We start from the raw sequence: 72,089 nt of genomic DNA on the forward strand, positions 1-72,089 counted from the left end.
AGGACGTACTGTGGCCGGGGGGTAATCTTTTGGGGTAAATCTTTTTTTTTTGTAATTTCTGGACAAGGATCATTAAGAAAACTTATGAGTATGACTTGTCTTTGTTGTTTACTATGTAGCTGGTACTCCTGTTCAGAGCATTTAATTAATTCTCAGTATGCAATGGCATCTGAATTGTTTGTCGGTTGTCAGAGTAGATTCATTGTCGATGATACTTTTTCGTATATCGTTCTACTTTCAATCGGTTGGCATTGTCAATGAATATTTGTTTCTTTCAATTCAATGCAACAGATTCATTGCCGATGATACTTTTTCGTAGATCGTTCTACTTTCTATCGGTTACATTGCCAATTCATATTTGGTTCTTTCATTTCAATTCAACAGATGAGATCTTTGTCAAGACCCTCACCACCAAGTGCATCACTCTGGAGGTCGAGAGATCGACAATGTCAAGGCTTGTTAATTGATTGTCTGCACGTTGCTTCCTATAAAAGCATGGTATTATCTCCATAAAAAATAATGGTATGTAGGAATAACTTTTCTATAAATGCACTCCAGAGGGGCAGGAATTGATGTATTTGCTTAGTTAAATACTATGAATAAATATCAATTAAGTTTTTTAGCCTATTGAACTTCCTTGCTAAGTTTGCTCTTAATCCTGCTTACTGGCTATTTAGCTAAAATTACTTTTATAGTGAAAAACAATTTATTAAGTAAACAATTTATTCGGTACTCCTACTATAAATAATAAAGTTGTATGGTACACACGTGCGTGTCGCACATGCCTGTCCATTAGATAATCATCATGACTAGATATTCTTGTACCTGCTTTTAGTGAATTTAAAGATCTCAAATGGTTATTGGACTGTGATAACCTGCCATCATCTCAAGGGAAGCTGGCTACTGGCGATCATTTGGTTTATGCTCAGCTTAAGCTATTTGCGGAGAAAACTCATGTCTGCATTCCATTTCATACACCATATATTATTATTAGTGTAGTCGTCCCAATGAGATATATAAAACTTATTTTATTTCAGTTTCGTTCAGGCAACAATCTTACTAATAATGTTGGAGTAGATGGGAATGTTGCAAATACACATTGATATTTGCACCAAGTGCAGTAAGACAGTTTGATATGGTGGTTCAACAATGTTTTGCATGTGTGTGAACAGTTTAACAACTGTCAGTTAGCTGAGCATTTACTTACAGAGGTAGCGAATTTATACACCTATGTTCCTTCCAGTCTACATAATGGCCATGCAGTAATCTATGTGTTGAACATTTGAATTTCGCCTTAAATATTTCTCTAAAACTGTAAGCATTTTCTATCTTCTGATGGTTGAAATGCCATGTGACAACATAGCATTTACTAACTTGTTTGGCTCATCTGTTGCGCTATGTTTGACCTTAAAATAAGAGGGGTGCTATTTCTCGATGGAGATCTCAAACCACACTTACGATTTCACCTGCTTAAGATGACCACCAACATAGATCATGAAATCTATTTGAACCATTATTTTTTTTTTTAAAAAGCTTCTGAATCTTAGTGAATTCCTTGTAATTTTGTTTAGTGTAATTACCACAAAAGGTAATGGAAAGGGAATATCTGCAATCAGTAAAAGTATTTTAACAAAAACTTTCACATATGCTTATAAACTGTGTTGGTAATTTTATTTTTCTTTCCAGTTGCAAAAACTTGGTTTGAACCGTCAAAATTTATGTATGACGGTTTTGTCGAAACTGATATATGGGAAAGGAATTGCATATGCCAACAAAGTAGTATGCTACCAACAGCTGTGTTGTTTATGATCCAGTAACATGAAAGGTCATCATCTCGCTAAATTGATGATAACATACACCATTTAGTTATTCTTATTGTCAAATCAATACATTGTATTGCTCCTTGAAAATATATTATTGTTAAATACTACCATGTTAAGATTTTTTTTAACCTACTCCACTCGAAAGCCACTATGGAAAAGTGAACTATACCTGTACTATTGCTATCATGACCTGTATATAATTATGACCCATTCATTTTACTTGCCTATTAGGACATCGATAGTCATTGGGACTGTACATTAACTTTGGTTCTATGAAATACCTTGAGTCCTCTGGAGCAGCAGATCGGCTAGAGCTAATGGCTCTTCAAGAGCACCACAAATATGTGTCATTTACGGCTGGTTTGTGAAGTAGAGGCCATTGGAGAGAGTGTTTCTGTGCCATCCTCTCGTGAACACTGAACAGATGTGCTATACTTATGCTGCATTCAAGGCTTATGTACCTGAGATGGTTGAAGCGCTCATTGATAGTGTGAGGAACCCAACATTTTTCGACTGGGAGGTTAAAGAACAGGTTGATGTTATTTGAAGGTTCCCTGACAGGATGTTTTATGTACCTGAGATGGTTGAAGCGCTCATTGATAGTGTGAGGAACCCAACATTTTTCGACTGGGAGGTTAAAGAACAGGTAGATGTTATTTGAGGGTTCCTGACAGGATGTTTTATGTACCTGAGATGGTTGAAGCGCTCATTGATAGTGTGAGGAACCCAACATTTTTCGACTGGGAGGGTAAAGAACATGTATTTATTATTTGAAGGTTCCCTGGCAGGATGTTAATGATGTCTTGTTATGGCTACAGCTGCCAACCGACATAGCTGAGTTCTTAGTGATCCTCGAAGCTTATTTTTCAAATAGATTTTTATATGTATAATGGTATATATTATAGATAGAAAACTACAAAGATTCTACATGTAATCTCTCTCAGGCACACAAACACTACCATTACAATAAGTGAAATACAAGAGGTATTTTACTCTATGATCACATCATCTACCACTATAACAAACAACTACACAAAGACCTTTTAGCCTTTGCTTGCACCATATATTGTAAAAAGGAGTTTGTAAAGTCTGGATTGCAAAAAGCTAGATTGTAGATTAGGAATATTTTGTATATGACATAGGAATTAACTTGTTCAACATTTGATTTTATACTCATCTATCTTGATTTTTTCCATATATGCACGTGCGTGTTGCACGTGCATATCTACTATACTAGCTAATAGCTTTAGGTTAGGGTTTTGGTGCTCAGCTTGAAGGGAAGGGAAGAGAAGGGGTGGAAGTACTTGGTGGGTGCTGGTCGCTGGCGAAGAGACCAACTAAGGCCTCAGCACCTGGCGGCGGCGGCGGCCCACCAGTGGTCGGAGAGCGAGAGGGGGCGACAGAACGCAGAGCAGGGATGCAGCGGATGAAAGGGGGTTGAGGGCATGTTTGGATTGAGAACTGCCTGTCAATTTGCATTTTTTTTTGCCTAGCCAGGCATACGAAGTGCATCTTTGTTTGGTTTGTGACCGGGCTTAATAAGAAATATAAAAATAAAGCTGTAAACATAACCGTACGTCTGACACAGATAATCTTTGCAGGCAACTTCATTTTACATCCAGGCAACCGTTTTTGAATGGGCCTTCCTGTGGGCCGTTTTTATTTATTATCCTTATATTTTTTTAATGTCTTAAAAAATAAATGTGTCGGTGTAGAAAATGACCAACACGTAAATATTTATAATTTTGTTGTACGTTGTGATCGGATATGGCTTAGCACTCAATGACAGATGGTTTATACTGGTTTAGGCAACGTGCTCTACGTTCAGTTTGAGTCGGTCGGTGACTTTATTCATGAACCTAGGTGTTCGAAGTTTGCTGTGGGGTTACAAACGAGAGGGAGTAAGATGAGGGGTGCAAGAGGTTCGGTCGGACTCTGGTCTAAAGGACTGAGAGTGACGGGAGCTCCTATGTGCGCTAAGTGTTTGAGCGTGTGCTAACCTAGTGGTTCTGCTGTTGTGTGTGAGTGAACTGAGGAGTCTCCCTGTTGGGAGAAAGCGCATCCCTTTTTATAGATGAAGGGGACAACCTTACAAGAGAGAGAGTATGTATGCTACTAAGTCTTGTTGCCCACGTCGTCGGGTGCAAGACAATTGTAGGCGCCCATAATATTGTTGATGTCAGATGCATGTGGGAGGTTGTGTCGTCTTCTTCCGGTATGGCAGATGTTGGTGCCTGCCATACCGTTGATGCCCAGAGGCACGTAGGGTTTTTTACCGTGTTCGTCTGGTATGGGAGTTTGAGGGCGACATACCTGGAAGGTTGTAGGGCACCCTTCTGTCATGTCCTATCGGTACTGCATTGCAGATGTACAGGGTACGGTCCTTGGTATTGCGGTTGACTTTGTGCGTCTTGCCTTACTTGCTTTGCCCGTTTCCTGGGTCCTTACCGAGCGGGCGTCCCCGGTCGGTTGGTCCCAGTCGGCTCCGACTGCGCCAGTCGGAGAATAACTGTAAGCAGAGGTTCGGTGCATCTCTGGTCGGAGACGTTGGTCGAAATCGGAAGCGGGTGTCGTTCCTTTTTTGCCAGGCCTTCCGGTCGGAGAGGCGGGCCAGAGTCGGAAGCGAACGTTGTTCCTCCTCGGCCAGACCTTCCGGTCGAAGAGGCGGGCCAGAGTCGGAAGCAGGCGTCGTTCCTCCTTGGCTAGGCCTTCTAGTCGGAGGCTGGTTCGCCCTTCTATCCTTTTGTTAGTTTTTTGGGCTGGCCGAGGAGTTGCGCGTCGTTCGCAACGTCGTATGCTGGGCCGAGCTTTTGCTGGGAAGTGGGTCTATGGGGGACCCCGGGTTTATGAACCCGACATAATATCTTAAATTTTTTTTGATATCTACATTTTTTTGAATTGCACGAAAACTTATAGAGTACTGTCGGGTTGGATCAGCCACCACTTCAGCATTTGCCCGCGAGGAGTTTCGGAAGGCATGGTGGAGACATACGCCAAAGTAGAGCTCTAACATTTTGTGAGTGCTTTCATGTTCTCCGACGTGTCGAGCAACATAATCACTTGGTCGGCCCATTCAACTAACCTTGGGAGAACATAGGACAGTAAAGCTAGGGCAGTGCGGTCCTAGGATGGACCAATCGGCAGTTGTGCATAGCCTGCCGTCGAGACCATCTGAACGCCAACCTAGGCGATTGCTCTTACTTATCCAAGGAGAAGGTATAAGGAGAAAGATAGACGTGTCTATCACAACGATGCTATCCATTTGTGGGACTAGAGGGAGCGTAGGGAGCCCACAAAAGATCTTCCACATGACCAGCGCAATTCGAACCGATATCTGATTTGGATGCGTAGGACCATTAGGACCCACATAAAAAAACCCTACACCGACAAAGTGATTATGAAGGACTCCGATGACGATGTTATCGTCGATGTGTACGATGACTGTAACGTAACCGACCAATTATACGAAATTAAGTAAGAAAATCACCCGCCAGAGCAGACGATTTAGCAAACTTAAGCCCGTATAACCCGGTAGTCCGTGAAATCACGAAGGATTTCAAACCAACTCACATACCAGCCAAGATCATAATAAGTTTAGCGGTCACCATCACATATTACATAAAAGTTTGCATCACAGGTACATCAGAGTTTAAACATAGTTATTACAAAACGAGTTCAAATAGAAGTAGCGGAAGCCATTTGTTCAAAACCACACACACTCACACGGATTCAAATACAGTGCCAGCTAATGATCATCTCCAACAAAAGCATTAGACGAGACGTAAGGAATGATCATGCCCATGGTCCTAAGCATCACCCATCGCAGGATAAAGGCAATTGATACAGTAGCCGTAATACATCTGCCCATCTGCAACAAGTGGGAACAAAACCCTGAGTACGAGAAGGTACTCAGCTAGACTTACCCGACATAACCGAAAATAAAGTAACACCAAGGATTATGAAGGGCTTTATAGTAGGGTAGCTGACTCATTTGTAAAAAAGGCATTTCTAGTATTTCAAGAACCTTTCCAAAAGCATTATTGTCAAGTTAAATATTATTAACCTGTCGACTACATTTGCACCTATACTAGAGCAAGCATGTGATTAAGCAAATAATGATAACCAATGATCATTAACAACTTCCATAATGTCATATCCATTATAACTGTCCAAGTGTTCCATCAACATTACTATGATAAAGTAACTCAAGTCAAGTGTTCACTATCCAGTGAACGATGGCGATTCGAATCGATTATTAACCAGCTGGTAATTTATTCCTTACACAAACCTCACTTATCCGCTAAAGTGAGGTATCGGTCACCGAGTCAACTATCTAGGAAAAATCTTGAGTTTGCCAGGAACCACATGTACCCGGGGGCCGACCGACTGCCTTTTGGTCTTATCATCGTGCCCCTGTGTCCTACCACACCTGCTCCGGTACAGTGCGCTGCGGGCAATCTACTCGGCCCAAATAATCTCTAGCTTCGCGGTCGAAAGGTACTTTATTCGGCTAGCTAAATGTAAGGCATGCATTCAATATGACCTGAGGCCCAACAACGGTCGGTCCTTAATCGATACAGACAGAAAGCACTATAGTCCAAAACTCCGTAAGTCTCTGTCCGGTCTCAACTTCAAATTAACACTTAGTTATACCATGACTACATAGTTATCCAAGCAGATCTAGGTAACCACCTATAGCTCACAGGTGACAGGAAATCACCCGACTTCTACCGGTCTAAGCTAGCTAAGCATTGACTCGACTGCGGATACCAGGGTAACAAGGATATAGTATAACAAAGGTAGACAAGGTATAATGCAGCAACGGTTGCAAACAACTCCTGAACGTAATGCATCAATTAAAGTAAAGCATTAATTAATAATCGCAAACCAGGAAGAAAAATGCTCCGGGGCTTGCCTCGAAGGAGCTCGGACGGTGATCGGGGCACTCTGGAAGTTCCTCAACGTCCTCCTCGCCTGCTTTGGTCACTTCTTGCGGCTGCACCTCGAGCTGCTCCTCGGGCTCCTTGGGTATGACGACCGGGCTCTCGGTTTGCGATCCTGTATGATGCAGGTGCGTAAGTGCTTATGCAAAAGGTGCATCGGATGAAATGAACACAATGAATATGCTTGCATGCAAGGTAGTCAACATCGTCCAAGAACATGTACTACAAGCACATGTTATCTACTGCATTCTCTTCTACTACTAATGTGCTACGTTAACACATCTCATTAAATGCTTCAAAGATACACCAAAGCTTCACTAATTTCTTAATCATGCATAAAGCAACATTTGATTAAACCCTAATTAATAATAGGTTTGAATAGCAACATCTATTTTTATAGCATAGAAAAATCTTAGAAAATTACTATAGCACAGTACTACCCTAAGTAGTCTACCATCAAATGTTTATGGCATTTGAATAAGTGGATTAGCCTACACAAAAATGACAAGCTATGGCATAATTATGATCATGAAAATACTTTGTACTATGAAAAGTGTCAAACAATAGATGTAATATTTTTCCTATGTTCTACATAGTAAATAATCATTGCACAAAAATTATCACATGCATGTTTTATACAAATTTTGCTCTCTAGCAAAAATAACAAAAATCAGCCATTAAAGGCACTCGAACTACACCTCATAATTTTTCTACAGGACATGCATGGCATATATTTTTCCTAGGAAGTACATTACACAAGAAGAGTAACAAACTTGGAATCATATTTTTCTGATACATATAGGATTTACTAAATATTTTACAAGATATCAGCAATATCAAGAATTAAATAAAGCTCTACATTAAAGTATCTCAAAAATGACATGCAATATTTTTATCATGTAGATCTGGTGATAAGGAACACAACAAAATTTGTTTCAACAAATTTGGAGCCATTTTGAGCAAGTTATAAATTCCCAAAGCATTTAAATAGAAATCTGAAAATCATTTCTTAAATTCTTTCTGAAAATCCATGTTCAAAACTGCTAGATCCACCTGGATTCCCACCTAGGCGTGCACCCCTACGGCTGACAGTGGCCCTCGTGGGTCAGCCGGGCTCCACCTGCCAGCCCCTGAGGCAGAGGAGGCTGCGCTGACCGGCGTGAGCTCGCCGTCGGTGAGGTGGTCGGCGACGAGGTCACCACCAACGTGACCACCTTGCCAAGGCAGACACGTTAGTGCAAGAGGCAGGGCCGGAGGAGCTTGAGAGCGAGCTGGCCAGCGGCCATGGTGGCGCGGTAGTGCGGCTCACCGACGGCCGGCCATCTCCGGCCGAGAAGGGGCGTGAGATGTGGCGTGGGAGCTTCACCGAGCTCATGCGGTGTTTGTGCGCGTGAAGGGAGAGCGAGAAGGAGGACGGAGGGGCGAGGTCCATGGAGCGGAGCACTCCGATGAGCTCGGCCACGACTCCGGTGAGGGATTCCCGGGGAAGGGGAGCTTCTCATGGCTTACCGATGCGAGCACGAGGTGCGTGAGGAGGAGGCGATGCTCAGGGCAAGACGGAGCTAGACCTGGCGAGCTGGAGCGGCCAGAACGACCAACTCCGGCGATGGCGCGAGGCGGAGGCGAGTGCTGTGGCTGCTGCTTGCGCTAGTGGAGGCGAGAGAGCGAAGTGGAGGGGCGAGTACGGCGCCAGGGTGAGGTCGGCCGAGCCTTGAAGGCAGCGCAGCCTAGTCGGGACGGGCAGGCCGGTGGTGCCGCGTGGCGTGCTTGCCGACGCATGGAGGCCACGCGGCGTGCGCGCTCTGACGCGGCCGGGCGTGTGCACGGCGAATGAGCGCGGCGTGCGGGAGCAGGAGCGTGGCACGGAGGCAGGCCGGGCCGGTCTGCGCGGCTGGGCCGGAAGTGAGGTGTGAGGCCCAACTTAGGTGAATTGATCTTTTTCAAATTATTTTCAAATCCTTTTTCATTCAAACGAAATTTTGAACTATTTCAAAGCAGTTTCAAAAGTTGGTGTAAAAATGAAAGTTGTTCCATTTTTCAAGATCTACAACTTTGCTTTTATGACCAAAGTCAAATTCAAAATAGATTTTGAATTACAAAATAAAAATCAATATTAATTCAAAACCCTAATTTTGAAGAATTATTTTTAAAAGTAAAATTTGGCAAAAATTTAAATATGAACTTTGCTCCAAATTGTATCCTAAATATTTATAAGCTATCTTAGTGATCAAAGACAAGAAATCATGGCATCCAAATATGAGCATGGCATTTCACATTGTTTGAAACATAAATGAATTTCAATCAATTTAAGCACCACATGAAATGATACTTCATTTCTTTCGAAATGAAATGCATGAATGATGCTTATGCATGAGGTGATGATGATTATGCTCATGGGATGAAATGGTAATGCATGCTTAACATCGAGGTGTTACAATGACATCACTAGGCGGAGATACAGTCTGACTGTAGAGCTATGTGGTACTTTTCCTGAAACTTATCTCATTTCACAAGTTCTAACAATTATGTATTTAGAAAAAGTATTAAAAACAACAATAATGTATAATTAAAAAACTAGGAATGTTGCCACTCTTACATGAGACTAGTTATCCCTAATGTAACAAATTGTTTTTTCTATAGGTAGAACATTTTTTACTTATCCCCTAGCAGTAGAATATTTTTTCTTAGTTAAAAACAACTAAATGTTTTAAGTAGAAAAACCAATATTATTTGCTTCAAAAAAAGAAAAACCAATATTATTAAGAGGAAAGAAATGTTCTCATAGTAGAAAAATATTGGGGGTCTGACTCATTTGCCTTCCCAATCTCCTATGAAATAGGTAACTTCCACATAAGAAACTTTAGATAAATGGCAAGTATGCATAAGACATAATTATCGTATTTCAAACAATGGGATACTTTGTATCTAGATATTTTGTATTGGAAATATATAGGAAAAAAGATAAACACAAATGAAATTCTGAATGTGATATTCTAGATCTTGATATTTTATATAATAAGAAATATCTAGGGAATATCGAAAAGTGTAGAAGGTTGCCACCATAAGCCTATAAATAGTAATAGATAAACACAAACAAAGTTCTAAATGGGATATTCTAGATCTAGATATTTTATAAAATAAAAAATATCTAGGGAATAGATAACCATGAGAGACCTTTTAAGAATATTGAAAAGTGTAGAAGGTTGCCACCATAAGGCTATAAATAGCAATAGATTTGGGTGTTCATCCCATACATACCAAGTCACCCAAGTGAGTTAACAAAAGTCAGGAAAGTGAGTTATTTTAGAGTTGACTAGAAGCATACTCCGCACGTTGCTGCAGGAATAGCGAATTAGTGGATTGTGTGACATGTTGACATGGACAAACAAATGTTTACGTGTCTTGCTGGCGTGGACATTACAATTGTATGTGCTAGTGAATTTTAATTACATGTGATAGTGTATTGCTGAGGCGGATAGCTTAAATGTTAAGATATACATAGCTAGTGGGTTTTATGATTATAAGAGATGTAGATAAGTGTGTATGAGTCTTATTTAGTAGATATTAAAAGTTTGTTTATAATAAATTGGAAATGATTATGAATAAAATAAAAAAGAAAATATTTTGGACACCCAATACTACAAAGTCATATCCGCCATTGTCCGCTTCCTGTTAGCCTCTCCTTTAGCCCCCTTAGCCACGGGCGGTGCGCCCTCTTCCTATTGGTCTCTCCTTTAGTCCCCTTAGCTGCGGGCGGCGCGCCCTACGGCTCCGTACCCATGCTCCGAGAGGGATGTGTTCCCTCGCCGTCGTAGCCGCGCTCTGGCCGGTTGCGACGTTTGCGAGAGTTTCGCGACTGCAAAGGGAGTTTTGCTAGGGTGGTTTGGGCCGTGGCGGGCCTGGCCAAGACCGGAATACTATCTTTTATCTTCCTGATGAATTGTTCCTCTTCCTCTTCGAACTTCAAAATTTGACATTTTAATCTTCAGCTCCCAAAATCAATTAAAGTACTTCTTCCTCTTCGAACTTCAAAATTTGACATTTTAATCTTTAGCTCCCAAAATCAATTAAAGTACCTCTATGTCCGGGTTAGATGTGGTTTTCAAGAAAGTTTCATCTTTTTTTAGTTAAAAAATCTGATAGGTCCATTCGGTTAGCTTGGAACGGAGTTAAGAACTATTCTATCTTATCAACATTATATAAACTAGACAGTATCCCACGCTTCGCCGTGGGTAGGCTATTATGTCTAGAGTTAGAACATCTGAACTTAAAGTGGTGGCATAAACAGTGAACATCTTTGAATTCAATGTCTTCAATATTGATGTAACAATGGTAATGGGATCAATAGAGCTGCATGAAGCAAAATGTCATTGGAACTTAACAGGGCACTTAAGCAATTTATTACAATCCTGCTCTAGTTCTGATTAGGGACAGTAATAGCAAGGTACAGCCTGAGTGTCATAGGAAAGGCAAGCAAAGCAAAATTAAAAAGCTATCGTGGCTATAAATTGTAGTAAGTAATAGGGACATGCTGGATTCCTTAACCACATGTGTGGGATACCACTTTTGATCAATTTAATCAATCTTACCAAATTGACTAAAGTGCTATCCCAGACAGACTAATGGACAAACCACCGGCCATACAAAAGCATGTAAGCCTCCAGTTCATCTTTGCAGTAGTGGCACTCAGCAACTGAGATGCTTTCTCAAGCCTTCCTACAGTTGCAAAAGAGCTATTACAACTTTAGATACATAAGAAAACCAATTCTCATGAGAAAATAACAGATTTATGCTAGCATCAATCAAATCTAATGAACAAAATAACTTTACCTATTGCAGCTGTTAGCTGGGATTTAATAAAACGTCCTTTGTTTCTGAACCATTCAGCAATAAACGGAACACACACAGAGAGCATATATATATATATATATATATATATATATATATATTTTGGAAGCTCCTTAGCTGCCTGTCTTGAATACACATAAACGACAACACTCAGCATATCAACAGCATATGCTGCAAAATAAGCAAAATGCTCCGAGTCAAAATTTAATTGTACTCAACCCATAAAGACATAAGAACTGGAATATCTAATATTCTAACAGACAGAGGACATGGGGAGAACCAGTAAAGGCATGTCACCGTCAATATCGCCGAATTTTTTACATTTTAGCCTTTTTTAAAAGTTTCTTACAAATAGACCCATGGCGGAAAGAATTCAGAAAATAGACCCTTAGCTCGGCGCCCTTGATGCTGGCGCCGAGCTAACATGTCTCGGCGCCAGCGTCTCTGGCGCTGAGCTCCTAGGCACGGTAGATGACATGGCAGTGAGCTCGACGCCGTAGATCTTGGCACCGAGCTCAGCGCCAGAGTGACTGGCGCCGAGCCTTTAATACCTATGGGCCCCGCGCCTCTCTTCCTCTCTTCCTCTCGCCCTAGCAGAGCCAAGCTCTGCCGCCACCGCCACCCATGCCCTTGCCTCCATCGGCCACCCTCTCCCTCCACCGCTGTCCTCGCCTTAGCCTCGCCTTGGCCTGCACCGCCGACGTCTACCGCGGCCTGCCTTGCTGCCCTCCACCGCCGACCTCACCCCACCTTGCCGCCCTCGCCCACGGCCACCGTGCCTCTTGGTCCAGAGGAAGAGGAAATGGGAAGTGAACTACCATTAGGTGGGAGGGTCCTCTTGGTCCCGATTTCTTTGAGGAAGCTCTTTATGAGAGATTCCCAATTAAGAGAAAAAGTGATTTCACCAAAGAGGCACCACTGAGAGGATACGATGAAAGGAAAGAAGAGTGGCCAAAATGCATGCATGGAGAGGATTGCCTAGTGTAGACATTCACCGAGGGAATAGATGGAGGTCGTCGTTTCTTCAAATGCCCACAAGCATGGGTAATTGCTATTACTATTTGTTTCTTCAATATGTTCCTCTTGTATATAACTTACACGACATACTTATTGTAGTCTTCCTTGGCCAAAGACAACTGTGGGTTCAGTAGGTGGGTCGATCCTCGACCTATTTATCCGCATGCGGAGTACATCAACTACCTGCAAGACCATATCTTAGATCTAGAAATGGAAGTTAGCAGCGGTTATAAGGACGACGGACATGTGCTTCTCTTTAGCCGTCATTGGCCGAGGGTTAGGGGGGTGGAACCCACCACTTGAAGTACTCATGTAGATGTCTCCCTCTAAACCAATCGTCGAAAAGGAGTTACCTAGGATCAAACTTGTCTGCATCGTCGATCCACTGAAAGAAAAAGCACCTCTCATAGTCCTACACAACGAGATTCCAACAAAATATTAGTAGCATACTTACACAAATAAAGAAAAAGGATAGTGGAAATAATTTCTTACATTAAAACGCCTGCATGTGTATAAGCAATATACCGCTGTGTTCGGATGTTTCGATTGAAAAATATGGGCCAGGAAACCACAGTCACAGTTAGGGACAGGGAGGTTAGGAGGGACGGGGGCATCTTTGCTAGACGCGTCGGGGTATAATTCTCGAGGACAACCCTATTTTCGCCAAAACTCCTCCCGAAACATTTCTTGCATCTAACAAAACAGATGTAATTTAACAAACATAAATCAAAACATCACAAATAAATGTCAATGAGAACCATAACTGCAGTACAACCAATTTCGTTCTAAGAACCCAAAGCAGTTAACATTAAACCATAAACCTAGGATTTCCTATTTGATGCACAACAATGAACCCATAACATAACTACATGCCCCTAGGTTTACTAGCTTTTCCATGCCTTGGCATCATCCTACATATTGATGGATACAATGAAACCCTAAGTGATGACGATTATTACGTTAAAAAATCCAACTAATACATATCGAATCGATGCGAAAAAAACTAGGAGGGGAGCGAGGATACCTTGCTCTCGAATATCTATGGATCAAATCAAAGTTTCTAAGGTCTAATATGCCGATTCGTGAGGTAGGGTGAAGTGGGGAGAGAAAACCCCCGAGAGGGAGGAGAAAGAAGAGAAAGAACGCTCGAGCAGGAAGGTTGGTCGGGGTTAAATAGCAGTGAGCTCGGCGCCAGAGTGACTGGCGCCGAGCTCACTGCCATGTCATCTACCGTGCCCAGGAGCTCGGCGCCAGAGACGCTGGTGCCAAGACGTGTTAGCTCGGCGCCAGCACCAATGGCGCCGAGCTAAGGGTCCATTTTCTGAATTCTTTCGCCAGGTTCTATTTGTGAGAAACTTTCAAAAAAGGGCTAAATGTAAAAAATTCGGTCAATATCGTCATGTCCTCCAATCACCTCGATGACGTCGAGCATCAGGATGGAGCCATGATAGCTGGAATCGTAGATTAAGAAGTAAATCGATCCAATCACCTCGGGGATTTACATTTTTACCATTATTAAAATTGGTGCTCATCCGATTATCACTCTTAGGATGACACCTACAACTTTGCCAGATGAGAGAAGTTTGAGTTCTTCATTTACCACATTTGCGCATGTCGCAAGCCACGCAAGCCCGACATGCTGGCGCCCAGTCAGCAGGTGTAGGTAAAATGTCATCGCTGCCCCTGCCCATTTTCTTCATTACGCTGCCTTGGTCCCACCCTCGCTATCCCCTCGCTCATTTCGTCTGCCCCCCCCCCCATCGCTGACGCATTCTTCCCCCGCGCCGCCGCCGCCTCCTGCTCCCCTCCCGCCGTCCCTACGCCACGGTGGCCATGTCGCAAAGGGCGGAGTCATCTAGCTCTAGCAGGGCATTGAGGAGACAGGAACGAGGCGGGAGCTCCATGCGCGCGCATGCTGTGGCGTATCCGGCCGGTAAAGAAACTGGGCTTCCTTTGATTCAAGGTCTGGATTGTCATCTGGTCCGTGTGATCGAGCTTCACGTCAAGCAGGACACTCCCAACAAGGGCCAGAGCTTTTTCAAGTGCCCTAGGAATGGGGTTAGTTTTGCTGTGTCTCCATCTCTCTTGCTTTCTTTGTTTGAAATCTAGAGTTTAACAGTCATGAAATGGTGTTTGCAAAATCCAAAATTGTGTGGATTCTACATATTCCAGAAGGAGTACCTGGATGAGCTGATTGATAAGAAGATCGCCATTATCAACTATGAGGAGGTCAAGGAATTGGAAGAAGGATAAGATGGCAGTGAATATGCTAACCATGAGGAGAAGAAGGACCAGGAGAAGAAGATGGAGAACCTAATGTGGAAAATGAATTGTTTCATTGTTGTTGTTGTAATTGTTGTGTTTGGAATTGTTGTTAGATCAGTTGTAATGACTTGATTTGTGGCAATGTGTTTGAAAATGAATTGAACATGATGTATGAACCATTTGCAATGAAACTTTGAACTGTGTTATCCTATTTTCATCAGAAAGTGCTTAATCAAAACATTTGACAGTGAAGGCACATTCTGGCCATGCAAAATAAGATAGAGGCAAATAACAAAGATAGATAGGGTACATTAAGGTCGCAACTCCTGGCCATTACACAGGTAGCAAATTCTGGGCATACAGATAGAGTTTAGCGCCCATTACACATAACAAGTTCAACTTGGGGCATTGCATGTTGTTTTTGTGCCCATCATTACATAATAAGGCCATGCAAAATAATACATTATTTTGGCCACTCATTACATAATAAGGTAGTAAATATTGTTTTTACAAAATAATGAAAGTTCGTGATCTTGGTAAAACAAGACCAGTCAGGCTCCTGTCTTTCTCTTTCCTCCTCTTGTCATGTGTGGTGTCTTCTTCACCTTAGTTGCCGACTACTTTTTCCTAGGAGTCATCTTCCTAGCTGGTTGCACTTCAATCTCCAGTGCATCTTCAGCAAATAAGGACCTGTGGAAAATAAAGTGATTAATGATTGATTTATTACACAAGTAATCCATTATCATGTTGTCAGTGGAAGAAGAGCAGTACCTCCTAGTTGTTGTGGTCTAAATAGCTGTCTCTAGGAGCTGAACTTCTAAAGCCATCACCTCAATCACTTGTTCATGTGCTTGAGTTGCTAAAAATTCATTTCTTGCAGCATCTGCTTCTTCCCTTGTTGCTGCTTGGGCTGCTTCCCTTGCTGCTGCTGCCTTCAGCTCTACTTCTAGAGCCTCATCTTAGCCTTTGCTGCTGCCTCCCTTGCAACAACTGCTCTAGTCCTTGGAGTTGATGCTTCCTCAGCAGTGGTATCTTTTTTGGCTTTTTTCCTCTCAACCTTGACTGTGGTCTTCTTTGTTCTCTTCCTACAATAATGATAGGATCAGTTTCATATTGTAATCTAACAAATAAAGAAGAATTGAGAGTGTACCTTTTCTTGGTGCCAGTGAGTGGACATTTCCAGCTACCACCCCTATGACCATACTCACTGCAGTTAGGACACCTCACTTGCCTTGTTGCCTTACCACCTGTCTCCCTTGTAGACTTGAGCCTATTTTTCCTCAGTCTTCCTGATTCTCTCTTCTTCTAGCATGGAGGGTGCAATTTGAACCCTTTGTCTACCTCAGGCCATTGGTTCCTATCAGGGATATTAGGAATGATACCCTCATATGCTGCTTGAAACTTCTGAACTAAAAAATACCCATCCACAAATTTGGCCATGTTTGGTTGCCTGGTGCTAGTAATCACAACCAAGGCATGGGGACATGGTTGATCAGTTATCTGCCACTGTCTACATGTGCAAACTTTATCAAGTAGGTACACAACATGCCTTCTCACTTCTTCATCCTCATAGATCTCTGTAACCTCAGCCTGATTTGGGCGCCCCTTGAAAATGGTCAGGTGTCCAAGTCCCCTTGGAGCTGCATTTAGTTGACGGATGATCCCAGTCAATATACCAGGTGGGAGGGCCCTTGAAATCTTCCTCCTTTTGGCAAACAAGACCATTATCTTCTCTCTGATTGCATCTGCCATGCAATGCACAGGAAGGTCTTTGTGCTCTTTGATCCAACAATTCCATGATTCTGCCAAATTGTTGTTGATATAGTCACACTTGATGTGTTCTGAGAATTTACTTCTAGCCCACAAAAAAGGATGATGCTCTATTAGCCATTTCTGCACATCTGGACTAGCTTGGAAGACTTTGTCAAAAAAGTACTTGAATTTGTGTGGTGAGTAAACTCTAGCTACAAGCCACATGTTTTTGCCATACACATCACCAGTGTAGTATTTCTTCATGTTCTCCATTAAGTGTCTAAAACATTCTTTCATCTCTGCTTGTGGAAAGACTAGTCTAACAGCTGACTCCAATCCTTTACATGCATCAATGTAGATAGCTAGCTTATCCATGGGTCCAATGGCCTTCCTAAGTTGCTCCATAAACCAGACTCAGTTTCCCTTTTGTCTCTGACTCAAACAATCCAAAGGCCAGAGGAAACATCCAATTGTGGCCATCTAAAGCTAAGGCTGCAGGCATGTGGCCATTCCACATCCCGTTAAGTGCAGTGGAATCTATACTTATGTAAGATCTACAGTCATTGAAGAATCCATCTATACTAGCCCTGAATGCATAGAAGAATCTGCTAAACCTAATTTTCCCATCCTTAGGATTAGTGACAGTGTCTATCTCTACAACACTTCCAGGCGATCTCAGCTCTATCTTAGCCTTAAACCTAAATAAATAATCGAAAAAATCATTCCATTTACCAAATAACTTATTTGATGCTCTCTGCCTCCCATTGTACATTGTCTGTTAGGGGATGTCAATCTTGTACTTGTAATTTAGCTCTTCTTTGAGTTCTTTAGCCCCCATTTGTGGGTTCCTCTTGAGGTAGGGGATTGCTCTCTCAACCACCCAAGCTATAGCTACCATCCTGCTGACAACCTTTTGTGTAGATGCACAGTTATGGACCCCCTGATTGATTTGAATCTGCATAATAAAAACAAAAGGACATATGAGGACAACAAAAAAGCAACATTCAACAAACACAGAAAAAGATGTTATTCAACAATAAAAAAAGATTGTACCCTAACACTGCCATCATGTTGGGTTCTAGCTCTAAGAATCTATGGGCAGCCTAGAGCAGCATAATTAGCCATGAACCTTTCTTTGTCTGAATGCTCAGTATCATACTCAAACTCCTTAACTATAGCATGCTGCCTAACAGCTAGCCTAAACTCAGCCATGCTGGGATAGCATGTGCCAACACTCATATCAGGATTGTCCCTATCCCATTCATGCATTGGTTCTACATCAACTGTATCATCAACATTAACAGCTGCGTCATTCATATATGCCTACATCTCTGCTGACATAGCTAGAATGGACACCTCTTCTCTAGATCCTTCTGCTATTGTGTCTAACTCCATGAACCCCATTGGCTCATAAACCTTGTCCTCGTCAGCAACCTCTTTTGCTAAACCATCATCATCAGGCTGCCCTACTATTGTTAGAGTAGTCCAGTCAACTGTTATAGGCAAATTAGTAGGTGTTTCAGCTGGAAAACTACAGGTATCACCACAACCTTCAGCATCATCATGCACAACACTTGAGCCACCAATTGGCCCACTTGTGACACTAGAGACACATCTAGCTTTAGAAGCACCAGAGCTGACATTTGCATTAGAACCATCCTTCCTCACAACATCCACTACAATAACAGCCAACCTCTCATCCCATCTGTCCTTAATCATCTGTTGGAAATGCTCATCTCTCCTAATCTTCCACTTAGACCCAGTATCTTGGTCAAGAACCCACACTGCAAGTGTTTGAGATGGCCCCCAGATTATCTTTGTGGCTAAAGCCTCATGGAATTGAGCCATAGAATACTGATAGTTCCTATCCAACCATAAGTCATGCTGCTGCTCTACCATTTCAACTAGCCCATACTCACCATCAGCCATGAATTTAGCAACCTTAACGACTAGTCTAAACGCATTGCCAGGATCAATCCTGGCATCATGGTAAACAATGAAAGAAATGAGGAGTTAGATGGTACCCAACTCCTCCAATTCTACCTACACTACTAGGTTGATTAAGCACTTACCAAGGAGGGCAATCACTGCTGCTAGCCATTGTGACACAGATTGACACCACCTCTCCCACTACATCACAAGCCTACGAAACAATCAACCGAGGAAGACAAAGTCAGCGTCCATAAACCCTAACCCTAAACCCTAATGGACACAGGACCTGGGTGCAAAGGGGAAGTAAGGCCACATACCTTCAATGCGCTCACCAGGGGTCCCGCTCACCAGATGCGGTCATTGTGGCGCAGGGACGGCGGGAGGGGAGCAGGAGGCGGCGGCGGCGCGGGTGAAGAACGCGTCGGTGGCGGGGGGGGGGGGGGGACAAAATGAGCGAGGGGATAGCGAGGGCAGGACCGGGGCGGCGTAATGAAGAAAATGGGCAGGGGCAGCGATGACATTTTACCTGCGCCTGCTGACTGGGTGCTAGCGTGTCGGGCTGGCGTGGCTTGCCACATGCGCAAATGTGGTAAATAAAGAACTCAAACTTCTCTCATCTGGCAAAGTTGTAAATACCATCCTAAGGGTGATAATCGGATGAGCGCCAATCTTAATAATGGTAAAAATGTAAATCTCCCAGAACCCTAGATGAAGAACCAAATTGATTTGGGGACATAAGAACCGTCGATGAAAAAATAGATCGATTTGGGAAGCTGAGAGGGGATGTACGCCTGTACCTACGCCAGTGACGGACGGGTCGATGCTGATCCGTCCTCGTCTTGCCGCGCAAGGGCACCAAACCTTTTTTTGACTTAGGGTGGGCTGTGGGGGTGACAGAGAAACGGAGGCATACGCACGGGCCACGCATCTGCGCGATGCAGACGCTGGGGGAGAGGAAGAGGCGACGAAGCACGCGGCGAGGGCGCCGCCGCCATCCGCCATCGCAAGCCCCGCCGCCGTGCGTGTCGAGCACCACGAGGGCCGCGATCCTCCGCCAGGAGAGAGATCCAGGAGTGAGAGGGCGTGGAGGAGACGAAGCCGTGGTGGGGCAAGCAGAGGAGGCGGTGGGGCGAGCGTGTGGCTGAGGGATACGGCGGCCAGAAGCTTCCGGAGATGACAGCCGATGTGGTTGGACTCCTTTGACGGGCCCGGTGGAGGGGATGAGGGAGAGAGGCATGCAGCCGTGAGGCTGGCGCGGGGCTCGGGGTTAGAGAAGTTTCTGGAGGCCGACACAGATGTATGGCTGAGATGAAGGCAGGAATGCACAGATGGACGGCTGGGATGTAGACTGTACATGAACAGGGCAACAGTGATAAAACAGGGTAACAGTGATTCCCTGGCTGGAAAACTAGGGCGACAGTGATTTCCTGGCTTGAAAACTAAGGATCTTAATTTGATATTATTCCCATGAGGTCATTATGGCAACTCATTTCTTCAGCACGGCACGCAGTACCCACTCTCGACTGTTGACTCCCAAAGGTCTTGTGCGTTCAAGAAGAGAACCACGCGTGGTTTGTTCTGTTGCATTGCATGCCTAACTACGACACTGCGTGCTTGCGTTGCGTGCACACATGTACTGAGGAGTAGACAAACATGCATGAAACAGTGTTGTGCTCTTGCTTGAATAGTTGGCATCGACGTGTTCAGAAATACAACCAGGGAATAATCCACGGTGCTTTTCTGCTAGCTGCTGCCGTCGCCGCGTGTGTTCTTCGTCGAGAAGGGGTTGACTACTGCGCACCTGCAGCTGCAGCTCGGATGGATTTGGATCTGTAGGCTGGTTCACTGCTCCACTGCACAGTGACAAAGGCAGGATCCTTGTTAGATTGATTGATAGTAAGAAAAAAGGTTGCAGGCAGGGCCAGCCCTGGGGGTGGGCTGGGTGTGCTACCGCCCTAGGCCTCAGATCTAAATAGGCCTCACCCCATATAGTGCATTAGTATTAGTATATTAGTAGTATTGGTATATACGTATTACATAGTAACGTACGTCAGTACGTGGCCTCCTATGGCCCAGTACAGCAAGCGCAGGTCTGGGAAGGCAAGTGAATCCTGAACGCTCGCCCCGTTCGTTTTGCTTATAAGTCGTATTTTTCAGTCAACGAATAATATTTCTCTCTCACAATAAATTAGTCAATAGTACTTTTAGTCATGGCTTATCAGCCAAGCGAACAAGACAGCTAACTGCACGGCCGCCAGACGCTCGACGCAGCAAAATCATCATGTAGCATGACAGAGAGGTGGATTGCTATTCAAATATTTCAATTGCTTACCGTGAGCTGAAAGAAGCTTTTCAAAGTTCAAATTATAGAAGAACTATTTGAGGTCAACAATGTTTCAAGAAAGATTAAATAGTTTGGATGAGATTGATATCAACAGTATCAATGACTTTGTATCTCGAAATGTTAGAAGAAATTGTTTAAAATAATGTAAAGTGCCAAGTGATTTACTATTACATTTGTCCATTTTATGAACTTAAGTCATTTTAGTGCATTGAATATTATTTTTTAATTGATGTGTATTTGAAGACTATATATACATATAGAAATATATATAGAGAGAGAGTAGCCAACTAATTATATATACGCTGTCGGATCGGAGGCGGGCCGCGCCGCCGCGGCCGGCACTGCGCTTCGCATCTCGCTTCAGTCAGCTGGAGCTCCGCTGAATGCTGCGTGCTGACGGTGACGGACGAATCGGTCCGGCAAATGGGCAAAGTGGCGCGTCCAGCTATGCTTAACCGAAACACATTAGTATTGTACTGCACGTTAATTTTTGTTTATTCATTCATCTACAGCGTTACTACTGTCGTCCTGCAAGTACGGTAATAATCGAACTCTAGTGTTGAACGATCTTCATCTTAGGTTGCTTTTTCATCTTATTAGGTTGCATATCTCTCAATGGTCTGTGGCTCCGTACTTGATGACCCATTTGGTGAACGAGGGAGAGTACGAGACTGACCCTCAACCAATGACGTGGAATATGGACATGCACTGCCGCTCTCCGTGAGTCGTGCTCGTGCCTCGTGCGACGGAAAAATAAAGGAAAAACTGAAGCAGTGCTCAATGCGTCGATACTGTCAGAGCCGTTCCCTAAGTCGAGAACTAATACGAAGGCCTAATAACTTATTTTGTAGTTGGCTATTGAATATACTCTCCCTATATATTGAGAGAAAATGGATTAGGCGTTCGTACTAGTTCTCCACCTAGGGAACGGCTCTGCAGGCAGTATCGACGCATTGAGCACTGCTTCAGTTTTTCCTTTATTTTTCCGTCGCACGAGGCACGAGCACGACTCACGGAGAGCGGCAGTGCATGTCCATATTCCACGTCATTGGTTGAGGGTCAGTCTCGTACTCTCCCTCGTTCACCAAACGGGTCATCAAGTACGGAGCCACAGACCATTGAGAGATATGCAACCTAATAAGATGAAAAAGCAACCTAAGATGAAGATCGTTCAACACTAGAGTTCGATTATTACCGTACTTGCAGGACGACAGTAGTAACACTGTAGATGAATAAATAAACAAAAATTAACGTGCAGTACAATACTAATGTGTTTCGGTTAAGCATAGCTGGACGCGCCACTTTGCCCATTTGCCGGACCGATTCGTCCGTCACCGTCAGCACGCAGCATTCAGCGGAGCTCCAGCTGACTGAAGCGAGATGCGAAGCGCAGTGCCGGCCGCGGCGGCGCGGCCCGCCTCCGATCCGACAGCGTAGCTGCGCCAGCACACCACCGAAAATTCTCACCGCTGTCGTGTCGTGGTGTCGCTCCACGACCACGCTCGCGTTTCGCCCTTCGCCGCCCCCATTCGAGCGCCGCAGAACCAGGGCCCCACGTCGCCTTTCCCACAGGCTCTGTTCGCTTATAATATATACTTTTTAGTTTATTTTTTTTAGCTAAAACAGTATTTTTTTAAACAAATCTTTCGGCTGGTTGAAGCGAACGGACCAATCCGGGCCCCGCGCGTCGGGGCCACCACCGTCAGCCGCACGGAACCGTCACCGTCACCCCGGCCAAGCGCCAACGCCGCAGAGCAGACGGAACGGCGGGGCCCGCCACTCCGCCCCGGCTTTCTGCCGCTACTCCGGCTGCCGCTTTTCCCTTTACTCCCCCGTGCCCTCTCCCTCCTCTTCGGGCGATCGCCATCGCCGCCGCCGCCCACCGCCCACTCCTGACTCAACCACACCCGCCGCGCGACCGCAGCCGAAAGTGGCGGGGCGGTGGTCCAAACCCAAACTCCCGAGCCTCCCCCCACTACTCTGGGCTCTGGTCTCCCTGTCCTTGTCCGTCTCTCTGAGTCTCTGCTGCTAGTATCCCGTCGCGCGGATACGCGCGCACGTTTCGCGCGTACGCCAGTACGCCACTGCTCTGCTGGCTTTGACCTCGGGGGCGATCCCTTGCTGTTCTTGACTCGGTTTTCTCCTCCGTTGCTTCCTACCCCTGGTTGCTGTCATCACCTGCCGTTGTCCGTTTCTTCTTCTTCCGCTGCTGCTCTTTGGAGTTTTCCCCAGGCCTAGCTCGCACCTGCTGGGCTGCTGCTTAGTTTCTTCAAAGGTATGTACGCTCCTACGATACCATCTGATTGAACTGGGGTTGTACCTGATGAGCTTCGGCTTGGCTCTGGGATGCATGATCTCGCTTTGCTGATCTGTGGATTTCAGCCATGGTGCTGAGCTGTTAGGGTGAAAGATCTGTTTGCCCTTTGCTTGATCAGAATTGAAGGTGGCGGCGTCTCAGTTGTTCGTGTGCCAGGATCGGATTTATTTACTCCTCGGATTGGGATTAGGTTTTGGATATTAGAATCTGAAACTATTGCTAGAATGATGGTATACTATCGCTGGTGATCTGGTGGTCAGTCTATAAATTCCGGGGTAGATTTGGTCTGTTTCGCCGACAAGTGCCTGCTGTTGCTGATCTAGAGTCCAGCTTGTAAATTCAAGGCCGGACTTGTGCAGTTACGACGACATGGGCTCTAATTGCAGTTACTGTCGTTTGATCTAATCTGCGTTAGCTTTGTTTGTTGATTTTCCTTTGAGAGAAACCCCCCTGAATCAGCTTGGTTTAACTCGTGGCGGAACTTAACTTCCTTTATTATTAAATTAGCATAGCAGAAGCTTCCAAATTCTGTTGTATCTTCCAATTAATCCATACACTGCCGCATTGTTCTACTCAGCTTAACCTTTCTATTTTCTTCTCTATTGTGGTAGGTTTGTGTTGGAGGCTATAAGAGGCAATGGCCCTTGAGGCAAAACAGGCTGCTCTGTGTTTCAAGAAAGTTTTGAGGTTGTCCATTAGAAAAAGCTATACATTTGTTTCCGAACACCCTATCCTTTTCGGTTTGGGTGTCTTGCTCTATCTATTGTACAGATCTTCACCAGGGCTCTTTGTGTTCCTGCTTTCTTCTTCGCCTGTAATTATATGCACTGCTCTTCTTCTTGGAATCCTACTGAGTTATGGAGAAATTAATCTTCCTGAGGCTAGTGAAGATCACAAGGGCACTCCAGAAGTTTCAACTTTCAAGGTTGGAAATTCGTCCAGTGATATCCACTTTGAAGAAAATCAGAGACCTTCAGTGCTTGAATTTAGGGAGAATGCATCAAACTTCAAAGAGAGGGAAACTAAACAGACAGTTTCGTTCAGAGAGAGGGCTAGCGAGCATGTTGATCTTGATGACGATGTCCCTCTTCTGAAGAGAGCTGATGAAGAAGATGAGAGAGGTGATCGGTGTAACATACCTAGAACACCTACACCATTTCCTTCTATGGTCAATCTTTGCCAAGAGTCTGGGATCGTGGAGGACATCAACTTCACCAAGAAAAGACAATCGGAAGGTCCTTTTTTCATTCAGGATATGGTTGACTGTCAGACTAGCCTATTTGATGAGACCCGCCTGAGTGGTCTGAATGACAAAGATACACCCTTTGGTTTGTTTTCTTCTAGTGAGAATGTTAATAAGCATGCTGAGATGGAGGAAAATCTAGTATTTGCAGATTCAGCAGCTAGTAAAGAGAGAGCTATTTCTGAAGCGAAGCAAACTGAAGAACTTGCTGGAACTAGCAAACAAGATGCTTCTGTCCCTATTCACGAATGGAAAAAGAATGGCGAGCTTAATGTTGATACTAGCAATGTTGTTGAGGACAACTTGCTTGATTCCTCTCTTGGCTCACCATGGGCAAGAGTTAGCAGTCAGGATGGTTCATCTGGTTTCGACTCTGATCAGGCTGAGAGTTCTTCTCCTGATGCTTCCATGACTGACATTGCTCCAGTTCTTGATGAGATTGACCCACTTTTGGGTGCTGGTTCCAATCGCCCCAATCCTATTCCTAAGGATGATTCAGACACAGATTCTCATGTCTCAGAGGATCATCAAATTGACGATGATAGTAATGATGAGGGCGATGACATTGATGCTAAAGATAATGTGGAGGGGAAGAAGAAAAATGATGTGAAGGAAGCTGCATTTCTTTGGACAGCAGATGATGAAAAGAATCTCATGGATCTTGGGTATTCTGAGATGGAAAGGAACCGCAGATTGGAAATTTTGATGGCTAGACGAAGATCCAGGAAGAACATAAAGTTCGAAATTGATAACAACCTGACAGACGTTGATAGTAATGGTGCCGGTAGGAGTTTAGATGATTTGTCACGCTTCCGTGCACATGTACCTCCTATTGCAGTGCCAAGGAGGAACCCTTTTGACCTTCCGTATGATTCTGAAGAAGCAGCAATTCCTGGCTCAGCTCCTTCAATTCTGCATGCACGGAAGAACCCATTTGATCTTCCCCTTGAACAGTTGAATGACAGTGTTGTCGTCCCTGCCCCAGATAGTTTAAACTCTGGAGAATCTGTGATGTCTCCTCGTCGTGACACGATCTTCAGAAGGCATGAAAGCTTTAACTTTGGAAGGATGGATGCGATCCAGGAGAAGCGTTTTTCTAGACTCAAGCCATATTTTGTCCCTGAAACTGTGAAATGGAATGCAAGCAATTTCCAAAGACAGTTCAGTGATAAGAGTGAGTCTAAAATGAGCTCTGTTACTGAATCTGATATTGCTTCTTCAGTTGCTGATCACGAGGATCACAAGGACCATGATGAAAAGGACTTTGCAGATGTTGAAAGTGAATGCTCAGATGGTATCAACTCCATAGATGTTGAACTAGACAACAGCGACATTGATGACCGTGAGATTTCTCTACAGCACTTTGTCTTTGAAAGATCGCAAGAAAGGGAAGCACATCTTACTTCAACTAAAGGAAAAGGTCATGAAGAAGATTATACGCCCAAGTCAGCTGGGAGTTCCACGACGCCATTTCATGCAGTTCCTGACCTGCTTAGCTGGGAAGATGGAGATGGTAAGCAAGTTTGATATGACCACTTCGTTTGATTTCTTAATACCACCCTCTGTCCCAAATTGTAGGTCGTTTTGGCTTTTCTAGATACATAGCTTTTACTATGCACCTAGGTATAAGATACATCTTGATACATAATAAAAGTTGTGTATCTAGAAAAGCCAAAACGACCTATAAATTGGAACGGAGGGAGTACTTGTTTTCACAGATTTATTAGAACCATGTCCCATCATGCAGGTAGCAACAACCTTGGTGCTAAACCTTCTTTTCAACTTAACACAGAAGTTAAATGCTTAGAATGGGTTTCATCCTCCAGACCACCTGTGGAGGGTGAATCTCATTCTGGGGACCTTCCAGAGTACCTTGACACTGAAGTTTCATTAAGCTCAAACACAGTTGTACTTGGTGCAAGCAATGCAGCTGAGAAAAGTGGAAATGTTGATCTCATGTCCTATTCAAACAATGAACCGCCATTAGATAACCTGATTCATGGGTCCATGGAGCTGCCTTCTGAATTTGTCACGGAAACATTGCCGGTCATATCTCGGGACCTACACCCTATCCCAGAGGAGAGAGTTGTTGAGAACTTCAACATGCAAGAAAAGCATGAAACATCAATTTTTACTGATTCAACTGCTGCCTTGACTGGCCATGTAATCGAACAGCACTTTGATGTTGGATCTGATGGAACTCTGAGCTCTGAAGTTGTTTCCTCGTATCCTCAAGCTAATGATGTCATCCAATCTCCATCAAGTGAACATGAAGAAATCTTGAATCCCTTTGTTTTGATGACTGCTGAACCTAAGAAGGTGGATATAAGTGACATGTATGGCGAAGCAACTGCAGGATATATACTTGATTCTGATGACGAGGCTGATAAAATCTATTCTGAGCCTATGGAGGGCAGTGGAATTGATGAAAGTTTCCTGTCGGAATTAGATGCAGTGGGAGACTTTGGAGTTGAACTGATGAGACTGGACCAGCAGGTGACAGATCAGGCTTCCCATGATGATATCCCTACCGATAGTGTTGCTGCAGATTCCGTTATTAGCCCTCAGACATCTGACAACGTCTCCTTGACCATGTCAGAAGTTGGTGCTGAAGACTCCAGGGAGCAGTCCTCATTGGTTGATGACCTAAATGGCCCTGAATTTGGCTGGTCATTTGGAGCATCTCATGATGACCCTGAGCAGACTGTCTACAATCCTCGGAGACGGATTCTCGAAGCAAGCCCCTTTGAAGCAATGAACATGGAGTTGAAGCCACCACACGATGAGTCAGAAGTGCCTGCTGATGATACACCATCACCAGCAACCTTAGCAGCTGGATCAAGTGAGCCAGAGGTCACTATAAATGGGTTAGTGACATCTACAACCGATCCTGAGATTACTGTTCTAGATGCAAAGTCTCTGGAGGATATTGAGACTGCCTTTAAGCTAGTTAGTGATGGTGTGGTTTCTGAGGCCACCATGGATACTGAAGCTTTGCAGATCTCAGGTGCTGATGCTGCAGAGCCCAAAGGGGCTGCTGGAGAGCTGCATGTCATTGATGCAAAATCTGTGGACAACATGCATGCTGCTTTCCAGAAGCACTTTGATGCTATTGTGAATAGTTCCTTCGAAGAAAATGAAGACAAGTATGGGCATGTAGAGACAGCAGAATCCACGAAGCCTGATGAACTTACTGAAGCAATACACAACGAAAGTCAGCACAACCTAGGAGATGCTAGGGAGGCTTTACCAGTGGAGGGTACAAGCAATATGAGTACTAGTGAAGCAGAGCCACGATGACATTGATGCAGCATCCAATAAGGTCTTCCATAGCAGTGCCAAGAGTACTGCACAGGCAGTGGAGTTCGAGGTTTCTCATGAAAGAGAAGAGGAAAGTGAACATCAATAAATACCACCGGGTTGACTGCTGAAAGGAAACGATAGGATGTCATCAGAGATGAATTTGAGACAAAAATGCTCCTTGGCTGAAATTTGAAGGAGCTACCGAGCTATAGCAAGCATTGACGGAGCGCTATTGTTGAGTTTCACGGGCTTGCCACTGTGCATATACTTCACATATTCAACATACAAAGTTTTGATGTAGACCTTTTGTGAATGCGTTTTGTTTAACTTCCTTTTATTCTTTTGAGGTTTTGGTGGGTTTGTTTTAGATTGATTCCCCCCTCCTTTGGCTGTAATTTGAAGAGGTGTAAGTTTTGCTCATACAGTTTGGTGTGGTTCCAGAGACATAGAACAATCTGTTCTACCGTGTGAATTGAGATTTTGTTGTATTATTTTATTGAACTAGTGAAGTTGGCAATAGAAGAATTGGACAGGTACATTTTACCTTTGAACTGAGTCGGTAATATTTACAGTGTCGTTTCCGTGAATAAATTGATTAATCTACAGCGATCTGCTTATTTGTCAGCACTTGTCCTGTACCTCATGTACAGTAGAGCTCAGAACTTGACAGAGTAGAAGTTCTATTGCCAATCGTGCAGCTTTCGCTTTTCCTGAACAAAATACACTGCTTCCACTGACTATTTAGCTCGACTGGCATCGCTCGTCTTGAGTCTATTTTAGAGAGAAGTCATTTTGTTAACAGTCAGATGAGACTTGGGAGGTCGGCTGACGGGAGATAGCTTCTTAGTTCCAAGTGTACATATCGCTTATTGCTTTTTACGGAGTCAAATGTTTTAAAGTTTAACCAAATATATAAAAAGATAATGATAATTATGATGTGTAATAGGTATTTTCATTAGATTGATCATAGAATATGTTTTAAATACTAAATTTATTTGAAGATACAAATATTATTAATACTATTTTTATATACCTTAATTAAATTTAAAAGTTTGACTTCAGAGAGTGAGATGTATAGTTATTTCATGACGGAGTGAGTAGATTGGAAACGATTGCTTCCACTGACACCTGATAGGAGACCGAGGCAGTGTTACAGTTGGTTTAATATGAATGGCACCAATTTCAGATGGCAAGAAGGATTATGGCTTTATCGAATACTATAAGCAGGCGTGAGTAGAGTATGCTAAGCAGAAGATGTCTAGTCCAGAATTCAAAAAATATATAAATGCTCCTACTGTCAGTTAGGCAGATCCTAAGAATGATGGTGAATCTGCCTCTACTGCGCAGGTTTTTTAGCATCATATGACAGAATGGTACCTTTTATGTTTCTTCTTTCATGATATTGTATATCAGTATATGGATGTGCATTTTCGTTCGTGTTAGACTGACTCCAACCATGAGACCCAAATACAACACCTATATCTCGGTTTGGGTTCGGCACAGTGAAAAAAAGTCGCCACGCAAAAGTGAGCCTCTCCAACCGACCGCAAACGCACAAGCCCCAAATCCGCCGGAGGTCGCCGCCTCATCCGTCCAGGACCGTGCCAAGGATTCTCGTCGTCGTCTCCGGCCTCCACGCCTCCATGCGCGCTCCTCCTCCAACACCGGCGGCGGGCGCGGGCGAGCTCCGCCCCGGCACGGAGGACCCCGGATCCCCGCTCCCCGACGGCCGCGTCCCGCTCCCCGCCTCGCCGCGCGCTCCTCCACCAACACCGGTGGCGGGCGCGGGCGAGCTCCGCCCCCGCCCCGAGCTCCGCCTCGGCCACGGTGCGGGCGAGCTCGGGCGAGCTCCGCCTCGGCCACGGCGATTTGCGTAGCGAGAGAGAGGGGACGCTTTTTTGCCTGGCGTTCAGGGCAGCAGGCAAAATGCGTCGGGTGTATGGGTTCGTCGTTGGAGGATGTTTTCGGAAGGCAAAGAACTGTGCCGGACGCAAAAATGGGTCTGGGTCTCCTCGTTGGAGACGGTCTTAAATCTCTATGTGTCTAAAACCTGCCCAGTCATGAGCAGCTGAAAAAGCTGTCTGAGTGCCAAATTACAGAAGTTGTTCTTTCTCTTGCAAAAATGTGGTCATGAAGATGGATGAGGTTTTGTTTACTTTAAGGAACAGTCCATGTCTAAGATCTTGATGACGAGTTTCCTTTGTTCTCTGGCATCTTTCTATAGCCAATCACTTTATCCAGGAGGTCCTACTTTTTTTTCTCCAACAGGTCAGCTTCTGGGTTGTTCACATGCAAAACCTCCTGCTGATAATACTGTAAAATTACCTTCTGCTAAAGGCCTACTTATAATCTACATGTAAATGACTGGCAAACCCTTACAGTCACTTGAAAATGAACTGACAGGCGCCTAATCCACTTGGAAGTAGATTAACAGTAACACAGATACTTATGGTGTGCGTCCTGGTCATGCTTGACAGTAGATGACATCTTATGTTTGTAATAACTGTCCCAAATGTGTTTTTTTTTGGCATACAAGCAGTAGAGTTGACACAACGCAATTATCCAAAAAGGAGCCCTGAAGGGCTTTAATACAATGCAGAACACCTACACCCCCACACTGAAAACACACACGCTAAAAAAACAGCTCGCAGTGGCCCAATAAGGAGGATGATATTGTTCTTACTGTTGTATATCTTCGGCACTCTTGCACCCCTTTTTCTGTGACAGGACACTGCTGCACTTGTGCAGGCAATGCAATGTTGTTTGCTGCTGCTGCTGCTCCACCAAGTTGGTTCTACCCGATGGGCATCTAGTATATGTGTAAGTATTCTGATCTATTTTAAGTATTCTTGTAGAAAACTCATAACGGATGCATTCCATCGATGAACTAATCAGAGTCCAGCACCTACTACGTCTGGATTCCATTGTTGTCTTGTAAACCTGAGTCCGTTGATGAAGCAAATGGTGGCCTCTTGTTCATATACATTAACTAATCAGGTTCTAATCTTGAATCCAACAGAACAGAGATTTGATTTATGCGTAGATTAGGATTCGGAACGTTGTTTCCGTAGAGGAAGCCGCATCCCCGAAGTGCACCATTCCTTCGATCAATAGAATAGGTTATTTTCTAGTTGCCGTTGAACAAGTATGGTCGTGTCCTTTATTGGGATGTACTATTTAAACCAAAATTGGGATTGACGTCCGATAAGCCTAGAGAGCCTCAAGAAGGCGATCTGGCCAGTCTCCAACGACTCAAAAGCGTTTGTAGCTATGGTATGGATCTGGTCTGAAGACCAATGGGTCAGGTCAAAAAAAAAAAAAAAAAAAAGAGGATATCCTCTTCTTTGGCTACACACAGAGAAGAAATGGCTTCATTAGCGGTGTGCCCATAACATCCTCTATTCAGTAGTAGTAGTACCCGAGAAATGTAAAAGTGTGGCACACCTGTGAAAAGTTTTCTGTGTGTTAAAATCATAAAATGCATGTGATTTATTTATTATTTTACGTTTCTTAAATCTGAGAAATCCTTCACACTTTTTTTTTGTTTCTTCTTTTATCTTAAGAGCCAACAACACACTTCGTTAACAAATGCTCGGCTTCCAAATGCTAAAACATGGGCCTAAGCCAAAGCCCAATAAAAATTTATTTCAGAATTGGTTGGGGTGCGCCAGGCTCGGGCTATAGTGCAACGCCCGAGCGACACGCGAGGGCCCCAGTGGCAAGCCACTGTGATGGACCCTCCCCCACAAAAAATAAATTTAATATCAAAATGGGCACATGGCCCACATATCAGATATTAAACTGATAAGAACAGATACTACACTTGATCTTAGCCAAAAGGCCGAGAAAGGTATGAGTTGCCAAGGTACCCTGGGTCCCCTTTTATAGCCTTCCTCCGTCGCCGCTCGCTCAAAGCTACCGAGCTGGGACTAAACTAAAGCGCCGCACCACACAGGCACAGCGCAGCGCGCTTGTTGTTGCTCTGTTTGGTCACTTGGGCCTTTTGGGCTCGCAATTTGGCAATCCCACACATTGCTCGCGGGCCGGCCCTTCCTGCTCGCCTCCTCCCAACTAACTGACCGTGCGCGCAGTGGAGAGGGGAGATGACCGTGGTGACAATAGCAATGACAGCCGAAGGGTCTAACAATGTCGGTGCTTTGAAGTTAAATAGAACCTTAGATTTCTGTGTGTGCATCACCATGCTGGGTCTATAACACGATGTTTTAATAATACCGATTTGATCACCCTCCTCTAATTTAACATGCAAAATGAACTTTTTTTTTGAAAGCTGAAGATTTGTAAACTGAAAGTGAATGCCATGCACGCAATCGATGATTAACGGTAGTGTTGAATTTGCGATTGACAAGCAGCAACAAGTGAATTCGAGATGGCAAAAATGATCAAACGAATAAGGCTGAACTCTGAATTCTGAACTGTAAATATCCAACTGAATACTGAACTTGAAGTCTGAACTGGTGGGAGCATTGTGCGCATCTTCCAAGCCACGTCTCCTGCCCATGCCTGATCATCTGCTACAAAAAGAACACACTTGGATGAAAATATTTTCCTAGCAAATATTTTTCTCTCTGCAGAGGATGAACAGGGACAGGCGGACAGCAACATAGAACACACTCCAATAGAAGGCTTATAAGCCCACAGAGACATACAAAGTCTCAGTGGCTTAACACGCGGGAGGCTATTTGTTACTGACTTCATCCAGAGCAGCCAAGAAATATTAGTAGAGAAAACAACAGAATTGATTATCGGAACAGGTCCAAGGCGAGATCCGCAACTGCAGGTGATATATAGGGGGGGGGGGGGGGGGAACAAAGAAGACCGCAACTGCAGCAGGTGCTGATCCGAATAGGCCGGAGGCGAGATCCCAGCAGCAGTGCAGAACCTACGCCCACCGCCGCCCACCAGCTCATACTCTCACACAGCCAAGGACCAGGACACGGCACACGCCGCTCCGACCAGCTCACGTGAGTGCTCTGCTCGCTTCACTGATCCGGAGGCGGACGCAGCGCCAGCGCCGCTCGCCCGCCCCGTGCCTCTCCTCGCCGGGCTATTAGCCCCATCAGCCGCGCTCCGTCGGCATGCGCCGCCGCGTGGGCGCCGCGCGCGACCGATGCTTGGAGCTGGAGCGCGTCATCGCCGGCCGCGCCCGCTCGGGAAGCCTCCGCCTCGACGACGCGCTCAAGCTGTTCGATGAATTGCTTCCCTACGCCAGGGCCGCCTCGGTTACCGCCTTCAACCAGTTCCTCACCGCTGTGTCCCGTGCCTCGGGCCGGCGCTCCTCCACCTCAGAGTCAGGGCTCATCGTCTCCCTCTTCAACCGGATGGTACGTGACTGCTCCATCGAGGTGGCTCCTGACCTTTACACCTACAGTATCCTCATAGGCTGCTTCTGTCGCATGGGCCGCCTGGAGAATGGCTTCGCCACCTTTGGCCTCATCCTGAAGACGAGCTGGAGGGGGAATGACATAGTCATCAATCAACTGCTCAAGGGCCTCTGTGACGACAAGAGGGTGGGTGAGGCCATGGACCTATTGCTCCGAAGAATGCCAGAGTTTGGGCTCACATCGGATGTAGTTTCATACAACACACTCCTTAAGGGTTTCTGCAATGAAAAGAGAACTGATGAGGCACTTGAGCTGCTCCACATGATGCCTGATGGTCAAGGTAGTAGCTGCTCACCAAATGTGGTGTCACACAACACCGTCATCAACGGTTTCTTTAGTGATGGTCAGGTGGATAAAGCTTACAGCCTGTTTTTTGAAATGCAGGTGTTTCACCGGACGTTGTGACATACAACACAGTAATTGATGGCCTGTGCAAAGCTGAAGCAGTTGACAGGGCTGAGGGTCTCTTCCAACAGATGATTGATAAAGGTGTTAAGCCAGACAATGTGACATACACTTGTCTGATCCATGGATACCTCTCTACAGGACAGTGGGAAGAGGCGGTTCGAAGGTTCAAAGAAATGTCTGCACCTAGTCTTGAGCCAGATGTTTTTACTTATGGTTTACTTCTAGACTATCTATGCAAGAATGGAAATTGCAGCGAAGCTTGAAAGCTTTTTGATTCTATGATTAGGAAGGGCATAAAACCTGATATAACTATCTATGGCATTATGCTTCATGGATATGGTACCAAAGGAGCTCTTTCTGAAATGCATGGTCTCCTGAATTTGATGGCAGCTAATGGTATTTCACCTAATCATCACATCTTCAACACTGTGTTCTGTGCATATGCTAAAGAGGGAATGATAGATGAGGCGATGCATATATTTATCAAAATGAGGCACCAAGGATTGAGTCCTAATGTCATCAGTTATGGAGCATTAATAGATGCACTTTGCAAGTTAGGAAGAGTGGATGATGCTGTGCTCCAATTCAATCAGATGATCAATGAAGGGGTGACTCCTGGCAATGTTGTTTTTAGCTCCCTTGTTTATGGACTCTGCTCTGTTGACAAATGGGAGAAGGTTGAGGAATTGCTTTTTGAAATGTTGAATCAAGGGATTCGTCCTAACATCGTGTTCTTCAAACACAATATTGTGTAACTTATGCAGAGAAGGGCGGGTCATGGAAGCCCGGAGGCTTTTTGACTCGATGGTATGTGTGGATCTAAGGCCTGATGTTATCTCATACAATACATTAATAGATGGCCACTGCTTAGTTGGTAGAATGGATGAAGCAGTGAAGATACTTGACGGCATGGTCTCAGTTGGCTTGAAACCTAACATCGTTTCCTATAATACATTGCTTCATGGCTACTGTAAAGCTGGCAGGATAGACAATACATACTGTCTTTTCCAAGAAATGTTGAGGAAAGGAGTTACGCCTGGAGTTGTGATTTACAGTACTATACTACATGGTTTGTTTCGGACGGGGAGATTTTCTGAAGCAAAGGAACTGTACCTCAATATGATTAAAAGTGGATAACAGTGGTCCATTTGCACATACAGCATAATTCTAAATGGGCTTTGCAAAAATAATTGTGTTGATGAAGCATTCAAAATGTTTCAGAGCCTGTGTTCTAAGGATCTTCAACTTGACATTATTACTTTCAACATCATGATTGATGCTTTGTTCAAAGTTGGCAGAAAGGAAGATGCCATGGATTTGTTTGCTGCTATCCCTGCTAATGGTCTGGCTCCAAGTATTGTGACCTACTGCTTAATAGCAGAAACTCTCATAGAAGAAGGGTCCCTAGAGGAGTTTGATGGTCTGTTTTCAGCAATGGAAAATAGTGGTACTGCTCCAAACTCACGAATGCTAAATGCTTTAGTTAGGTGGTTGTTGCATAGAGGTGACACACGCAGGGCTGGGGCTTACCTCTCCAAACTTGATGAGAAGAACTTCTCACTTGAGGCTTCCACTACTTCCATGCTTATATCACTTTTCTCGAGGAAGGAATATCAGCATGATGCAAAGTCCCTGCCTGAAAAGTATCGTTTCCTCAATGAAGCCAACAAATGAGTGTTGAAAAAAAAAAGAGTTCAGTTTTCAACAGTTCTGATCATCTTTATGTGACATGTAAATTTGGAGTGACTATTCTGTCTCGTGCTCTAACTTTCTTGGCCATGCTCTGTGGTATTCTTCTAGAGAAATGTTCTCTTGTTATTGCACTTCACAATCAAGTTTGTCAACAGGTAAAATAATTGTGTGCAGTCCTAGTTAGCTTGACAACAGGAATCAGCTGCATTTATTGCATAATTTGTGAAGAAAACCCTGCCCTCCCGGATTCCTATAATTTGAACTGGTGTATCCCCCCCTCAAGTTAGCAGTGTAAGATATTTGCTATGTTTTTACCTCACACAAGCTATGTTAAGAGCAAGTCCTATACATATTTCTACAAGGCACTCCTCAATTTCTTTTTCATCTCATAGTATCCGCCTTTCGTATGCTGTTTTGATCATGAGTGCAACTGTGCATATAGCGCATCTCTGCAGTTCTTCGGAAATGCTGTTAGAACTTTCCCCCTTCCTTTTGCAGTCACAACACCTCTAATATTCTTCCATTGGATTGAAATGCTTAGCTGGGTTAGTTGCGGTAGATGTCTCTGTACTTATTAAGTGTCCACTGCATTAGAGCAATTAGCAAGAGAATGCCCTGCATGATGACTAAGTGGTTGCGTTGTAATTCAGTTGTACTCGATGGTTGCACTTGAAGCATTTCCAATTAGATACTAATTGGACCATGTTATTATTGTTCTTGTAGCTGGGAAGACAGTAATATATAAATCAGCCATGGAAAAATTGTTTGCAGACTATGCATTGTACTTGTGCATGAAGGCATGATCTTTAGTTTTTTTTAGAAAAAGCATAGTATGTTCTAAAAGAACGGAGTAGTGGGCATTTTCCACAGAGGAGATGCCATGTTATCATTGAGAGTGTCATGTCTTGCTTTGTGACCTATTCCTTGTACTCCTGGGCAGCTATTGGGGATACACTGATACTGATCACGCAGCAGCACTGCAGCAGTCAGCAGGGAGGTCGTCCAGATCAGGGGCTACCTGTTTCGCATCTGTCATCTCTGAATTTTGTTCTCCATTTCATGTATCCTGTCCTGTTATTTCCTACACATTATTTTGTACTGTATTCAGCCGTGGCACAATTTGTGACATTATGTTTTGATGGTTCATGCTTTTGTTACCAGAATGTGCACACGATCGATCTAGAGATCATCTATTGGTCGGTCTATTTTGTCACATTCACCATTGAATCCACACAATACCACTGCTTAAGCAATGATTTCAGTTACCTGCAAGTTACGGCATTTGAGTGCAGAACAAGATGAAAAATGTGAGGGTCCATGATACTAATACTATCTGCTGCATCTATATATGATTGCTTGGCCAATTATCTTGACATAATGAACTGGTTTATCTCCGGGTTGGCATCGTGGACCAGCACGACGAAACGTGCCGATGCCGACGCACGGGCGCAGGCCTCGCCGGCTGCTGGCCGCGCGAGCGTGGGGCGCATTACTCGCGGCCTTGGCCGCTGGTGCGAACATTCCTGGGCACCTGACCTGAACACTTCGTAGCAGGAATATTTGACTGCAATCATAATAATCATAAACGAAGCCAGCACATCACTTGGTTAGGTGTAGCAGTCTGATCCTTGACCCGCGTGGTCCACTGTCAGGCGCGTTCTGAGCTGTGTAGCAGCTGGCCGTGGCCAGCCGCCGCCGCCCGAAACGCTTGCCAACGAGCAGGCTACAGCTTGTGAGCTTGCAGATTGGTATGCTACCGTGGGTATACCTTCACTGTGAAGCTATTCAGTTACTACTAGTAGGCCTGTCGTCTAGCTCGAGGAGGAAGCCGCGTTACCGTGAAACGGATAAGCCTGCCATGGCACGAGAGCACGGATCGAGGGGTCGGGGCCCGGGGCTCGACTGGACGATGGCTGTGTGTGACTTGTGAACACGCGTGGCCTGCCGTGCGTGCACGTGCACCCAGCCCAGTGCCGATAGCTCCCAGATGAGTCAATGCCCGGTTCCTTCGTTTTCCTTAAACCTGTCGCCGCGCACGACACGGTTCCAACTCTTCTTTCCCTGGAACGCACCGCACCCGATCGGTCGGCGATCGCGTCGCCTGGGCCCCCGTGCCCGTGCCCGTGCCCGCGCATCGTATAAATCCCGGGCCCTCCGCCCCCAGACCTTGCCGCCTCTCCCGTGACCCGTCTTCGTCTTCCCGTCCGCGCCAGCTCAGCAGCTCAGCCCCAGCTATCCATCAGCTTTGCCTCCTCGCACGTCCGCCGCTTCTCGCGTCGAGGCCGCCCGCGCGCGCCACTCTGAATCCCCAAGACACCACACCGGACAGCCTCGAGAAGAGCCATCGGCAACGCCGAGCACTAGCAGTCAGCCGGGCAAGGTACACGTCTCCTTCGCTCTCATCTTTGGATTGATTTGCCCTCTGCGTTCGTTTGCGCGTGGTGAGCCAAGGTTTTGTCGTCGCGCACATCAGTTTGTAGCCTCTCGCACCATATTTTGTCGACGGCGACAGGCAAGAGCTGCCAGCTTCGTCGTCAATGATGTCCTAGGTGCTTCGGAATGCCGGTTTTCTGATCCAATGCTGACTATGTCGGTTTGGATCTGTAGCAGTTGGTGGTTCTTGTGAGTTGTGACGTGTAAAAGTATCTTCTAACTGTTCATTTCCGATAGTTTATCTTATCCGGGCTTCTACTCTCCAATTCCTTTTTGGGAGAGAGTATCCTGGGACTGAAACGATTAATTTCCATTTCCTTTTCGGAGAGTTTATCCTGGGACTGAAACTATCAATTGGGAGTGCAATCTGCAGGGAGCCAGGGGGACGTATGTATTCGAGTGGCTTCCAAAAGCACACCGTGCTAGATTAATTGTTGGAACCAGCACATGGCATTCCAAATTCTCTTTATTATATAAAACCATGCTTTAAATCCTTTTTTCTTTAAAAAGAAAACGATTCACAGTTTCACACCCAGGAAGGATAATTAGGCTGTATCGTAGGATTTACACCGTTGAGTAAATCATCAATATGGCCTCATTATAACCCCGCGCGCGGGTGCATTTGCATGCAGATTGATTCGGAGGAGCGCCTCGAGGAGCAGCCGATGATGCACGGGAATGGGCACGGGCACGGGCACGGCCGTGTCCACCCGGCGGCGTCCTCCAGCTCCGACTTCTCCGGCGAGATGAACCAGTCCGTGTCCGACCCCTCCTCCAGCCCGCTCTACAGCTTCCACTTCGAGAAGCCCGTCCCGCAGCAGCAGCAGCAGCCGGGCACGTACGTGGTGCAGGTGCCCAAGGACAAGGTCTTCCGCGTCCCGCCGCCCGAGAACGCGCGCCTCTTCGACCACTACACCCGCCGCGCCAAGCGCCGCCGCGGCCGCTCCTGCGGCCGCGTCTGCGCGTGCCTGCTCGCGGGGGCCGTCGCGCTCGCCGTCCTCGCCGCGGCCCTCGCCGGCATCGCGTACCTGGTCCTCAGGCCGAAGCAGCCGGCGTACACGGTCCAGGCGCTCGCCGTGTCCGGCCTCGCCGAGCTCGGCAACGCCTCCTCCGCCGGCGTGTTCTCGCCGGGGTTCGACGCGACCGTGCGCGCCGACAACCCCAACGGCAGGATCGGCGTGCGATACGAGGGAGGCCGGAGCCGCGTCTCCGTGTCCTACGACGGCGTGCTCCTGGCCGACGGCGCGTGGCCGGCGTTCTACCAGGGGCCCCGGAACGTGACGGTGTTCGTGGCCAAGGCGAAGGGGTCCGGGATACGGTTCTCGCAGCGCGTGCGGGGGCAGATGGCCGCGGCGGAGCGGCTCCGATCGGTGCCGTTCGACGTGGACGTCGAGGTGCCCGTGCGCCTGCAGCTCGGCAAGGTCAGGACGTGGGCAGTGCTGGTGCGGTTGTACTGCACCGTGGCGGTCGACAGGCTCGCCGCCGACGCCAAGGTGGTGTCCAGGTCGTGCGACGTCAAGGTGCACCTCCTGTCCTGGAGGAACTGACGATGGCGGATTACATGACCAAAACAGTTCTAGTTTGTTTTAGGATGCATTTTTCCTCATTTGTAAGTTGGTTTTGATCGAGCAATATGGATCATATCATCGTAATATCATGTCATGGATGCTGCGAAATTGTCTTGCGACTTGTGTTGCTGGTGAGTTGCTCACCTGTTCTTTTGTTCAAGAGTTAAGACCGAGAAAACCGTTGTTTGTAGTTGACTACTCGTGTTCCATTGCACCGGAACAACGCTATTGAAAACTGACTGTTAACACTTGGAACTGAATACACGTCTTGGCGACATGATTTCCAGTCGTAACTTCAATTCCAAACACTGCCTGTTGTGTGTTGGTGACATGATCACCTGAATACTGGGTAAATCTGTCAAGTGAATTGACTCTAGTGTTTTGTCCAAGTAAAACTCCAATTTGCACCATGACCTAAAAGTTGTCCACTTACCATCTAACCAATTTGGACTTCAAGGGAGAACAATTCTTATGCTCCGGCGTGGACTGTTGCTTGATTTTGCTCAAATTTGGTGGGTGCAACATAGGGGAATAGCAGAACAAATGGGAGCTAAAAGTTAGCAATAATAGCGAACGGCTCCGCAAAATGTTTTAGTTTCACACTGTGGAAGTTTTGCATAACTGTGAAAGCCACCACAAGCACAAAATTCATAGAGCTGGAGCCGATTCAAAACATTCGTGGCTACAAATTTACGTGTCATTCTATATCGTCAAATAGACTGTTTTTTTTTTTTTTGTCCTCAGGGCCATGGGGGTGGGAGCACATGCCCCTATAGGTAGATTTAGGGTCTGTTTGGTTCACCTCTAGTCACTTTAGCTACTGACAAACAAACTGACTAAAAAGAGGTTAAAGTAGTTTAGTCACATTAGTACCCCAAGGAGGTGGTAAAGTGGGCTAAGGTGCCCAGTGGATAAGCCTGGGCAAAATACCCGATACCCATTACCCGTACCCGAATTATCCGAACCCGGACCCGAATTACCCGAACCCGAGGTACCCGATCCCAAATTCGGATAGCGATTTTGATTACCCGAAATTAGTTTGGGTAATTCGGGTAATATCCCCCGGTACCCAAACTACCCGAACTACCCAAAGATTTGTTTTGTCTTTGTATTCATCATGTGTTGTTAGCTAAACCATTTAACTTATCACTTTATTAGAATATAATTCTCTCTATTTGAATGAGTGACTGTAATATATTATTCTCTACAAATTGCTATTGAAATTCTATACAAATTGTTGCTGAAATTATGTATAGATCGCTACTGAAATTTAGTGTAGTTTGTTGTTTTCTGTAAATTTGGGTATATCGGGTAATACCCGAACCCGAACCCGAATTATCGGGTACCCGAATTTGCGGGTAGTGTTTTTTCGGGGGTAATATCGGGTAGCAATTTTTATTACCCGAATTTTAAATTACCCGAATTACCCGACCCGAAAAAATCGGGTAACCCGAACGCCCAGGCTTACCAGTGGACATGGACAACCCCTCATTATTGCCGGTCTTCCACCCTGATTTGCGCATTCATTAGGGGTAGTTTGGCATTTGTTGAACTGCTTTAATGACCTTTAGTCACTTTTAGTCGGTACAACCAAATGAGGGTGACTAAAGTTTAGTCATTGATTTTAGTAGCTAAATTTTAGTCATGAAAAATCAAACAGGGCCTTAAATTTCCCAACATACGCTTCATATGTCAACCCAAGGTTTGTTTGTATCTCATAGGCTAAACTTTAGTCCTTCATTTTTTTTGCTTACTTTTAGCCTTTGGGGGATAAAACAGGTGGGCTAAAAGGAGAGGACTAATTTTTAGCACCTTTAGTCCATTTGCCTCTCAAGGTGGGCTAAAAGTGCTTTTAGGCTCTGTTCGGCTTACCCCATATTCGGTTTATTCGGCTTTGTTTTTCCAGTCGCAACAGTGTTTTTCTCTCATAACAATTCAACCAGAACAGTGTTTTTCAGCCACAGCCAAGTTTCAGACCAGCGAACGGGGCCTTACTCTCTTTCTCTCTCCTCCCTCTTTCACCTTTTAGCACCTGGATCCAACAGTCATCTTAGGCTAAACTTTAGTGACTAAACTTTAGACCCAGGACTAAAGATCTAAACAGACCCTCAACAACATGTCATTTAACCCAAACAATTCCAATAAATGACACAAATAGCAAGCAAGATAGCAACCGAAACTCATATGACAAAATGAAAGCTGACACACAAGTAGGAGGCATATAAAGGATCTATGTGGAAATCCTTTGCGAGGAAAAACCATGGGTGACGACAGAGACAATCCAATATGAAAATGGATGATACAAAAAGCAAAAGTAAAAAAAAAGGTAGGATGTTTTCTATCTAAGAATAGGGTTTCAAAAAAACGGATGGAAGATGTACTCAATCTTTATTTGTCGCTTGCGTTGAAGTTGTTGCCAATGCGGGGACACGCCTTAATGCGTGATTGGACTAGACAGCGTGTGTGCGCTGTCTTCCCCGTGACAGCTGCAAAAGTTTGGGTTTATGGGGAAGGCGACAGGGACTCCAATGTCCTCCAGGCTTAGGAAGGGGGCTCAATGGTGGTGGCAGTTTGTCGAGTGGCGAGCGAGGTGGCGAGAGACAACCGGATGGGAAGAGTCGACAATGGGGCAAAGGTCCCCCCTCCAAATTGCCATTAGGCAATGAGCATGGTGGAGGCGACAATAGTAGGAGGTGGGACAGTGAGGTCGCCTACAACCAAGATGGTGATCAAAGCGGTGGTGGTGGGATAACATAGTGAGAAAAAGGAAGAGAATGAAAAAAAGAATGCAAAGGTTTGGGAAGGACGGGCTGCAATGATGACGTTATAATAGATGGTGGGTGGTGACATAAGTGGGCAAGGAAGGACGGTAGATTAGATCGGCAGGGAGTGCGGATGAAGAGGGAGAAAGAAAAAAAACAGTAGATGTAGGAGCAATAAATAAATGTACAAGATAGAACGAGATGATTCGTTCTTCTTAGTTTTTAAGTTTAATGATGTATCTTTTTTAAAAACTTTGTACACTGTACTCTAATTTTCCTTAGCTATTGAATACTACTATATATAAATGGAATGCTCGTCCTGTGGCAAGGAAAAGCTCAATCCGGAACTAGACACATCGGAAGAGTCTAAGGGCATAAGTGAGACTGACAACAGCATTAGACTGAAAGGAAAAAGTCTATATAATCCCTCCAATTATTTAAGGGTGAACTACTTCACCCTCGAACTATAAAATTGGATTTTCTACCCTCTGAATTTTTCAAAATCTATCAAATAACCCCTCCCCAAGCGGTTTTAGGCGGTGGTTTTGTTACAGTGATAGTGGTTTTTTTCTTTATTTTCGCTGAATCTTTAAAAAATTATATTAAATCACAGAAAAATTATAAAATAGAAATTTTAATTTTGTTGGACTCCACATGAGTAGACCTACACAGTGAATACATAATATGGTATGCTTTAATACAAAGTTTTTACTGTAGATTTAGATTTATGCTTTTCTATAATTAAATGACATAATTCATAGCTGCAACTTCTATGATCCAATTGTGCTGAAATTTTTATGGTGGGCTAATTATTGTATGCTTGAATTATAGTAAAAATTTCATACTCATTGGATTAAGTTATACATGATCCAATGAGTATGAGATTTTTATTACAATTCAAGCATACAATAATTAGTTCACCATAAAAATTTCACCACAATTAAACCATAAAAGCTACAGCTATGAATTAATTATATAAAAGCATAGATCTAAAGCTACAGTAAAAACTTTGTACTAAAACATACCATATTATATATTTGTTGTGTAGATCTACTCATGTAGAGTCCAACAAAATTAGATTTTCTATTTTATGATTTTTCTGTGATTTACTATGATTTTTTAAAGATTCAACCGAAATAAATAAAAAAATAAAAAGATAAAACCACCGTCCCTGTATCAAAACCACCGTCACTGTGTCAAAACCGCCGGTTTTAGAAAGTTCATGGGGTAGAAAATCTAATGTTATAGTTTGAGGGCTGAAGTAGTCCACCCTAAATAGTTGGAGGTTATGTAGACTTTTTTCATTTATGAAATACCGAAATCATTTCGATTCATCCATCTCCAAAGCCAGAACAAGGACTGGCAGGGTGTATTTGGCGACTCCGTGGGAAGAGGCATGGGAATTAGTGTGGAAGTTTTTTTTTTGACTTGCTTGCCTTTCATTAAATCAACCGGCTGAAGCCTCAGACAGTACTAGGTCGGACACACTCCGGAGTTACATGCCACATCTCCATGCGGTGTGTGTCCGAAACTTGTTTCGCCAAAATATGCGCTACCTTATTACAAGATCTATTAACATAAGAAAAAGAAAAATCATGAAAGGCAAGTCTTATAGCATCTATTTCCTTCAGCAACGGGTCGACGATGGAGCGTTGCGTGTCCTTCCACAAATTGATAAGCTCCAGGCAATCAGTCTCAAGCATCACCTTTTGCACACCAATTCTTCTGGCCAAGTTCAGGCCATCCCTGCAAGCTATGGCTTCCATCGTGCAGGCATCAAGACCCCTGACATACCACGGCGCTTGCGCTGCTCTGAACAATCCTTGGTGATCTCTAATAACACATGCCGACGCACCACAAGAACCATTCGGTTGAAAGCAGCGTCAGTGTTGACCTTGTGCCATCCCGGTGCTGGGTTCCTCCACTTCTGCATCTCCTGCACCGGTCCCTTGGACGTCAACTGATGGGTCAAGTTCCAGAGATCAAACGCGGTATCCTTCACCCATGCTACAGCTTGCTGCAAACTGATCAAATGTTCATCATGGCGCCTTCTGTTTCTTCTCATCCACAGTGCCCACATACCGCACAAAAACACTGCTAGATCCTTGTCTGGGCACACTCCAGATATACTGTCCGTTGCCCAAGTTAGCGGGTTCAGTTTGGGGATTTTCACTCCTATCCCCACCCTTACCTGATGCCAAAATTCATTAGCAATGGAGCATTCCAGTAAAACATGGCAGATTGATTCTTCTGGAGCACCACACACTTCACAGAAAGGAACCGGCTCAATATGCCGTTTCCAGAGAATATGTCTTGCCGGTAAGAATTTCGTGAATCACTCGCCACCAAAAGACTTTAACCTTCGGAGGAATCGGCAATCTCCAAATTATTTTCCATGGACCATCAGAGGAGGAATTAGGTGCATGATCCCCAGCGGCTTCAGACTTCTTTCTGTACATCAGTTTGTATGCTGAACGCACAGAGTAAATCCCCGACCTCTCAGGCTCCCAGGCCCAGAAATCATGCCCATTCCGTCCTCGCGGTTGGCGTAGTACAGCTTCAGCATCAATAGGGAAGAAGTGCTCCCTAATCGACACCTCGTTCCACTCACCAGATTCTGTGAGCAGTTCAGAGACCTCCGTCAGTCCCTGCCCGTCCATCGGCGTGATCGGGCGCCCATCGAAATGGTTAGAGAGCCATTTGTCAGTCCAAATTCCTGTCGATACACCATCCACCACTCTTCTGACCAAACCGGTCTGCAAGGCTTCCCTTCCAGCCAGTATTGCACGCCAAGTGCTGCTCGCTTCAGCACTCGTGCACAAAGAGAATCAGCCCGAGTTAGGAGGCGCCAACCCTGCTTCTCGAGCATAGCAAGGTTGAAGCATCTTAGATCACGAAAGCCCATTCCACCTTTGTTTTTTGGCTTCGTCAGGTTGTCCCATTTCATCCAGTGCATACGGCGACTGTCTGCCGAACTGCCCCACCAATAATTTGCTATGGCGGATCTCATCTTGTTACATGTACTGATTGGGAGAAGGAAGCAGCTCATGGAATACGTCGGTACCGCTTGTGCCACCGACTTGAGCAATACCTCTCGTCCTGCACAGCTCGCATCCCGATTACACCAACCATCAATTTTACCTCTTATTTGAGCCGGTAAAAATTCAAAAATGCCACTCAGGCTCCTTCCCGCCTCGGTCGGTAGCCCAAGGTACCGTTCAGCTAGCGCCACTTTGTGTATGTTCAGAGTGTCGCACACAACTGTTCTCATTTCCTCTGGACAATTCTTACTGAAAAACACTGCAGATTTCTCTCGATTCACCAACTGTCCAGAGCCACGGTTATAGATATCCAGAATCTCCATCAATCTCTCGGCCCCTCTTTGCGACGCTTCTGAAAATATGATACTGTCATCCGCAAAAAGAAGATGTGAAATCCAGGGGGAGTGAACACCAACTCTAACACCCCTAGCAAGATGCATTGGACCGATTGATTTTAGGAGGCATGAAAGACCTTCCGAGCATAACAAAAAGAGGTAGGGTGAAATGGGGTCACCCTGTCTTATCCCACGCGTGGGTCTGAAGACTTGAGTCGGCACACCATTCACCTTGATGGAAAAGGAAACAGTAGTAACACACCTCATGATCAGACTCACAAACGCTTCATGAAAGCCAAGTTTCAGCATGATTCCCTGCAAGTATTCCCATTCAACCCGATCATAAGCCTTGGCCATGTCGAGTTTAATAGCACACGCACCGTTCTTCCCTTTTTTCCTCTTCAAGTAGCGAATACACTCATATGAGATGAGCACATTATCTGTGATCAGCCGGCCTGGTACAAACGCACTTTGCTCCTCTGAAATGATCTCATCCAAGAACTCCCTCAATCTCAGGGCCAAAACCTTTGAACATATCTTATAGAGGACATTGCAAAGGGATATTGGCCTGAATTCTTTCATCGCCTGGGGGTTCCTGGTTTGTGGGATTAGAACAATAGTGGTGTGATTGATATCAGCCGGCAACGTACCTCCATTCAAGAAGTCCAACACCGCTGCCGTGACCTCCTTACCAAGAAGATCCCAATGCAGTTGATAGAACCCAGCAGTGAAGCCATCCGGCCCCGGCGCCTTGTTGGCTCCCATCATCTGCAGCGCCGTTTCCACTTCAGTAGCACTGTATGGCCGGGTGAGCCGTTCATTCATATCCAGCGAAATCTTCCTAGGAACGTGTTCCAGGATTAGGTCCGGAGATAGATTATCTTGGGCAGCAAACAAATTAGCATAGAAATCAGTAGCTACGCCTTCTATTTCCTCCTGTGTTACAGCCACAGAACCGTCATCACGGCGAAGAGAGGTGATCGCATTGCGTTTAGCTCTCGCCCTCGACTTAGCCTGAAAAAAGGAGGTGTTCCTGTCACCGTCCTTTAGCCACTCCACTCTCGACCGTTGTTTCTCCATCACTTCCTCGCGTGAGAGAAGTTCAGAGATACGAGACATCAGCTGCTTCTCATAACGCGAGGGGCCGGAGCCAATGGACTGTCCTCGTTCCACCTCTAAGTCACAACGCAGGGCAGCCAGTGTTTTTTTTTAACTGAACCAAAAACATCTCGTTCCCAAACCTGGAGCGAATTCTGAATATCCTTCAATTTTGCTTGCATCTCCCCCAAGCTCTGCCAGCCCGCACTGTGATCCCAGGCATCCCGTATCAGCGCCATATAACTCGGATCACGCTGCCACATATTTTCATATCTAATTTTTTTCTTTCTCCTTCGCCTACCCGTAGTGTGTTCAAGGCACTCCACTACTAGACAGCTGTGATCCGACATCGTCGTCTGAATATTCCAAACCTTCACCTCTCTGAACAGGTCCAGGAAGGAGTCCGCCGCTACGCCCCTATCCAACCTGACCTTGATGTTGTGTTCCGCATCTTGTCGGTTATCCCATGTGTACGGGAGGCCAATAAAGCCCAAATCCATAAATCCACAGACCGACACAGCTTCACTAAAGCCCTCCATCTGGCGCTCACGCCTGCCTGCTCCCCCAAACTGTTCCGAGGCATGGAGAACCTCGTTAAAATCATCCACACATAGCCAAGGCAAGGAGCTCTGACCATTGAGTAGCTTCAAACACTCCCAGCTTCTAAACCGTAGCTCTCTCCGGGACTCCCCGTAGAAGCCAGTAAAACGCCACTTATCCATCTTCGTCACCGGATCAAGGACAGCTACATCAATGTGCAACTTATCCAAACTTTCCAGCCGAACCTCCACATCCTTTCTCCAGAGCAAGGCGAGACCGCCCCCTCTGCCAAAACCACCAACGCCAAGGCCATGAGAAAAGCCTAGCGCTCTCCGAATTCCATCCACTCGATCTGAGAACAAACGCGTCTCCGACAAGAAGACGAGCATGGGACGGTGTAGCTCACACAAGCTACGGAGATCTCGAACTGCCTCGGGCTGTCCCAAGCCCCGGCAGTTCACTTAGTATTTTCATTGTGCCCGGCGGGGCCTGTTGTTAGATAGAAAGGTTAGATGCATGTGTATTTACCTTACCATATTGTGCCAAAGCCAAGAGATCTAGATTGTCTATGTATAGGAATAGATCATCTATGTATAGAAGGTTTATATTTAGAAAAGATCTCTTGGCTTAGCCCTCAAGTTGTAATGCCTATATGTAACTGCCACATGCGGGGTTATTCCGCATCCAATCAACACGCAACCATCGCACGACCCAGATAGGGCGTCGGTGTTCTCCTCCGCTCCTCTGAACTTTCACTTGGTATCATGAGCCCATGGTCAGAAAAAAAAGCTAAACCCGATAAAAAATCTTGAATATCACATATGGCGGGGGCACCCCGATGTGTCACTAAGGGAGAGATTGTTGGGGTTTAGTCCCACATCGTGTAGCGATGGTGGGGGAGCACAACATATAAGGTGGGAGAACCCTCACCTATAAGGCTAGTCTTTTGGGTTGAGTAAGGCCCAAAGGCCTTATATGTTGTCAGCTCCGGTGAACCTAGGACCTGTGGGAGTGTAGGCTCGTAACGAGCCAGGCCGGCTGCAAGCCAGCTCCAAGATCATGAACTCGCTGGTCACCACCGGTTCCAACAATTGGTCTGCGGCACCTCCAGCTGCAACCCGACCTGTAACCAGACTTCAAAGTGGCATACGCAAGGAGAAAATATACACAGATGGTACTGTCAGGTATGGATTTTTGACAACTACAGGGGAACCTAGTAGTACTGATGAGGCTCTAGCTGATAGTAATTGGAAAAATGCAATGGATCTCGAGTACAATGCCTTAATGAAGAATAAAACTTGGCACCTTGTTCCACCTCAAAAGGGTAGAAATATTATTGGTTGCAAATGGGTATACAGAATAAAGAGAAAATCTGATGGTAGCTTGGATAGATATAAAGCTCGATTGATAGCAAAGGGTTTTAAGCAGAGATATGGAATAGATTATGAGGAAACTTTCGGTCCTGTTGTTAAAGCTGCTACTATTCGTATTATTCTGTCTCTTGCTGTTTCTCGAGGATGGACTCTCAGACAACTTGATGTACAAAATGCTTTTCTCCATGGCAATCTTGAAGAAGAGGTATATATGCAACAGCCACCTGGTTTTGAAGATCCTTCAAGACCAAACTTTGTTTGTCGCCTAGATAAAGCCTTATATGGTCTGAAACAGGCGTCCAGAGCATGGTACTCTAGACTAAGTGCTAAATTGATATCACTCGGTTTTCAATCTTCAAAGGCTGATACCTCTATGTTCTTTTATCGCAAGAATGATGTTAGCATGTATCTCCTTGTTTATGTTGATGATATTATTATAGCCAGCTCTACACCACATGCTACCACAGTGTTACTTCAAGATTTGCAGGGGGAATTTGCTCTAAAGGATCTAGGAGATCTGCATTATTTTCTCGGTATAGAAGTTGCCAAGGTGCGAGATGGCATTGTTCTCACTCAAAGCAAATATGCTTCTGATCTTCTAAAAAGAGTTGGTATGTCAGATTGTAAGCCTGTTAATACTCCATTATCCACTAGTGAAAAATTATCATTACATGAAGGATCATTGTTGGGACCGGATGATACATCACGGTATAGAAGCATTGTTGGTGCTCTTCAATATCTAACCCTCACTAGACCTGATATAGCCTTTTCTGTTAATAAAGTCTGTCAATTTCTTCATGCACCTACCACAGTACATTGGGCAGCAGTTAAAAGAATATTACGGTACTTGAAGCAATGCACAGAATTGGGCTTGAAAATACAGAAGTCTCCTTCGACTTTGGTGAGTGCATTTTCAGATGCAGACTGGGCTGGCAGTGTTGATGACAGAAGGTCTACAGGAGGGTTTGCTGTGTTCTTGGGTTCTAATCTTGTATCATGGAGTGCAAGAAAACAGGCTACTGTCTCAAGATCTAGTACAGAATCAGAATATAAAGCAATTGCTAATGCTACTGCAGAAGTTATGTGGATACAAACTTTACTGCGTGAATTGGGTATTCCTAGTCCAAAGGCAGCAAGACTTTGGTGTGATAATATTGGTGCAAAGTACTTGTCTGCTAATCCTGTTTTCCATGCCAGAACAAAACATATTGAAGTTGACTATCATTTTGTCAGAGAAAGAGTTGCTCGAAAATTACTAGAGATTGAATTTGTTTCATCAGGAGATCAAATTGCAGATGGCTTTACAAAGGCCTTGTCTGTTCGGCTGTTAGAAAATTTCAAAGTCAATCTGAACCTAGAGCGGTTAAGATTGAGGGAGGTTGTTAGACAGAAAGGTTAGATGCATATGTATTTACCTTACCATATTGTGCCAAAGCCAAGAGATCTAGATTGTCTATGTATAGGAATAGATCATCTATATATAGAAGGTTTATATTTAGAAAAGATCTCTTGGCTTAGCCCTCAAGTTGTAACGCCTATATGTAACTGCCACATGCGGGGCTATTCCGCATCCAATCAACACGCAACCATCGCACGACCCAGATAGGGCATCGGTGTTCTCCTCCGCTCCTCTGAACTTTCACACCTGTCACTCGCAGTCGCCGCCGATCGTGCATTTTGAACGTTGGTACCCTTCTTCTGCTTCTTCAGCTGTTCCAGCATGCTTCCTCCGCTACTCTCCGAACCTTCATCAATTTGGCTCACCCTGGAGTTCACCAAGCCAAAAGGAACAATGGCATTTGTGCCGTCTAGAGGGACGTTGAGATCAGGTGTCTGCAGAGGTTGGCCTAAACCTTTTGATTTCCGTTCCCTCTGTGGTGGTGGATCCCTGGTCTCCATGTCCAGCTTCCTACCCACCGATGCTCCTCCTTTCTCCCTCTCCCTCTCAACCTGTAAAACCCCTCCCGCCCCCTTTAAGGCCCGTTCGTTTCACACGGAATGGCTACCAAGAAAAATTCCAGACGGGATTGATAGTTAATTTATACCAGCTTTTATTAACTGGAAAGATTCCTGGCCACATTCATCTCTAACCGAACGGGCCCTTAATGGGGATTGCACTTCCTGTTCCTCCGTCTCCTCCACATGTTCAGACGAGGAAAAAATGTGAACCATCCTCTCCTCTCGATGACCGCCCCTCTCCTGATCGGCTGCGTTGACTAGTGTATCTGTGCGCCGATGAGGAGCCGCTGCCCCAGCAAATGTGTTTTTTTTATTTTAACACTTTTTGGAAACTAATTTTAAATCTAACACAGTCGATTTTTTAAAAAAAAACTAACACTTTTGGCCGCGCCTATTGCCCTGGCGCGACCAAATGCCTGTGCCGCGTCATGCATGGTGGCGCGGCAGAGGGCTGACGTGACGACGACTGGAATCGCTGACCACTGACGGGGCAGGGCCTGCCGCGCCACCGATCTTGGCGCGGCACTGTCGTGCCCTGATCCGTGGCGCGGTAGAGCCGAATAAAACCGACGCCGCTAGTCCCGCTGCCCGAGCAGCAAGGCCGCCTGGCCGCCGCACCCACGTCCGCCCGTGCCAGCCCGCCACCGAGCACGCCGGCAGCCCGGCCCCCGCCCGGCCCTCCATTGCCGCCTCCCTCCCTTCTCTTCCATTCTCTGGCCGCCTCCCTCCCTCCTCGTCCTCGTGCAAGGTAATGACGCATATTTTATTTTTGTTTGAATGATGGATAGTATATTATGAATGGGAGCTAAGTTTAGAAGGAAAATTATGTTTGGGAACTATGGTCTACGATTTGAAGGAAAATATTAGTTTGATTTTGTCAATGTTAAGGTTAATTATTTAGTTAGAAGTATGTTTACCATGTATATTTTTGTTGCTATAATTATCGGTTATATTATTTTAGTTGCATTGCAAATGATTATATTTTACATTAATTTGCGTTGTTTTGATTGATGTTTAATTTGAACCATTTTATTAGATGGAAGACATGTTTCGGGAGCAGTTATGGCAAAAACGGGGTCGTCCTAGATAATTGTACTCCGATGAGTCTAGCAAAGATACCCCCGTCCCTTCTGAACTCCCTATCCCTAACTGTGACTGTGGTCGTCCGGCTGACGTGTTTCAATCGAGACATCCGGACACAGCGGCTCGTTGCTTCTACACGTGCAGTCGTTTTAACGTAACTAATTGTTTTCGTATATTTTTCTTCTTCATTTGTATTACTAGGTTACTAATATTTTATTGAATTTTTGTTATGTAGGACCATGATAGGTGCTTTTTCTTTCAGTGGATCGACGGTGCAGACAAGTTTGACCCTAGGTACATCCTTTTCGGGGATTGGTGGAGAGAGCGACATCCACGAGAGCACTTCGAGCGGTGGGTTCCACCTCCCCCTAACCCCCCTCCAATGACGGCTAAGAAGCACTTAGCCGCAGTTAGACGACTCGAGGAACCTTCTCTGTGCCATTGCAGAGACCGAGCCGTGATAAATCCTGACAATACGTTGGAGTTTGTGTGTCCAAACAAGCATGAAGTAAGTGCAAAGTGTATATGTTGAAATGTTGAGCTATATGTGTCATGTACTAATGTCACGTTATTTATGTGTATTCCATGGCGAAGTGTCATTTCAAGGAGTGGTTGTATGGTCCTAAGAACAAATAGCCCGAAGAACCTCTAAAAGCAAAGCAAAAGAAGAAAGAAAGGTTAATTTACAAAGCACCGTCAGTCAAGTGCGAATGTGGTGTTAAATCCAACTACGGTCTAGTCCCTTCGAAGCTTGGAATAGGCCATTATTGTGGCCATATGATGGACTACGATGAGGTTGGTTATTTTTGTGGTAACCATGAAATCGTATTTTGTTTCTTTTGCTAAGACATATATGATATAATTTATCGTTTGAACAGAGCACTAGGAAATACATGTGGAAATGTTATGATGGTCAAGCTAAGTTCTTGGATGAACTGAAGGGGAAGCAAGTAAATAGCACGAAAGAGGGGATATGGACCTGACTACGTCAACCTTTTCGTTAAACATCACAAAGACAAGATGCGTGAGTTTGCTAAACAGCGCGGTATTTGTAACCCGATCGACGTTAGGCTTGTCAAATGGGGATTGGAGAGACGGATGACATTAGAGGAGGAGAGGGCAAGGAAGGAGGCAAGGGAGGAGACAAGAGTACAGATGTAGGTCTTGAACGAGCATATTGTTTCATTATGTGCCAGTGTGTACTTCAAAGCCTTTTTTTCGTTGCCTGATTTTTAATATAATATAGTCGCGTTGCTAACTGATTGTATTTTATACATGAAGGGATTGGATGCAGCGAGGACCATGTTGCAGAGGTGGATGCAAGGTACGAGGAAAAGAAGTTAGGTGAGCACAGAAAGCGAGTTGGTCGCACCGTTGAATCACCGATTGTGTTGTCTGATGAGGGGGACGAGGATGAGGACGACACTGCCACACTCAGCGAGCTCATCGCTCTAGCAGAGGCGGGCTTGTAGGCGGAGTAGGCTGAGGACGACACTGATAGACTGAGCGAGCTCATCGCTCTAGCAGAGGCGGGCTTGCAGGCGGAGGAGGCTGATGACGACACTGACAGACTGAGCGAGCTCATCGCTCTAGCAAAGGCGGGCTTGGAAGCGGAGGAGGATAACGACGCGTTCTTCACTCAGGCCGCAGAGGCCGCAGATGAAGCGGAGGCCGCTTACTATAGGCGAAAGGTAGATTAGGGCAATGCAGGTGAGCCTAGCCACGGCAACAGGGTTGTGGTTGAGGATTGGTACTCGGATGACGAGTTGCTTACTCGGTATGTTTTTGACTGAGGGTTTTTAATTACACCGACTGTTAGTTCCATGCTTTATTAATGATCAATGTAGCTATGTAGTAGAAATTCTATTGTGTTGTCTTATATTTCATTTGAACTACTAATGTATTGTACCCATGTGTCATGTACTTGGATTACCCATGATCGATCTTAAGTGATCACATCTGTTTGTATCATGCGTTCAAAATTTCTAAAATGAACGTAATCGGGTGAAATTATCTCGAATACAGCGCCGTAGCCCACTGGTTCGGCCGCGCCCAAGCCTAGGTTCTATCACGCCAGAGTCCATGGTGCGTTAGTGTCGCGCCCTACTACACGACGCATCAGTGCCGCGCCATAGATGACGGTGGTAGTGACACGGACAGACAACATCCAGCTTCAATTGAGTTGTTGTCGGTGTTGTACAAAACTACAAGTGGTGCCGCGACCGTGCGCAAGTTGAAATGAACATGAAGCAAATAAATGGACCACAAGTTTTCGACGTAAGTTCGACATAATGAAATAAGTCCTAGGAATGTAAGGATCCCTCGAACGCCTCTTGGAAACCTCGTCGTCCGGTGGAAGAAGGGGGTCGTCGTACTCCACCTCAAGAAGGGGGTACAGCTGGGGCGGCGTGGGAGGGGTCATCCTATTACAAATTGATAAAAAAGGGTTAGAGTATTCAAATTAACAATATTCAGATTAACATTATGTAGCATTGCAAAATTTGAACTACTTGTTATGCAGTACGAACACAATATGAAATCACCTGCTACCCTCGTCTTCTATGCTGGCTAGCCTTGTGACCAGACTGTTTGCAAACAGAGCAAATATTCCTGCCATGGGTCTCGTTGAAGTCTCCCTCACCGTACATGTCTTCGCCGTACCCTCTCATAGTGTCCATGTCCCCCCTTGAGTCGCTTCTTCTTCCTCCTACCCTTCCCTACCTTCATTAGATCCGGATGCGGCACGTAGTCATAACCATTATAAGGTGCCCACTGTGTCGGGTCAAGGTATGGCTCGAAGCTCATCTCCTAAATACTAACGGTGTTCGAACGGAGATACAAGGGTGGCATATATGGCAGATCCTCATAGTTATACCCGCAAACCCTGTAGGCCGTGATCATATGAGAGCAAGGGGCATGTATGATCTGAGGGACGTTGCAACTGCACTCTACCTTTTCAAGATCAACTCGGTAGTTTTGTCCACCATAACGTTCGCCGCCCAAGCTTGTGCCACCCTTGCCCCGTACACTAAAGATATGGCGGTGGGGTCCATACGGCTCGATGGTGTGCTGCTTGGCCAATTCCTCGGCCTTCCTCAAATGTTCAGCTCCGGCCTTTCCAAAACGCCCCTGCTCAGCTATATTCCTCTGCGCAAGTTCCCACCCCTTCACAAAATATTCGTTGCACTTATGAAACGAGAACTCAACAATTCCAGACACCGGCAACGATCGAACTCCGGTGAATACATGGTTGAAGGACTTTGATGAGTTAGTGGTCATGATGCCATACCTGAAACCCCACTCGTAATATGCTAACGCCCACTCAGCCTTCTATTTCATCTGCGCCTCTAACCAGGCCTTTCCCGCTGCATTTACCATCTTGTCTAGTTCTCTCTTTTGTCTTCTTGAACTGGTGCTCTGTACGTACACAACATAGAGCTTTTACCTTGTCACATACCTCATGCTTTCGCTGACGCCGCCAGAAATTAGCGGCAAAGTGTCTCATGCACCATCTATGTACTAGAGGCGGGAACCCATCTATATGCTCAGCTGCAATATTAAGAAGCCCTGTGTGACGGTCTGAGATCAAACATATAGTGCGAGTTGGGCCAAGCACTTGCACACGTAGAAGCCGCATGAACCATGACAACGATTTATTGTTCTCTCCCTCTACCAAAGCAAAAGCCATGGGTACTATCTGGTCCTTAGGATCAACAGCAGCAGCCATCATCAAGGTGCCCCTGTACTTTCCTGTCAGGAAAGTGCCATCAACAAGTATGACTGGCCGACAAAACTGGAATGCATGTTTCGTTTGCGCGAACGACCAGAACACACGATAGAGGACATGCCTCAATGGGTCCCGAAAAAAACATCCCTCCGGTGTCCACAAACCATTTCAAGCTAGGGTTGTAGTAATACATTGCACATAAGATGCGGGGCACCCTATTGTACGCTTCCTCCCAAGTACCCCATCGAATCGCTAGAGCAATTTGCTTAGCACGCCAAGCCTTTCCGTATGTCACATCGTACCTAACGAATCCAGATATGGACTATTGTAAAGAAGACACCGAGATGTCGTTATTATCATCAACGAGCCCTAATATACGACGGGCAAGGTAACGTGCAGTGAGCCGCTGATGATTTTCCTTCCCCCTATTGTCTAGGCAAGTGTGGGGTTCGACAACTTTCGTTATCCTCTACTTGCCATCACTCTGTCTCTTTCATGCATTTAACCTCCACATACAACCGTTTTTGCATATCACGTGGTACCTCAACTCCTGGTCCGAATGAGTGACGGTGTACGGCCTATGGTGGTACATAGCATAGTCCTGAAGGAAGAGTTTCATATCTGACATTGTGTTGAATATCATCCCCTTCCTAAGGGTTTCTTTCTCATGGTTATACAATGAATTCCTACACATCTAGAGACCGGTGTCACAAACTGCCATATCTATCATGCTGACATCCCTATAGTTCGGAACGCCCATGAAAGGTACGTTCTTAGACCTTAGTTGCTCAACCTCAGTCGCTGTATAACGTGGTGGTGGAACATACTGTTGTGCTTCGCTAATTCTAGCCCATGAATCATAGGAGGTATCATCTGCAGCCAAATCTGTGACTAGTCTACCCTGAGCCTGGACACCATGCAAAACCTTAGTTGGTACTGGTAATGGCATAGTATGAACCGGTACTGGCATGGCATCAGCCGGTGTTGGCATAGTATCTGTACCTCCTTGGTCATTATTAGAATTATCTGAATCACTGCTAACTACATCATCGATCCTGTCCTCCTCCTCCTGCTCCTCCTCTTCCTGTTCGAAATCATTCACATCGAAGTCATTGCTTATACAATCTACTGCAGTGAATGAAACTGCTCCTGTGTCAACTGACCATCTAAATCCATGTTACCCTGAGTCGCTTCCCCTTCGACCCCCAATTCTTGCTCATTGCCTCCAACACCGTCAATGGACGGGCCGTCCTGAACACCCCGCATCCTGTACCCATTCTCCACCACCACCTCAGCCATGGGCACATTGGAACCTTAGAGAACCCTAGTGTAGCGGGACCAGTGAGTAGGGTCACGCAAGGGCATAAGAACATAGTGTGCCCTAGTCTTCCCAGTATCAAACCTCCCATTCAGTGTGAAATCACCGCCAAACTTTGCATTCAAATGGACACAAAGGTCGTTGAAGCTAGGAGATTTATCAAACCATTACAATTCTTCTTCCATATCCTCAAACATACTATCTTCTCTCCTAACACTTCCTCCATACAAAACTCTAACACAACAATCCATCTGCAAAAGCATTTCAAAAAACTTCATCAAGTCGTCGAAATCGTCGTACGTGATGTCTATAGTAATATTAATACATATTCTAACTATAACTATACTAATTAATCTAATATTAACATCCATACAAGGCTAACTACAACAACTAATTAGACTAAATCTAATGTATAACTAGACTCAATAACTGTACTAACTAAACTACCTAACTTTACTACCTATACTAACTTACTATATTACCTATACTAACTAAACTAACTAACTTTACTAACTATACTAACTATACTTTAATAATTTTACTAACTTTATTAGGGGAGTACCTCACTGCAGCGCGCTAGACCGGGCCGGGAGGCGTGGGCGCAGTCCTCGGTGGGCAGCTGTCGTGCATGGCCGGAGGGGGTGGTGCACCGGCGTGCGGGCTCGGCGGCCTCACAGGGCGGCCGGCGGCCGTGCCGTGCTCGGCGGGGGGCTGGTTGGCGCGGGTGGACGCGGCCGGGGCGGCCGGCGTGCTCGATGGCGGGCTGGCGCGGGCGGACACGGGTGCGGCGGCCAGGCGGCCTTGCTGCGCTGCTCGGGCAACGGCGGCTGCTCGGCCACTTGCGGACGCTGGCCGCGGCGGTCGGTTTTATTCGGCTCTGCCGCGCCATGGATCAGGGCGCGGCAGGCGCTGCCCCGTCAGCGGTCAGCGATTCCGGTCGCCGCCACGTCAGCCCTCTGCCGCGCCACCATGCATGCGCGCGGCATAGGCATTTGGCCACGCCAGGCAATAGGCGCGGCCAAAAGTGTTAGTTTTTAAAAAAAACCCGACCGTGTTAGATTTAAAATTAGTTTCCAAAAAGTGTTAAAATTAAAAAAAATATCCGCAAATGTTTGGACTCTCCTCCTTCTCTCCTCCGGAGCCCTAAGCTGGACATTGTACGGTAATTTACCCATCTCATTACGAGCTGCTGGTTGGGGGCAGTCGACCTCCGAATGACCCAGCAGTCCGCAAGAGAAGCAGTAAAAGGGAAGCCTCTCATACTGTGCTTCAAACCACCTCGGCTCTTCTGTTTTACTCATACGCATCAGCACACCCCTTCTCAGAGGCTTGTCAATTTCGATGGCAACCCAACCACGGTCCAGTTTAGTTGCAAAAAATTTTGCAAAATTTTTCAAGATTCTCCGTCACATCGAATCTTTGGACGCATGCATGAAGCATTAAATATAAATAAAAAATAAAACTAATTACACAGTTTAGACGAAATCCACGAGACGAATCTTTTAAGCCTAATTAGACTATGATTAGACACTAATTGCTAAAAAACAACGAAAACCGCTAGCAGTTTGCCAAAATTTTTGCCATCTAAACAAGGCCCACGTAGGAAAGCCCATTTGCCTTGCCATCATCGTCCACGTCCATCTTCACCACCTTGCCAATTAAACTCATCACTTTGGAACCCCTCTGCTGGTTCATCCATCCCAGCGGCAGGTTCAGAATCCATACCCAAATTTCCATGCGATCAAACACAATTTCAGCAGCGCTAAGCTTCTCATCATAAGGTTTCAGTATGACCGCATGTCTGCATACCATCCACTGAGTACCTGACAGAACCCTCTCCATATCCACCTTGGAGCCGAATTCCGCAATGAAAAGGTTAGTACCCTTCTCGCCAATCGCCCTGATCTTCAGGCCATAGGGATTGCCCCAGGCCGGCTTCATGGCTGCTCTGATCGTTTTCACGTGGACAGCCATCGGGGACAGGACCTTCCCAACGACTGCCCATTCCACCAAGGGCGCCTCCTCCATGTCATCTTCATCACTGAAATCCACCACAGCACCTTCTTCCTCCGTGAGGTTCAGGCGCTATAGGAGATAAGACACATTGAGGTTAGGGTTTTCAAGCCCCTCACTCGGAGCCTTGCCGCTCCCCAGACTTCCACCTCCTACAGCCGCCATCAGATCAGCACTGGTTCGGAGGGAAAAAACACCGGCGATCTGCGCAGCAAGATGGCGCAGCCCACAGCGATCCCAACTCTATGCCTAAGCGGCGCTTAGACCCTAGGGGGAATTAGGGTTTAGGAAAACTATGTGGTCGGTGGCGCCAAGAACGGCTGACCGACGATTTACGGTGGCCGCCGTCGACTAGACTAGTAGTCGATGGGCGGGGCGTGGACGTCGTGGCCGGAGTAGCCAGCGCGGATCAAGATCCAGAAAGCTAGTGAAGCGGTCTAGATCGCGTGTGGGATCGAGTTCGCCATTTAGGGTGGGAGTTGATAGAGGGAATTAAGGTGGAAAATTGACTTTTAGTCTCAATCCCTTGTTTGGTTAGTGGAGGAAAATAAGAAAGAGAATTGAAGATGGAATTCATATCCCCTGTTCGGTGTAGAGGCTTTGAGGAGAAAATTAAAAGGCAAATCATGATGGACAGTGAGGATCTCCTTTTTCTTTTATTAAGAATACAACTCCAATTCAATTCCCGCCCCTCTCCTAGGGAATTGATTAGTGGGAGTTGGCCCTCTGAACTCTCCTTCCCCTTTCCACCATAACTCCCATTCCCACAAAACAACACAAAAGATTTCTAAACTCCTATCTCTAAACTCATATTCCCTGCTTTCAATTACCCCCGACTAAGCGAGCTGAGAGAGCATTTCTGCTCTACTATAAGACCGGTTCTTGGTCATTTCATTCTGGTGAATCGTGATATCCGGGCAGCTAACGATACTGCCATCCACGTTGTGGCCGCGCGCCCGGCTTATCGTCCAATCTACACCAGAGAAATTGTCGTGAGCTTTGTTATTCTTTTTTTTCCTTCCTTTTGTACTGAATTTCTGAACACAATGGTGCGCCTCCACGAACCTCAACTAATAATTCAGTCGAAAACTACAATGTTGTGACCGCGTGAGCCTTAAACAAGGTTTTAATGCATACTACAATACAATACAACGCGAGGACCCAGCTTGAACAGTACTGTATGCAATAGATTGCTAAGGCGTAGCTTTCAAAAAAGAGACGTACGTGCGTACAACATGAACACGCAGATTTCAAACAAAACGACGATGCAGCCGCTTGCCAAGCGGCACACATACAGACAGAAAGATTTCAGTTTCGGATGATCATGATGAGATTGAGCGCGTCGAAAGCATGAGTGCCTCTGAACTCTGATTCTTCAAATAAAGCTAAGTCCTGTACTCCCGTTGCCATCGGAAACTGGTGGAGCACGAGGAGCAGATCGATCAATACCATGTGCTTCCGTCGGCTTCGCTACGCTAAACAACAGGCTGATGCAGCGCATAATTGGCATTATGTTGAAGCAAACGCAAAGACAACTTAAGAGACACAGATGAATTCGGATAAGCACCTGTACCGTACCAGGTTGGTAGCTCGTCGCGCATCGCAGTGTCAGCGTGTGACCATATCGTGGCCTCCGCCTGCGCCTGCGCGGCTGCGCCTGGCTCGCAACACAATTCACAAAAGGCCAGGGCAGTAGGGCACCAACCCCTGTGGCCCATGCGCGGCCGGGTAAGAAATGGACCCGCCACCGCGGCCCGTGGCGCGGCGAGGCGAGCGAGAGAGATGCGTGGCCGCTGCTGCTGGCAGCTGCGCGCACCGGCGCACGGAGCAGACATGCTCGTGGTGCCGCGTGCGTCAGCGCCTGGGTCGTTTTCGGCAATAATGCCGGGCCACCATGCCAGCGCGGGGTGGTGGATCAGGTTCAGGATCGCCCCCTTTTCGGCGTGTTGGCTTGCGGTTGCGGCGGCCTCAACGAGCAGTCGAGCACAAGGAAAGGATAACGTCTCTGATCTGGACGCCGGTCGGATGCGCTGATGGGACCGCGTCATGCTACTGATTGAGCAAAAAATCATTGCACTGATGATTCTGATCCGTGCTTGCTAGTGCTACAGCGAGATCGTACTACGTTGATGGGAATGGGACTAGCAAGCACGGATCAGAACGAGTTTGATTGCATACTGCTCATACTCCGTCCCGCAGGACAAGAAAAGAAACACGGGGTGCGCTGCCGGCAACGTTACCCATCATCGTCAACTCATCGGCGCCCGCCCATCAGGGGTCGGGAGCGACCAAAATTGCGGCGTTTTCCCTTCCTTCCCGCGGCGCCGCCAGCTTGGCGCCGCCTGGACGGGAAGGGCGACTCCTGCGGCAGCCTCACAGGCTGCCTTGGGCAGTTGGGCGGAAAAAAACGTCGTGCACACCTCGTGGTTTTTGTCTCTTTGCTGGCCTCGGCCTCGACTCTACTAGATGCATGCACAGTATGCCGATGTGAGCGATACTAAATCCCAAAGCGATACCCGTGCAGGAGACTGAGAGCAGCATCGATCAAGCGTCGTCACGCACGGGAAAACTACAACCTACCATGGAATTCCAAGGTGTTCCCTGTCGATTATCTCGTTCTGGCCATTCCTGGCGGTTTGACTGGGGTTATTGCTGAAATTTTGTCCAGGTCTCAATCTCATCCGTGCAGTGGTAATGGGTGCTAGTTTTTTTTTTCTTTTTAGAAAAAAAAGGCTCAGCCATTCCCTGTGTTTTCCCGTGCTCGTCGTGCCGACTTCCATCTACTAGATACTAGACTACTACTACTCTACAAAATCAAAGCATGGCGCTACGAACAGGATATTCAAAATTAAAATCCTAAAGGATGGCATGGTAAAGGATTTTGTGTATTCTTTATGGAGAGGTCATGCGTTGTCAGGTACTACAACCATGGATTTTTAAGAAGTCCGTATCAGCTAGTATCTCGGTGGTCCGGCTATTCCAGACGCTTTGACTCGTGCTTATTGCTGTGATTTACTCCAGGTCTCATCCGTGGTGATGGGAGGTAGGGTTCTTTAATGAGAAAATTTCCTATTTGACACTAGAAAAAGTACAACTTTCTTATTTGGCACCTAAACTTAAATTCTTTCTTATATGTACTCGTCTCAAGTTTTTCATTTCTATTTGACACTTCCGTTAGTTTGGAGTTATAACGGTGTTAAGTGCTAGAGAAAAAGACCATTTTACCCCTGGTGTTTTTCTTCCCAGTTATTAACATGCTGGTTATTGCTATCTTATTTGGACGTTTTTACTTTCAAATGTTATGTTTTCCTTTTTCAGTTGCTTCTATAAAATAAAGGAAGGAGCGTAATCTTATAATTACTTTTAAATATGTTGAGTTCAATATCAATTATTTAGGTACACTATACATAACAATAAAATAGAATTATCTGAGCACATTTTTTAGTTTAGTTACGTATCGCATGCATGATATCTAGCTTCTTTCAACCTGTTCGCTTGGTCGTAAACGATCGTAAATTTCCAGCCAGAACAATATTTTTCTCTCACACCAAACCAGCCAGCAGTAATAATCCACGATCGTATACGATCGTTTCAGCCCCAGCTGAACAGGCTGTTCATTTATTTTCTGATTCTTGACGACGACACGTGAGCCTGCACGCGCGTCTCCACTAGCTCATGTACACACGCTAACTTTTCTCTTCTTCGCGTGATCAAACCATCGAGGCAACAATGTATGGACACACATCTTCAAGTAACTGGCTCGCTTACTTTCTTTTAGCACGCACAGGCTAACAGCGGCTTCACAGCAGCCTTGGCTGTGCCGGGCTTGGCCACGGCACTGGTACAGAAAACATTTTTAGAAACGGTCAAAAGTGATCCTCAGAGACTGTTTTAAAACTGCTACTATGCCCGCGATTGTAAAAATAAGTGATTTTCAGAGGCGGTTCTCTTAAGACAACCGCCTCTTAAAATCGATTTTTGAAGACGGCTGACTTAAGTCAAACAGTCGCTAAAAATATTTTTTAAATTTTTTTAATAATCATTTAGAGTCTAATAAAAATAAGAAAAAAAATATTTTTAATGGAGCCCGAAAGGCTGAGGATCGGCATAACTCACAGGATTTATTTTTCACTTGTTTTGAATATAAGTGCCGACACCTAGGATTCGGACCCACAACCTCTCCCTCGTGCGATCCCTCCCCTACCACTATACCACACAATCACTTGTGTCTAGTTCTACGATGTTGTCCATTTGTACTAATATGTACGAATCTTGTAATCAATATTTTAACTCATAAACAATCTTAAATGAGAAAACTTTCAACTACAAAGTTTTAAATCTCGTCGAGCGCTGCAACTTTGATATAGAACATTTCTCCATCCAAGGTCATTTGAAAAATTCAAAATCTGAGACTTAATTTATATATTTGGAACCATAAATGATCTCAAACAAATTTTTTATCATCTACAAAGATTTAGATCTCGTCGAGCTCTATAATTTTGATATAAAGTTTGTCTTCATCTGACTTCATTTAAAAAAGAAATGAATTTATTTGTGCTGCAACTATTTTTAAGAACGGTTGACTTAGTAACCGCCTCTGTAAATCACTCATTTTCAGAAGCGGTTCTCTTAACAGAACCGCCTCTGAAAATGGATTCATTTTTAGAGACGGATTTCTTAATGGAACCACCTCTAAAAATTGATTTCTAGCAACGGTTGTATAGCTACAGTGCCTCCCGTGAAGATTAGTGATGGCGTGCTAAGACAACCGCTTCTGATAGAAAAGGGAGACACCTCTAAAAATCATTTCTATACTAGTGCAGCAGCCCTGCTGGCTCGGACCTGGGCACGTTGGCCCTGGCCGCGCCCAGTCTCAGAGCCCGTGCTGGCTGCCCGTTCCCTTTGCTTAAAGGGTATTTCAGTCTTTTCCCATTGCCTCACTAGGAGATTTAACGGTGTTTTCTCACAGAACTAACGGAAGTGTCGAATAAGAAAGAAAAACTTGAGACGGGAATAAATAGGGAAGAATTTGAGTTTAAGTGCCAAATAAAAAAACTATACTTTTTTCTGATGTCAAATAGGATTTTTTTCTCTTCTTTAATTAATTCACAGCCATTCGCTGCTAATGGAGTGGTGCTATCTCGATTGGTGTTTACTGGTACAATCGTTCTCTTGGCACCTTATGTGCTTTTTAAATATGCAATCCCCAAATGGTCTATAAGCACCTTGATGTGATATGTTACTTTTTTGTTACTAGCTACTCCATCTGTTTTATAAAGATTGCGCTTCTAATTTTTTCTTAGGTCACCATGCCTACTTTTAACCATCAATTCCTATAGGCCCGTGTTTAACACATAAATTAACTATGAATAGTCAAATTTAAAACAACATTTTCTTCATTTCAAATTATAAGATGTTTTGACTTTTCTAGATACATAACATTTTCTATATATTTAGATATACATTATGTTTAGATGCATAATAAAAATAATGTATCTTAAAAAGCAAAACTCTTATAACCTGGAATGGAGAGAGTTACAGATTATTTTGGAAACTGTAACGATAGAAACGTTTGACTCTAGATAAAATCAAAATAGTAATTTTGTAATATAGAGAGTTCTTTTCTTTGGAAATTTAACAACGTGCATAACCAATTTGGTCCATTATGTTTGAATTTAAAATAACAATATGTATCATTTAACTTTATCCTTTGTCCTGAGTTAGCCCTGTGCCGACGAATACATGCTTTTAAGAATTAGAGCCTGTTTGAAACTGCTTTTATCAATTATGCTCCACAAACCATAGAGTGAAGTAGTTCTACAAAAATCCTAAAGTTTCTGCAGCACCTCGTCTGGTACTCTCTTAACTCCGTTTTTTTCTAAAGCCGAATATGTAGAGCTACCTGCAGAACAAGCGCAGCAATCTCAAAAAAATCCTGAGCCTTCTCTACCCGAACTCATGTATTAAAAAATCATTCAAGAGCACACCTTTCCCAAAGAAACTGTGTTTCATCTTTTGAGGGAAAGAAACTCAAACTGTGTTTCTCCTTTCTCAAAGTCGAGTGCCATCTGTTGTCAGGACCGTCACGAAATTAATTACGATCTTTTGTCATTTGTCATTGTCAAAACATGGGCTCCCGAAGGTAGAAAAGTTAAAAAGAACGTAAGAAATTTGTTAAGCCTGCCATCTGCCCATCTGCCGATCGCGTCGCGTGACCGAGCTCGTCACCGCACCGGGTTCTCCGTCCTTCTTATCCCTGTAACGCCGTCCCGGGGCCGTCGCGGCGCGAGCGCCAACGAATCACCTCGCCCTGGCGGGGCCCGCGCTTGCTTTACCTCCCCCGAGAATCCTACCGCTCTGCTACTGGTATTAAAGCCGCGTCGAGCCGAGCGGCCGGCGCGTTTCTCCTCGCGCTAAACTCCTCCTGTATTGAAACCGTCCCCGAAGCCCAAACCCAAAAATTCCCCCACAGGCCGCATCCTCCTCCTGCAGCTTGCGCGAAACCCTCCTTCCTCCTCGCGAATTCGTCACCCGGCCTCCCAAATCGGAGCGGCAATCGGATTGTTGGGTCTCGAAGCTGAGTTGTGCTCCACTCCGTGAGCTATTCGTTGATTTCCCAGCCTGAAGGCGCCGATTTTCCGGCCGTTGCTGGAGTGGTCTTGGGCGAGGCTGTGGTGGCCGCCTCGGCGGGACCTGGATCCGGCTGGGTTCCGGCGACAGATCGGGTTCTTGGAGCAGGACATTACTTGGGACTCTTGAGGTGTCCGTAGCTGCATGGTGACCTTTTTTGAGGTAAGTCCTTGTCTTATTGGATAAGTTTTTATCTATCTGCCGAGTCATAGTTAATTCTCTTCTTATAGTTTTAATGGCTTGCCATCGTGTTCAAGCATTGTTTACATTTTAGAAGTAGTACTGCCTGGCGATTTTAGAAGTTGTACTGCCTGGCGATTTTAGTGATATTTTTTGGTCTTCTATCTGATATAAATATGTGATGTTGCTTGCTTGTAGTTTGGTTCAGTTCGTTTCCGACATCAAACTTGTGTGATGCATGTTGTTTTGTACTAGCTTGTTTTCTCCGTCGAATGCGTTGTTTACTATAGTTCGATGCCTCTTTTGTTTCAGGAAACGGATTGAATTCGAAGACCTGAAGATTTATTAGCTGGCCCACACCATTTTCGACAATAAAAAGATTCAGCTGTTTCTTAGCAATTTCTGAAGAAGCAGATAGAGACGACTTTTGAACCTGGCAATGCATACCAAGGCTCGGATCCACGCTGCCCCGGTCCTGGAGCTTGACCAATTCGACGGCTTGCCTGATTCTCTTGTGCTGCTGATCCTGAACAAGCTTGAGGACGTGCGTTCACTTGGCAGGTGCTCTGCCGTGTCCAAGCGATTCAGTGGCCTGGTTCCCCTCGTCCACGATGTGTGTGTCAAGATTGACCACGTTGTGACTGTGGACGGTGACTCTGATAACGCTCTGAACCTGTCGTCGCCAAAGCCCCACAACATCATCTCACATTTGTTCAAGCTGATGCTGTTCGCGATCGCCAAGCCCTTCCATGATATGCGCAGCCCCAATAGCACTGGGTGGCCGCTGTTCCCTCAGCTCTCCCAGCATTCTCCTGTGCAGGTGCTGAAGAACTTCTCCCATGTTCACAATCTTCAGGTGGAGCTTCCCTCTGGAGATGTTGCGGTCGAGGAGGGGGTTCTACTGAAGTGGCGGGCTGAATATGGCAGTACACTTCAGAATTGTGTGATCCTGGGTGGAACCTTGGTTGATCGCAAGGCTTCTGGGAATGGGCATGAGCCATCGTCGGATGACAATGGAAGCATGCCTGAATCTTTCTATACCAATGGTGGGCTGAAACTCCGTGTTGTATGGACTATCAGCTGTTTGATTGCTGCGTCGACGAGGCATTATCTTCTGCGATCAATCATCAATGACCATCCAACACTGAGGAGCCTGGTCTTGGCAGATGCCGAGGGGCAGGGTGCACTCTCCATGGGGGCAGAGCAGCTGAAGGATTTCAGGGAACACCAGTTGTCAGCCTCGCCATGTTCTAACAGGACACAAGTACCAGCATGCAACATGAAGCTGAAGTACGCTCAGTACCTCGAATTGCCTGGTGGCTTGGCATTGCAAGGTGCAACCTTGCTTGTCATCAAGCCCGCCAGCCATGGCAGCAGCAGTGGTCATGGCAATCTGAAGGAAGTTGACGCCTTTGTTTCAGGCGCGTTCGATGGACCCTTGAGGTTTGCTGCGAAGGCGCTGATGAAGAGGCGCACCTGTCTCCTGGAGATGAATGGGTTCTAGAGACCTTGAATTGCCATATATCTTGCTTTTTGGTGCTTTCTATGAAGAGGGGCATCTATCTCCTGTCTGATCTTTGTACAGTATAACCATCATAGCGGATGATATGATATCAGATTATTGCCTAAGCTAAGCATCCCTATAGAAAATTGAGATGTCTGGTTGTGCACGGTCGCAGCACACCGTTTGTGCCTGCTGAAAACACGTGTAGCATGAAGTATGTGCGTGTCCCATTGCTCAATGAAAGGCGTAGGAGGAGGATACGTTTCCCAGGAAGTGCTGCAATGAAGGCAGCCTAGTAATGTCTGTTGGTCACCCCTAAAAAAGAAGCTGCTAAAATATACCCCAGTTCAAATTAGATACATTTTTTTAGAAATTACACAGTACGACGTAGATGTCAACAACATGCATTCACACTCACCCCTATCAATCATGTTATGTGTATACTCGTTTTTTTTTCTGAGAAACATGTATATACTCTCGGGTCTCGTTCTTCTCATGTCCCTGCAACATAAGCCCAGCCCATGCATCATTCCAGGCCCAGTCACCAGTCCACGCTGATTTTTTTAAAATTTTGAATCCTTTTTAAAAGAAAATTTTAATCCTAACCCTAGTTGTATCTTTTTTTTTAAAAGAATAAACCTTTTGGCCATGCAAACCACCTAGCGCGACAAATATGCCAGAAGTGCCAGTGCGTATTTGTCGCACCAGGGAGTTTGGTGCGGCCAAAAGAGTTAGTTAAAAAAAAACAATCTAGCTAGAATTAGAATTAAAATTTCTTTTAAAATGGATTAAAAATAAACAAAATTATCCACGATTGCGTTATCGTTTCTTCTCCTAACTTGCTCCCCCACTCCGTCCACCTCCTTTTCATCTCCCACGGCAGCATCAATGTTCTCGCCGCCTCATTCACCGTCTGCCATCGGTGCCTTCACTAAACGGACGGGAGGCGAGACTCCACCTGCCCACACAGGCACTCGCGCGTCCCTTTTAAGCCGGGAAGAACCCAAAAAACACAATCTAATTCATGGTCAGGGAGGAAGCCTCCCAGGACTACCATCAAAGTCCATTTTTTCTCGTCAAACTATAGTAAAATGGGATAAACCCTCTGAAATGTAAAAGTCATTTAAATCACCTCCTTTCCCGTTTAGAAATGATTTTAATACGGTCTCATCTTTTTTAAATTATTAAAAAAAGTCCGATAAATATTTGATAAGCTGTTTTCAACCAAAATCATAACTCTAAGCTTCTAAAATTCTGAAAGAATATAAATAAATTGGGACATGAGAAAATCAAATAAAATATTTCAAGAGTGTGTAGCTCTGAGCTCGCGAGAACTCTGATGGAGGATGGGCCATGGATTCATGGTGGCGCTCCCCCCCCCCCCCCCCCCCCCCAAATAGAGAGGAGGTGGCCGAGCTCCAAGCTTCTACCAAGCCACCACGGCATGATTTGTCGGAGTTGGTGGGGGAGGGAAGAAGGGAGAAGATGCTATTAACGGCGTGTCGGTGTAGATGTAAAATAAGAGAGGGAGGGAGAGTTAGCGATTGACATGTGGAGCCTACATTCAGCATGGAACAACTATTTTTTTAAAAAAAAAATTGCTAGCAGGATTATGCTAGGCAAATATATTGATAGAGAAGAGGAAACAGTCAAAGTACAAGTGAAAAGTCCAAAAAACAAACAAACCAATAGGCCCAAATGAGGGATTTAGGCCCTCAAGGCAAAAGAGGCAAACAGCCTAATCCATAGGCAAAAATTCTCGTAATCGCATGGCTCCCGCACTACACCATAGTCGAGCCTCTTCCTTGATCTTTGCAATCAACACTGTCGGTGATTTGTATTGATGCTCAAAAATCCTTGCATTTCGCTCTCTCTAAAGCTCCCATGTGACAAGAAGCGTCTCACTGCTTTACAGGGAGAAGCTGTTGACGTCCCAACCGTGTGCCACCACTGGACCACAGAGTCCATGTTGTTCCATCCTTCACGCCTAGGAAATTTTCCATTAGTCCAAGATCGTATTGCTTCCCATATTCGCTTTGAATATCTGCAATGGGCGAAAAGATGGATGGCTGATTCCTTTGTGGACATGCAGAGAGGACAATATTGTTGGTTGGGGCAACCGCGAGCTGCCAACCGATCAGTTGTCCAAACTCGGTTTTGTATTGCTAGCCATGCAAAAAACTTGCAAGTTGGAGGTGCCCAGGTTTTCCAAATTAACTTGTCAAAATATGTGTTTACTGCACCTATGAATTGTGCCAGGTATTCTGAGCGAGCTATGTATTCCCCAGATGCAGTGAGCTTCTATGTAATTTGATCCTGAATTTCCGGATTTAGTTCCACTTCATGTAGTCCTTGCCAAAGGCGAGTAAATTGGATGAAGTGATGTACAGTATCAAACCTCAAAAGACTAATGTCCCTCACCCAATTGTTTTCAGTTAAAGCTTGTTGCACAGTTCTGTTCTTTCTGCTATTGATTTGAAAAATCAAGGGGGCCACGTCCTTTGGACATTTTCCATTCCACCAGGCTGAGTGCCAAAAGGATGCTTTTGCTCCATTGCTTATTGTGATCTTTGTGGTAGCATTGAAGAGGCTGCAATCTGACTTGTATAGGGTACCTCCATCCCAGACCATGGTTTGTTGTCAAAAGTCCAAGCTAGCCACAGCCATCTGATTCTGAGTGCTCTAGAGAAACGTTGAAGGTCAAGAATTCCCAGCCCACCAAGCTTGGTGGGGCGAAGAGCTCGCTTCCATGCAACTTTGCATTTACCTCCTGTGATGTGTGTGCCTCCTGTCCATAGGAAACGCCGTCTATGAGAATCCAGCTCAGTGATGATGCCGTTCGATGGCTTGAGCAAAGTGAGGAAATAAATTGGCTGTGAAGAAAGAACAGACTTGAGAGTATTTCGACCAGCCTGGGTGAGTAACTTCCCTTGCCAATGCATAAGGCTGGAGGCTGCCTTATCAATCAGTGGCTAGCAGTCAATTTTCCTCAGGTGAACTAAGGTGAGAGGCAAGCCGAGGTATTTGAAGGAGAAGGTTGCTCGGGTTGCTGAGAATTGAAGGAGAAGGTTGCTCGGGTTGCTGAGAAGTCTGCTAATACCTATTGTAGGTTAATGCCCACGCATCTGATAGTTGCAACCGCGCTCTTTTCCATATTTGTGACTAATCCAGTGACCAAGCCAAATCGATGAAGAATTTCTCCGAGAGTCGAGACATCCTCCCATGTCGGAGTGAGGAACACTGCGGCGTCATCCGCATATAGAGATACTCTCAGTCGTGCTTTGTCGCTTTCGAAGTGGTGCAAGCCATCCATTTTGGGTCGCCAGGTCCAGTAACTTGACTAGGGGGGTCAATCGCAATGACGAACAAGAGAGGAGAGAGAGGGTCACCCTGCCTTAGTCCTTTGCCATGTTAGATAGTTGACCCAGGAACGCCATTAATCAACACCTGGTGAAAGCTCTACTTTGGTTTTGGTGAATTGATGAAACACTAAGTGCTAACCTAGTTTATCAAAGTAATCATGAGATAGGTAGCACATTCCAAGTGGTGAAGCAAATAAAGATCATAACATGATGATGGTGATGCTATGGTGATGATCAAGTGTTTGGACTTGAAAAGAAGAAAGAGAAAAACAAAAGGCTCAAGGCAAAGGTATAAGTGGTAGGAGCTATTTCGTTTCGGTGATCAAGACACTTAGCGAGTGTGATCACATTTAGGTTCGATAGCCGTACTATTAAGAGGGGTGAAACTCGTATCAAAATACGGTTATCAAAGTGCCACTAGATGCTCTAACGCATTGCATATGTATTTAGGATCTAGTGGAGTGCTAACACCCTTAAAAATGTTTGTGAAAATATGCTAACACACATGCACAAAGGTGATACACATTGTGTTTAGCACTTGGGAGCAAGGGTTCAAAACTTCACCGGTGGAGTGACCGGACGCTAGGCGACTGTGCGTCCGGTCCTACACTGTAGCGCATCTGGTCACAACTTATGTGCACTGATGACCGTTGAGATCGGACGATAAGCATTTGAAGCAGGGGCCACATGGCATGCATCGCGCGACCGGACGCTGGGGTCCTGCATCCGGTCAAACCGACCGGTGCGTTCGGTCGCCCCGATTTGTCAGTGAACAGAGGAGCCAACGGCTCTATTCGTGGGGGCTCTCTATTTAAGTCCCATGGCCGACTCAAGCTCACTCTCTTGGCCATTTGCATTGACATAGCAACCTTGTGAGCTTAGCCAAAGCCCTCCCACTCATCTCCATCATTAATCCATCATCTTTGTGAGATTGGGAGTGAATCCAAGTGCATTGCTTGAGTGTTTGCATCTAGAGGCACTTGGTATTTGTGTTTCACTGTGGCATTCTTTTGTTACTCTTGGTGGTTGCCGTCACCTAGATGGCTTGGAGCAGCGAGAATCGTCGAGCGGAGGTTGGTGATTGTCTCCGGCTCCGATTGTGGTGATTGTGAGGGGTTCTTGACCTTTCTCCGGTGGAGAGCCAAAATGTACTCTAGTAAATTGCTCGTGGCTTGTGTGATCCTCATCTTGTGTTGGTTGTGTGGCACCCTATTGAGGGTTTGGCGTGTGATGCCAATTAGCGCGTGAACCTCCAAGTGAGTGAATCGCCACAACGAGGACTAGTTTGCCGGCAAGCAAGTGAACCTCGGTAAAAAATCATTGTGTCATCATTTGATTTCGAGGTGATTGGTCTTTATTGGTATTCATTCTTGTGATTGATTGGTTCATTTCTCGACTCAGCGGTATAACCAACTTGCTCTCTCTCTCTCTCTCTCTACATTACCACAAACTAGTTGTCAAGCTCTGTAGTGTAGCTAGTTATGAGAGCTTGTTAGTTTGGTTAGTGTGGCACTTTAGTTAGCCTTTGAGAGTACACTAACTTAGTGTAGTGACATAACCTTTGTGTGGATAGAGACTATATAAACTAGAATTATGATAGGTGGCTTGTATTTTTAGTAGGCTAGCGCAACACTCGCTTTGCCTCATATTTGTCTAACCGGTTTGCTAAGTGTTGTTGTAGAAATTTTTATAGGCTATTCACCCCCTCTAGCCATTAGGACCTTTCACCTGGGATGTGGACGTGGCCCATAATGAGGTTAACCAATTTCTCAAGTGTGACGGGAAACCATGACGTTTGAAAGCTCTAGTTTGGTTTTGGTGAATTGATGAAACCCTTAGTGCTAACCTAGTTTATCAAAGTAATCATGAGATAG

At 45.4% G+C, this 72,089-nt stretch overlaps 3 protein-coding genes, 1 non-coding gene and 2 pseudogenes across 10 annotated transcripts in view; 5 read left to right on the top strand and 1 right to left on the bottom strand.

The window, feature by feature from the left end:
* Positions 1-2,839, top strand: part of LOC136460052 (uncharacterized) — a 3,750-nt gene extending 911 nt beyond the window's left edge. The window contains exons 2-3 of one of the 6 annotated variants that reach the window (XR_010760316.1): positions 385-1,211; positions 2,055-2,839. Coding sequence is in view for 1 of the 6 variants with exons in the window: in XM_066459889.1 (XP_066315986.1) it covers positions 385-388 (4 nt within the window). In the remaining 5 variants the exon portion in view is untranslated. Of the gene's footprint in view, positions 1-384 lie in introns of all 6 variants that reach the window. The other 5 variants (XR_010760318.1, XR_010760319.1, XR_010760317.1 and 2 more) reach the window with 5 other exon arrangements.
* A 19,945-nt stretch (positions 2,840-22,784) lies between these two features.
* On the top strand, positions 22,785-28,319 carry LOC136457222 (uncharacterized; annotated as a pseudogene).
* Positions 28,320-31,444: 3,125 nt separating this feature from the next.
* Positions 31,445-31,641, bottom strand: LOC136462169 (U2 spliceosomal RNA). Its single transcript, XR_010760687.1, has one exon. It is a non-coding gene; the product is annotated as a U2 spliceosomal RNA (small nuclear RNA).
* Positions 31,642-32,637: 996 nt separating this feature from the next.
* On the top strand, positions 32,638-35,650 carry LOC136460053 (protein Rf1, mitochondrial-like; annotated as a pseudogene).
* Positions 35,651-37,473: 1,823 nt separating this feature from the next.
* LOC136460054 (NDR1/HIN1-like protein 13) lies at positions 37,474-39,374 on the top strand. Of its 2 annotated transcripts, XM_066459891.1 has the most exons (2): positions 37,474-37,669; positions 38,355-39,374. In XM_066459891.1, exon 2 carries the CDS (start codon positions 38,388-38,390, stop codon positions 39,267-39,269), a length of 882 nt encoding a protein of 293 aa, XP_066315988.1. In that variant the 5' UTR covers positions 37,474-37,669; positions 38,355-38,387; the 3' UTR covers positions 39,270-39,374. The 2 variants fall into 2 exon arrangements, with proteins under 2 accessions (XP_066315988.1, XP_066315987.1); XM_066459890.1 differs by lacking the exon at positions 37,474-37,669 and having other exon boundaries at positions 38,349-39,374.
* Positions 39,375-64,958: 25,584 nt separating this feature from the next.
* Positions 64,959-67,328, top strand: LOC136457225 (F-box protein At4g18380-like). Its single transcript, XM_066457281.1, has 2 exons — positions 64,959-65,331; positions 65,662-67,328. Exon 2 carries the CDS (start codon positions 65,789-65,791, stop codon positions 66,851-66,853), a length of 1,065 nt encoding a protein of 354 aa, XP_066313378.1. The 5' UTR covers positions 64,959-65,331; positions 65,662-65,788; the 3' UTR covers positions 66,854-67,328.
* Positions 67,329-72,089: the final 4,761 nt, after the last annotated feature.

Source organism: Miscanthus floridulus, chromosome 6 (genome assembly GCF_019320115.1).
Source record: "Miscanthus floridulus cultivar M001 chromosome 6, ASM1932011v1, whole genome shotgun sequence".
Taxonomy (NCBI): domain Eukaryota; kingdom Viridiplantae; phylum Streptophyta; class Magnoliopsida; order Poales; family Poaceae; genus Miscanthus; species Miscanthus floridulus.

What these genes read in the sequence shown, in the direction of transcription:
- LOC136460054 (XM_066459890.1), top strand. Translation starts at nt 38,349, where the DNA reads ATGCAGATTGATTCGGAGGAGCGCCTCGAGGAGCAGCCGATGATGCAC.
- LOC136457225 (XM_066457281.1), top strand. Translation starts at nt 65,789, where the DNA reads ATGCATACCAAGGCTCGGATCCACGCTGCCCCGGTCCTGGAGCTTGAC.